The 72,089-nt window shown below is 37.9% G+C and overlaps 1 protein-coding gene across 5 annotated transcripts; it reads left to right on the plus strand.

Moving 5' to 3' along the window:
* The first annotated feature begins 2,358 nt into the window (after positions 1-2,358).
* Positions 2,359-57,576, plus strand: LOC149221305 (RING/FYVE/PHD zinc finger superfamily protein). 5 transcript variants are annotated; one of them, XR_016249366.1, is made up of 10 exons: positions 2,359-3,723; positions 17,264-17,634; positions 53,151-53,973; positions 54,082-54,821; positions 54,914-55,102; positions 55,357-55,726; positions 55,888-55,958; positions 56,139-56,261; positions 56,453-56,560; positions 56,651-56,876. XR_016249366.1 is itself a non-coding variant. In XM_089385070.1 (10 exons), exons 1-10 carry the CDS (start codon positions 2,649-2,651, stop codon positions 56,926-56,928), a joined length of 4,152 nt encoding a protein of 1,383 aa, XP_089241196.1. In that variant the 5' UTR covers positions 2,361-2,648; the 3' UTR covers positions 56,929-57,576. The 5 variants fall into 5 exon arrangements, 4 of the variants coding, with proteins under 4 accessions (XP_089241197.1, XP_089241196.1, XP_089241194.1 ...); XM_089385070.1 differs by having other exon boundaries at positions 2,361-3,723; positions 56,449-56,560; positions 56,651-57,576; XM_089385069.1 differs by having other exon boundaries at positions 2,368-2,520; positions 2,634-3,723; positions 56,449-57,576.
* The last annotated feature ends 14,513 nt before the right edge of the window (positions 57,577-72,089 follow it).

A 72,089-nucleotide genomic window follows, 5' to 3' on the forward strand; every position in this document is an offset into this window, starting at 1 on the left:
TAACTCTAAGCACGCAACGTCTAAATTGACTTAGTTGGCGTTTGGTAGAGGTGCCAAGTGGAACGAAGCATATGCATGTCAGAGCCCAAGGATGACCATCAAATATATACATGTAGACATTAATATATCATCCCATTTTGTTGAAACAATTGATGGCGAAAGTTTCAAAGGACGTAGGGAGAAGGGTTTTGAACAACCTAGATACGAGTCCAATTTAGAGATTTTCAATGTTGCAATAGACTTTTTTGTGAGGAAAGAAAAATTTCAAGGTAATGTAGATGTTGTTTAAAGAAAACGTGACCTCTCAGATCGACAAGAGATTTCTTATTAACGCGTCATAGGTGTAGGTAAATTTTACAATACTCATAACTCTGTTCTATTTTGTTGTACTGAGGGTTATATTTGTGTATCTTGGCGTCTCCTGAAATAATATGTATGTATTCACGATGAGATGATTCTTAGTGGGCTTGTCTGTAGTTGAAAGACAATAGAAGAGCAATACCCATGCAATCCATAATCCAATTAAAGACCGTATGCTTAGAAGTCATACTATCAATGAAATGCTAGGGAATATGACTATTATTTGTTAACATTTGATAGGCCATTCTACTACAAAGTTTGATGCTAGTTTTGCTAGTACAATTGATAACATATCAATTATATACATTTTTTTAATTAATGCAAAGACCAATAGCTACAATGAACCACATGACGTAATAAGTAAGCCCGCTAATAGTCTACAATTATATGTGGTAACAGTCCAAGTACTAATAGTAACAAGAAGATAACGAACACTAGACTTAAATAAGACTCAACAAGACCTGCTAAATTAGCTATATGCTTTTTACTCGACTTATGCATGTGCTTCTGGTTTCCCTATAGAGATTTATACAGGGTGTAATAGTGGATTTATTTATTTTTTATTTATTTTTTTAATTTTATTATTATCATTATTTTATTTTATTTTATTTTATTTATTTATTTTTATTTATTATTTTCATTTATTTAATTTTTTAATTTTTTTAATTTTTAATTTTTATTTTTATTTATTTATTTATTTATTTTATTTTATTTTATTTATTTATTTATTTAATTAATTTTATTAATTTAATTTTAATTTTTTTTTTTTTTTTTTTAATTTTAATTTTAATTTAATTTTAAATTTAATTTTATTTATTTATTTATTTTTGCCAGGTTTAAATCTTACTAACAATATATGTTGGTTATTTTTTTGCGGCCATGTGTCCAATGACAAGGAGTTCCATTAGAAAGACTGAAAAAAATATCTGCATCACAATTTGGCACAATTAACTTACCTGCTGTATTCTGAAAGCAATCTCTTGAAGCCCTTCAACTTTGATGTCCTTAAGCTTCGCTGTTTAGAAATTTTCCTACTGAAACAACAAGTAAGCAACAAAGGACTACAATATTGAATATACAATATATGTATTAGGATATGGCATGGAAAACTTACCTGTTGTATTATGAAAGCAAACCCTTGAAATCCTTCAACTTCGATTGTCCTTCACGTTCAATATTCTCATGAACTAGTAAACTATTTCATCACTAAAAAAGGCACCCCTCTTCAGTATATATTGGCGCCTAAAACTCCACCCAACCACGGAACAACGCAACAACAAACACAGCACAACAAAATTGAATGGAGAAATTGAATGAAGTCCATGCCTCCATGCCTATTCAATGCACAAACATGTGTCTTGGGCACTCATGAGGTGAATATTGAATGATTATTAAATTTGAGGTGATTGACAGGAGATTGGGTGGAGATGCGTGGAGATATAGGAATGCAAAAAACGAAACGACGACACAAATCTAGGTGGGGCAAAATATTGAATGTGAGTTGATCAAGAAGATTGTGTAGAGATACAAGAAATGCTAATGCTATGAATTTGAGTGAGGGTGAACATGTAATGGGCAAGTCCAAAGACTGTTAATGATGATCTAAGTGACAATTTATAATTGGATGAAAAAAGACGAAAATAAAAGCCTCCTTTTGATTGTGGTGAATAGTGTCTACTTAAACAACCCAAAAAAACATCCATTTGAGATAAATATTGATAAATTCAACCTTTTATAATTAGAATTCAAATATTTTTTTTTTTTTTAACATTTATCACTTAAACTTGACGAAAGAGTTACTTGATTGCAATTTTTTTATTTGTGAATTTACATTTGTTAAAATGTAAATTTATTGTTTTCAAAAGTATTAAAAGCCTTTATTGTATTTGATTTTAGCATATTTCCCATAAAGTTTTAATCCAATTTTAAAGAAACTTGATCGGAAAAATATTCCAAATCGTAGCATTACAGTACGCACGTTATTTAGAAAGCGGACGTGGAAAATTACATTATTCCTCATTTAAACGTAGTATTGACATCCGTTTGATCTTCCTCGCGATGGAAGCCAAACCTCTACCAGAACACACGATTGTCAAAGAGGAAGGACAGATTGGCTGTTGCAGTGTTGGAGGCGCGGATCGGAGCTCAAAAGACCACTGGGTAGGTCGAATTGATACGAACGAATCGAACTGGCAAGCAACTGAACTCGTAAGGTACAAATTCTGCAAAAAAATAAGTTATGTTCATGTACTGAAGGCTCATTAACTTTTTAGGGTTGCTAAGAAGCCATGAAGGGGCAGGGGCGTTCGCACAGGCCGTCGAGCTCGGAGCCCGACGACTGGGGCGATGGCTCGTGGATTGTGGACTGTGCTTGCGGAGTAAACTTTGACGATGGCGAAGAAATGGTCAGCTGTGACGAATGTGGGGTTTGGGTTCACACGCGCTGCTCAAGGTACGTGAAGGGGGAGACTTCGTTTGCCTGCGACAAGTGCAAGATCAAGAAGCGGAGGAAGGAGGAGGAAAGCGAGGAGACGGAGGTTGCACAGCTGCTGGCCGAGCTTCCGACAAAGACGATGAGGATGGACAGTTGTCCAGCGCCTTCATTCCGCATGGCGTCGGAGGTTCGGATGGAAGATAGGGTTCATGTGCAGGGCATTCCGGGAGGTGATCCCGAGCTGTTTGAGGGTTTGCCCGCCGTTTTCTCCCGTGAACTGTGGAAATGCTCGGGTTATGTCCCAAAGAAGCTTAATTTTCAGTACAGAGAGTTTCCCTGCTGGGACGACAAGGAGAATATTGATGTTGTACCCTTTTTGCAGTCAAAGATGCAGATTGATGTTCATCGGCCTTTGGTTGTCGATGATGGGTCTAGGGGTTCGGAGGAGCGGGATAGGGTAGGTGTACCAGAGATCAGAGGGGGCGAGGATATCGAAAAGGAAATTTCAGTTCCGGCATCTTTGAAGGAAAAGCCGCTACTTCACCAGGGTAGCGAGTCGCGGCGCGAGGATCGGCATTCTTCACCGAAAGGAGAAGGTAGCAGACGATTGGAAGGAAAAAGTCATAAGCATCATCATCATCATCATCACGGCCATCACCAGGGTAAGCGGAAGAAGGAAGAAGGGGGAGGCTCCAGAGATAATGCGAGCAAGAAGAGAGTGAGAATTTGCGGGAATAAGGATAAGGATGAGAATTTGAAGAAGAAAGGAAGCTCCTCTCAAGATGGGGGACATACATCACGGGGTCCGCGGTCTGCTCCGAAGAATCCAAAGTCGATGCGGAATCTTGCGGCACAGAGATTCCTTGATGATGGCTTGAAGGCGCACAGTGGACCCTGCAAGGTTGAGCCCAATGATCTTGCTTGCCATGGTATTGCCCTGATTCTTGGTTGATGTTCTGTGGATGGAAATCTGCAAATTTAGTTGAATCCTTGTTACTTTCTTTTACTTTCGGTTCGAGACACTGCAAAGTAGGGACTGTAGACATATAAATGATAGGAAGCTAGTGCTGGCAGTTATGTATCCGCCGTTGTTATTTGCTTTCTCTTTCTATATGGTCCCCTTTTAGCAATTGGATATTGTTCTACGACCAGTCTTATTATGGAGAGAGGTGAACGTATTTTTGTGTCTTGATTGTGAGGGCATTTTCTGATAAACAACAAACTTATTCACAAACCAATATACTCTCTATTTCCCTCTCTCTCTCGAGGCATGTGCAAATTCCGCAATGAAATTTGACTGGCTCCACTCCTGGTTCGAGTGTCCTTATAAGCAACATGTCAGCTCAAAAGAAGATACTGGGGTTGCATCATTATTCCCTCTAGAGCAATTTGAGTTCATGAACGGCGGTGTGTGCAAGCAGCTAGTACAGATTAGTTTTCCAAGGCCTGTCATGCTGGCTATGAGTTGGGTCTGATGCCTAGCTTGTTTCTTAATGGCGAAGAGGAGATTGGTCCGTGTCTTGTTGCTGACATCTCTGAAGAGGAGACCTGTTTGTTCAATTCTGCAAGTATACGTTATAGAATTTGTCCTGTTTCCCAACCACTGCACCATTAGAAAGAAGGATATCATGCTATTATCTAAAGCATTTCTGTCAAAAAAGCTGTATTTTATACAGTTCATTGCTGTTTAGGCAAAGTAACTTGAGATTTGTTTTTGCCTTTTTACAGTATTTTAGGGTGACGGATCTCTATTTTTCATGGAGGATTACAATATCGTTATATAAAAGCTATATCATATGGTAGGTGCATCAATGCTAAAACGTCTCGTTTTCTTGTTTGGATGATTTATGTCAATATAACATTAAGTACTAATATATATTATTGACAATTATCTTGTGATCTTAATCTTCCACTGGCTAATCTTTTCTTTTCAATCTCATTGCTCAACCCTTGTTGCTTATATGCATCTTTGTATTGGCTTGGATAACTTTTCTGGGCTGTCTTTCTTCTTCGCAATTCAAAATTGACATGTGAATACCTCTTTTTTTGATTGAAAATACATTTTTGCTCAAAAGCAAGCACATATATTTATTGAATGTTTAGGAGCCTTACAAAACTTTAAAGAATCCATATAGAAGTTTTTCATTACTGAATCCCTTAATAAAATAGGGACATATAGGTTCTAGATAGGTATGTGAAGATTTTTGTAAGATACCCTCCTGGAATATCTCAAATTAGTCTCTTAAAATCGCTGAGCTTTCAGTGGTACATTTAGTCAAACAGTTTGAATAAATATGGCTGCAGGTGATTTTCTTGAGTTTGTTTGAATGAACAGACATCACAACAATTAAATACCCATGGAAAATGCTTCAGTCCAGCATTATATCTTTTTATCAAGACCCAGAGATTGCACAGACTACACCAGAAATGATAAATGCAGTAATATACTTTAATAGGAGAGCTGATATATGTATATAAAATGATTACAAACAGTAATATGAGGAACCTGGTTTATATCAGCAATGACTGATGATTCTCTCATAGGTACAGTGAGCAATCTGGTCCCATTATGCACAGAACACATCCCCAACAGTGGTAAGCTCAGCCACAAAGATGATAGGAGATACGTCCACCCTTGCAAAACCTTTGACAACCCACAAACAAAGGTACTTCAGCAACCAAACTCAACTGTACGCACAGGCTGGATACGACTGATAACTCGGCTCTTCCAGGAATATTTGGCTCATGAATTACCCAACAGAAATCTACCTACAAAAATGCAGACTTGTCCCTCAAGGAGTGAACTTGGTTCAGATTTAAGCTCAGCTCTCAGTCCACTTGGATGCCCAACAGATGGCCCCTTCAGCAAGTCAAATTCGACCCAAGAGATGGTTCTTCCTTAACAGCCAACTTGACCAGAGGTAAGAGGAATCTTGACCAGTAAAGTAAATGCAAACTCAGCCTCTTTTCCCAGAGAAAAAACTCAACCCACAACTGATATAACACCCCCTCCACTTCACTGATAAGGATGGCCTCTTTGACTGGTGGAATCAAGCCCTTCTTCCAAGCTAGATTCGTCCTCTTCTACAGGGAACTCCACTTCTGAGTTTATGGCAGTATTTTGCCCTTCAATGGATGTGGTTCTAGCCTGTAAAAGAAGATGATAAATTCAGCAGTAGAAGATAAAATCAATTGATAAAACCATTACCTCCCATTATCTTCCACAAATCATTTTCTCCAGTTAAGCACAATGGCGAAATCTGAGTGATTCCGCTCTCCAACTAGCTAGGGTGTATGGTCTCAACACCGAAACTGTTAGAAATTCGATTACAATATAGAATTTCTGATCTGGATAAGTACTTGTGACTTCAGTTTATGTTTATCTTAGTGTTCTCTTTTCTTAACTTGTGTCATCAAACAATTATACGCTTATTAACAAAGATCACAATGCACAAAAAACAGTAGATACCAGTAATTAGGCCAGAGGCTGGGGCAAAACCCCAAAAGGGAAAACCCAACAAACCTTTTTCATATATAATCCAATCAACAGGAAATCTCCAATCCAAGACAACCTCCACAAGTGCTAAGCCCTTCCTTCCAAATGTCTTCCACAATATCACAAAAGAGAGGCATAATTTCTGACCATGCCACAAAGAACAATGCTTCTAAAGTTCAAACATATTTCCCAGAACTCGGTGAAGATAACAGACTTGATAAGACTTGAACTTCGACTTAATTGCAGATCTTTAGGAGTAGCAAACCTCACATCTTCTCCACCGACTTAAACAAACTTCTGTCTAGTAATTTGGTCTTCTTCCACAGGGCAAAATAGAACTCAGGATGTTCTTACAGAGATAACAAAATTTGGATGTTACAAACTTCTTCCACAGGGATCACAAAATACTGCAATTTCAGACTTCTGTTGTTGAGACAAGCCTTCACTCTCTTAACACAGACCCCGTCTCTCTCTGATGTCACAGATTTCGGACCTCTTGTTTCTTGTGATAGACCTCTGTCTTGGACAAACTTTGACCCTCTGCAATAGTTTAGGACTCAAACTCCTTTTGATTAGATCACCAAGTGCAGACTTCGATAGCAGACCTTGTTTTGTAGGCTCCTATTGCAGATCTTTGCATGAGATGAAGATAGATCACGACTTGATTGATTGATCGACCAATGAGAGTGAACCGAGTTGTATTTATATTCATGGGTACGAATGAGGAGGCAGGCCAACTTGATCTTGATTCTGACCTACTTAGCACTTGTGGGCCATCTTATCATTACAAATAAATAATAATTTTCCTTCTTTGATTGTCATGAAGAACATGACATACAAAAATGTATCTTGATCAATATAAGCATGATAAACATGATGGAAACAAACATAATAAATTGTTTGTCCAAATACAAGGATACTAATGGCATTATGAAGACCGACCGTAGCTACATTCTCCAACAGAAAGTAGCAATCTGCAAGTAGGGTTTCAAAAACCCTAGACTTTTCTTCAAGAGCTCTCCAAAATTTATTTTTTCTCAAATGACAAAAGACTAAAATGAGAGAAACTCCTCAATTTCCTCTTTTTTATAATTTGCTCGCCACTTTTGCCACCTTTTTATCGTTTTATTTTTGTAAAGTCACTTTAGTGGTTTTTTTCACTTCATAAATAAAAATTGACTTTTCATTAGCCTAGGACATGACCTCCTTTTTATCACTTTAGCATTTGTAATGTTTTCCCTAAGCAAATCATGTTCCCTTAGTTAATTTTTCCCCGCCTTAGCCTACGAGAACTTTATTAGGCTATCAAAATTCCATATGCCTCCTAAGCGGTTGGGGAGATTACAATTTTTCATATGCAGCAGATAAGTATTGGTTGTAGTTGTAAGACCGCAGACCCTGTGATGTATAATAGGAGAACTAGTGTGTTCTCAAGAAGACAAATTGTCTTGTAATCAATCTATTTGCCCATTCAATAAAATATCACATCAAGGAGACATGTTTTACCCAGTCAGGTCTCTTGAGAAAAATAATTGTGTGAATTTGTGTTGTGTTTTATCTCTGTGATTATATTCTGTTGCTTACCAGTTAAGAAATTTTGTATCTTGGTGAAAGTGAATTTGGTTTCAATTTTCAGTTGCCTAGTTTTCAGTTATTCACTAAGTAGTTGCAAAATTTCATGGAAAATTAACATGGTATCAGAGCAAAGATCAACATAAAGACTAGCACCAAGTTGATTAGTTAGTGAAGAGCGCAAATCAAAAATTTTTGAAGAGCACTTCTTTGGATAGAAGTATGGCGTTCCAAGGGTTGAGAGCAGGTCATTATTTAGAGGGAGCTTCTAACTTTTGCTCATATTGAGTGGATATCGATAGTGTTGGAAGATAATGGGGTGTTTGAGCATAGAAAGCAGGCTATAGTGCCACCTCAAGATCCCCAACAATTGTTCCAACATAATACAAATGATACCAAGGCAAGGAGGATCATTTTAGAGGGGTCAAAGACCATATTATCCCTCATCTCCATGGGAAGAAGACAACATATGAGATGTTTAAAGCCATCTTAGATCTGTATTAGGGTTCCAGTGATGTTAGGAAGCTAGCTCTCAAGGAGACGCTAAGAAGTATCTGGATGAGCAAGGGAGAGCCCATCGTCACATATCTTTCAAAGTTCACTTAGATTCCCGATGAACTAGGTGGTGTGGGAAAGACAATAGCAAAAAATACCTTGTGAGTCCTGTGCTTCTGGGACTCCATAAATCTTCGTATGGCTTCTAGGTTGCAATGAGTGGGAGAAAATTTTCCTTGTTGGGAAAGGTTTTGGAGTGACTGTGTTCAAGAAGAAATCCAGAGAGGGCAAGAGATGGTAGAAATATGAAGACATAGGACGAGGAGAACTTTGCCCTGATAGGTAAAGGTAGCAAAAGCCAAGGGCAAGAAGGGAAAAGGCAAGGCCAAGACTAGTTAGAAGGGCGAGAAGAAGAAGGATCTGAGCAAGATCAAGTGCTTCCATTGCCACGAGTTCGGGCACTATGCTACAAAGTGTCTTAACAGGAAGAAGGGGTCCAATAAGGATCATGTGGCTACATTAGTTGAGGTAGATGGGTTTGCTTCTCAGTTCGAGAAAAAATTCTCATTGATAGCTTGCATGGCAAGCTCAGTAGACAACAACATGTGGTATATTGATTCTAGAGCCTCCTTCCATATGACCAGAAATAGGGAGTATTTAAGCCAACTAGAGGAGAGGGACATGCAGGTTCATATTGAGCTAGGAGATAATGGCAAGTACGCAACCAAGGGAGTTTGTATTGTCAACTTTGAGAGGGAGTCTAAGTGCTCATTCCATCTCAGAGATGTCCTCTATGTTCCAGGCCTAAAGAAGAACCTTGTTTCAGTGGCAACCCTAGAGGACAAGGGTTATGATGTCATCTTCAACAGAGGTAAGGCTTACCTCAAGCATCTAACTTATGGATTAGTGAAACAGATAGGTGTGAGGTAGAAGAATCTCTACAGGTTGTAGGTTGAGACATGTGCAACCTTGAGAAATAAGACATCAGGTGGGCAAAGCAGAGATGTAGGAAAACTTTAGCATAGGCGCATGGGACATTTACATCATGAGGCGTTGAAGATCCTACAGTAGATAGCCACAGGGCTACCACAATACAATCTTGACAAGAATGGAGTGTGAAAGGGGTGCACGCTTGGCAAGTATGCCACGTCATCTTTCCAAGAATGGAGTGTGAAAGGGGTGCACGCTTGGCAAGTATGCCACGTCATCTTTCCAAGGCCGTGATAGTAGAGCCAAAGGGATTTTGGATTTGGTGCATTTAAATGTATGCGAGTCTTTCTCTTCTCTGTCACTTATGAGACACAAGCATTGTGCTACTTTCATAGATGATTATTCTTGAAAGACTTAGATTTTTTTATGAAGAAGAAGGATGCGGTCTTAACCAAGTTCATAGAGTTTAAGGCCTTGGTAGAAACCAGATCGGGAAGAAGATCAAGGTAGTGAGGAGCGATAATGGTGAGGAATATATCTCCAATGCCTTCAAGTACATGTGTGCCAAGGAGGGCATTAGGAGAGAGTTGACAACACCCCATAACCCTCAGCAGAATGGGGTGGCTGAGAGGAAGAACTGCAACATAGTTGGAGCGGCCAAGGCCATGTTGCATGATCAGGGATTGCCTATGTTCTTGTGGGCAGAGGCGTGCAACATTGTAGTATTTCTACAAAACAAGAGTCCACATAGGGTGCTTGGACGAGTTGCACTAGAGGATGCTTTTAGAGGCAAGAAGCTTGATGTTTCACACTTCCGTATCTTTGGCACAAAAGTTACTGCCATGTGTCCAAAGATAGTAGGAAGAAGCTAAAGCCCATAGTTGAAAAGCGTATTTTTGTGGGTTACAGTGAGACATCTCAGGTGTACAATGTGTATATTCCATCACTCATGAAGACAGTTATCAGGTGGGATGTGACTTGTGAGGTTTGAGGAGGATAGAGCTCTGAGGGAGTCCTTATAGTGAGAGCTGGTTGGAGTACCTGAGGAGGAGCTACTCGCTTCAAGGGAGGAGCCTCAGCCAGGATCATAGTTTGAGTCTCAACCAAGTGGTAAGAGGGTCGCACAACAAGATGCACTGCAGAATGATGAGGAGGAGAGACCAGGACGAGAGCAGACAACTACTTAGAGACTCCTAGCACAAGGAGGAAGAGAGCCATGTTTGCCAATAGGTTGATTCAGGAGGGTTGGGAGCATGTTGAAGCTCCTAGCTCTATGTTCAGGCAGAGCAAGCAACCACAAAGGTACACCAGATATATGGCATTGATGACAAAGTTGTTGGACATAGAGCCTTCTTGTTATTAGGTGGTAGCCTCTCAATAGGTTTGGCAGGATGCCATGGTGGAGGAATATTCCTCCATCATGAAGAACGATGTTTGGGAGATTGTGCCACGACCAGAGGGCAAATCAGTAGTAGGCTCGCGTTGGGTGTACAAGGTGAAGCATGGAGCAAATGGGAGTGTGGAGAAGTACAAGGCCAGGTTTGTGGCTAAGGGCTTCTCACAGGTTGAGGGCATAAACTATGATGAGACGTTTGCCCCAGTAGCACGATATTCATCCATTAGGACGATTTTGACATTCGCAGCACAGATGGGGTGGAAGATCCACCAGATGGACGTGAAGACAACATTCCTCAATGAGGTTGTTGAGGAGGAGATTTATATGGAGTAGCCAGAGGGGTTTGAGCAGTTCAATGGAGACACATGTGTCCAGGTTAAAGAGAGCTCTTTATGGGATCAAGCAAGCTTTGAGAGCATGGTACACTCTTATTGACAACTACCTTCGAGATTGTGCTTCACTAAGAGTGAGGCGAATCCCAACATGTACTACATCGTGGTTGGAGGGCTTCAACTCATTCTAGTGCTCTATGTTGATAATCTTATATTGACTGGAGCAAATAGCTTGATTTAGGATTGCAAGGCAAACCTTGCAAGGGAGTTTGAGATGAAGGATATAGGGCTTATGCACTATTTCCTTGAATTGGAGGTTTGGCAGGGTGATGGTGAGATCTTCTTTGGACAGGGCAAGTACACGTAGGAGATTCTCATGAGGTTTCATATGCAGAATTGCAGGCCCATGTCCATGCCTCTAGTCACAAACTAGAGGATTGTGGATGCTAGCAAAGCAGAGCAAGAAGATGCTACATTATACAGGCAACTCATCGGGTTGTTGATGCACTTAGTCAACACACAACCAAATATTTGTTTTGCAATAAACCAGTGAAGTCAGTTCATGACGGAACTGACTAGAGTTCACTGGGTTGCTGCGAAACATGTTTTGAGATATCTCAGAGGCACAACAAATTATGGATTGTGGTATAGACAAGTTGTTGGAGTGAGGCTTGAGGGCTTCATAGATGCTGATTGGGCAGGGTGCTCCATAGATCGGAAGAGTACTTCAGGTTGCGTCTTCAACATTGGGTTGGCAAATGTTTTCTGGTTTAGCAGGAAGTAGAGATCAATTTCACTTTAGCTGTTAGTTTGGTAGAGGAAGTTGCTACATGGATGGTAGTTTGGCAGCGTGCGAAGCTATTTGGATGAGGAAGTTGCTACATGGATGGTAGTTTGGCAGTGTGCGAAGCTATTTGGATGAGGAAGTTGCTTGTGGGACTTTTTAGACAAGGGATGGAGCCTACTGTGATACATTGTGACAATCAGAGTTGTGTTAAGCTCTCTGAGAATCCAATGTTCATGATCGCTCCAAGCATATCAAGATTAGGTAGCATCATCTCAGAGATTGTGTGCAAAAAGGGATAGTGAAGCTACCGTACATTCCAACAGAGGAGCAGATAACAGATATCTTGACCAAGACATTGGCTAGAAACAATTTCATTTGTTTTAGAGACAAGTTGGGAGTTGTACATAATCCCTTCCTCACTAAGAGGGAATGTTGAAAATTGTAGTGAGTGGAAGGTCTTCTCTAGCTCGTGCCTTAGCCAGAAAGACCATGAGTTGTCTTTCTTTGACCATGGAGCGAGTTCATGGAGATGGTGACCTTATTTCCAGTTTGCAAGGATAACTTCACAAGTTTATGCATAGTGTTGGAGGATCAGTTATGTGGTCCCTTCTTCAGTTTGACTACAAGATCGAGTGGCAGTTCGAGTTTAGAAAGGACGAGTTGGGAACTTTAGTCTTTGATTGAAGGAAAGGCGAGTTATAACTCCAGTGATGATTGGAGAGAGAACCAGTTCGACTCAGTTAACTAGTCAATCACAACTCAAGTTCTAAATTTGTAACTTGCCTATTTTAGCATGGATCGAATCTATAAAGGAAGGACGAAGGCACAAAGTTTATTCATTGTTGAGTGCACGAGTTTGTGTGAGATCTCCTTGCTTGTGGTGTGCATGTCTTGGAGGAGCCAGTGTGCAGTATTGAGGAGGCTTTCTTGTGGCAGAATTGCGCTAAGAAATAGGAGGCAATTCTGGGCTAGGATTTAGGGGGCAAGTCTTAAAAAATAGGAGGCCCCTTGCGCTAGGAAATAGGAGGCCTGTGCGCAAGGAAATAGGGGCCAGGCAGAGCGCAAGGAAGCAGGAGCAGGTTCAGAGGATTGCAGAGCAGAGTCAAGCTTGTATAGCAGGAGAACTAGTGTGTTCTCCAGAAGGCAGATTGCCATGTAATCAATCTATTTGCTCAATCAATAAAATACCACATCAAGGAGACAGGTTTTTCCCTATTGGGTTTCCTGAGAAAAATAATTGTGTGAAATTGTGTGTTGTGTTTTTATATCTGTGATTATATTCTGCTGCTTCTCAGTTAAGAAATTCTGTATCTTGGTGAAAGTGAATTTGGTTTCAGTTTTCAGTTGTCCAGTTTCCAGTTATTCACTAAGTAGTTGCAGAATTTCGAGGAAAATTAACAAATATATGTGATTGCCACTCTCGTAGAAAGATTAACTGGATGACGTCTTATGAACAGTCTTAGAAACCCAAAATTGCATCCATATTTCACAGATGGTGATATTTCATATTTCAAAATTTCTTGCCCTTGATCTATGTATGCTTCTTTCAACTCTTTATGACCTTGGAGTTCTCTAGAGGGACAAGCAATGGGGATTTTGAGGTGTAACTCTCTAGTTTGATGCACAAATATTCTCCCTCATGTTTCTTTATTCAAAGATAGAATTTGGGGTACCAAAAATATTTTATTCTCTCATCATAACAGGAATTTGAGAGTTGGTGCTTTGGCTAGCATGTGAATGATGATATGCTTCTTTCATAGGCAATTGAGTATGTGTGAGATAATGAATACATGCATAAGTGTATGTCTAAAAAAGTTTTGGAGATTGTTTTAATTCACCCAAGAATCTATACAAGCACTGTTAGTACCCTTGCAGAATCTAATATTAGGTAATTTTTTAAAGACGATTATACAACAAAATTTTAGCCTGTGAGTTGCGACATTTTGAAATTTGGAATGTTTTGGCCTAGTTTTTTCTTTTAAATATAGATTTAATGTTTCACAGTTTACCTGAGCTGTGGATTGAATTTATTATTTTATTTTATTGTATTTATTTTGTGTAGAGAAAAGGATCTAGTGTCTTTTGCAAAACTGCAAAAAAGAACTGCCTTAGCTATGCCTATAGGTGTGAATTCTTTACAATGTCTAATGACCATTTCACTGTTCCCAGCTAAAAAAAGTTTCCAAAATGGATTAGGGAATCCTCTAGTGACTCTGGAGTTAGTAGGGGTGGCTAGTGTTTAGGATGTACTGCATGCTTCATGGTAGTCTTAGACATAGAAAACCTAGGTACATAAAGGTAAAAATCATAAATGTAATAGAACAAAGCTTAACTCAAAACGTTTATCCCATATAGAAAAGAGAAATGGGCAAAAATGGGTATGAAAGCTTTAAAATTTTAAATAGGCTGGTAAACCTTATAGTAGCGCATGTTTTGGAAATTGACTGTGGCAGGTAGTCTGCAAGAGACATATTTCTTGGCTGAGGTAACATTGATATTGGGGACTCTCTGGCTTGATTTGCCACCCACAACTTCTCTGGAACTGGAATGTTTTTATGGTTATCTTATGTATTGTTAAAACTTGAAACCCTTTTGATGTCAATAGATGTTCTGTTTGAGGATTCTCAACAAATATTTCAGCATTCGTTTTGGTTGTCAAATATTCCACATTTTTTAACAAAATTCAGATTTTCGTTTCATATTTCAAACATTTGGAATGTGTAATTGTCAGTGTTCTGATTTAAATAATTTTTTATTCATTGGGGCAAACCCTAAGTTTCCCTTCGATGTTTCTGCTTCAGCCAGTAGATTTCAGCATAACAGTAAACCTCAACAGTATTTTTTATTGGTTGTTATCTGTTCAGGAACATAACAGAAATTGAGACAGGGAAAAGAGCAATTAAGAAGATCTCTATTGAGGTTGGCCTTTGTAAGCTTTTGATAGAAGGGTGCATTGGGAAAGTTTTTTCAGATGTGGAGAATCTTTAGGAGCCTCTACCTTATCTTCTTTAAAAGAATGGGAATCCTTACATCTGCAGGAGAGCTTGGAAAATTTTGTATTGGGGCTTCCAAAGATGACATGATTTTGGTTTGCCTTCCCTTTTACAGGTTAAATTTTTGACTTATCTTGGGTGATTCTGTTTGGAGAATTCAAACCAGAAAACTGAACCTTACTTCTGTGGCAGCTTCCTCTTCGTCCTTGCTCTGGTTCCCCAGGCAATTCACTCTTTCTTTCTTTAAACTGCTGAAAATCTTCTTGATCTACATTTTGGAGAATTGAGGGAGTATACCTTCCCTGTTTGGGGATCATTTAGGGGAAATTTGTCATGAAAGGTCCCATGTCATGGTGTATTCTGCATTTGGAGTGATGTTTTCATAATCTAGTTGTATCCATTGGGTGCCATCCAGGTGCAAGATAATTTTATTTGATAAAACCTTGCTTATATCAATCTCAATGCATGATGTCAAAGTCTAACAGAAATGAATATACCAACTTCCTCATTTCTACTATCTAAGTTTAAATATATGCTGAAGGTGTTAGCGTTTCTTCTAAGACTTCTTCCATCCACAAGTGAATGAGAAGGTTCAGGAGTCTCACTCGAACTGGAGTGCTGGTGATAGACTTGGTTGTTGGCTTAAACTTAGGGAACCATTGCTTAAACAGCAGTCAGACTCTCTTCTGAAACTAAGTTCCATTCTTTAGAATCTGCTTCTTGTCTTTGAGGTTTTCAATGTAACCAAGAAGAAGCCTCTAGTATAAAACTTGATAGGATTTTTCAGTTTAGCAGACTGTTCCATCTTGACAGCAGTTTTTCATTTAGCCAATAACCATTGAATCTGCAGATTACAGCATGTTTCTTGTAGTATTGAAGATGTTTCCAGCAATGTTTTAAAACTCGGACTCGGAACCGGCCGAGGGTCAACTCCGTCTCGTGCTAGTTGATTCCAATGACTCGGTCTTTGTAAAAAATACTTTAAATATTTAATTTTATTGAAAAATCATATTTTTAAAGATTTTCATTCACGTTTCCAAAATCAAAGCATTAGAATAATAGTGAGAAGGCAACACTTGATCAAAGCATGCTCATGAATATAGCTATTATATCAAATTGGCACTGAGTGCAGTGTCCAATGCATGTAATATATAGAGATCAGAACAAAAACACATAACCAGTGCTGCTCCAAAAACCAACTCCAACTGCTCACATAAATGCAATGAGATAGTTGTGAGGAAATATGAGGGGTCTGGGTCACCTTTTTAGGTGTGGGAGAAGGGTAGAGGTGCTAGGAAATAGTTTAAACAAAAAAAAATGATTTCAAGTCCGCCCAGCCCACATTTTTTCCCGCTGCCGAGACCAACCGGTTTAAGTCTGGTTCAATTGGTCCGGCCAGTCCATTACTGAACCGGACGAATTGGTGACCAACTTGGTCAGTTCAGTAACGGACTGGCCACCGAACCGGATAATTGACCTAGCCTGTCCGAGCAGGGGTATGGCTCGGCAACCAGGCAGATTCCAAGTCAGACCGGCCTAGTTTTAAAACTATTTCAGGACTGAGTTGTAGAGAGTTAGAGCATTTGAGCCGTTTCCAAATTTTCATAACAAAGCTACCCTTAGTGCATGCTTCTCCTTTGGAAGGCAGATACTTGAGTCTAGAGTTTGCCTGCATCCTTGTACTCAAGTTGGGGGGCAGTGGACAGTGGGCCTTTCTGAGACATGGAAGGAGGTTGGCGAGACTCTAATCCTCTATAAGATATGGGAGGAGCTTGGAAGACACTGGTCCTTTTGAGACTTAAGTGAGACCTGATGAGGGTTATTTCTGAGCTCTTTGGAATCTAACCAAGGAGGAGGCTTGGAAGAGGGCCCATCAGATTGTTTACTAGTGGCAATGAAGGAAGATATGCAAAGAACAGAAGTTTTTTGTGTGGCCAAGAGTTCAAGCGATGCCCCAGTAGAGGGCAGGAATCAGGATACATGTTTGTAAAACAATCGATCATTTTTTCAAAGCAACGTTACTACTCACTTTGAATTGTTTTGCTGCTAAAACCCTAAAAATAATATTTGAGAAGGGGCATGACAAATTTTCTTCAGTTGATGGTAAGGAATCTGCATCTATATTTTATGTTGCCTTTACTGAGATCACTATCACATGGAAAGCTTTTCTTGGCAATTTTTTTACAGATCAGTTTCGCAAAACGCTACCCTCAAGTATAAACACTGCCATCTGTTTATTGTCATAAACATGTTGATTTATTGAATTCTTTCCTGAAGTTGTTTAAACATTTGTTTGATAATGCACTGTGACACAGGTAAAACTTCTATATGTTAGCAAATTAAAATTGAATTCTCTGTAGTTCTGTGAATGGGATGTTATCCACTACGTTTAGTGTAAACAATACATATAAAATTAAAGCATTCTTAGCTTGGACTTTAATTTTTGGACATAACTTGTTTTTGTTCAGATTCTTTATTTGGGGGTACTCATGACAAAACAGAGGTTCGTGATGGTGAAACCACTGGTGCTCTTGCTAAGGCTGTGAGTTTGGACAAGATAGAGATTAAAAGTGAAGAATACAGAGAAACACTACTGCAAGATACTGAACAAGATGGTATATCCAAGAAGCATGAAACTCAAAGGAACATTGCATCAGCCACGAGGATTTATTCCATAGAAATACCAAGTGATAGTATTATATGCACCATGTCATCTGAACCACAATTGAAAAAAGATTGCCAAAGTACTGGGAAAGCAGGGAAATTTTCACCTACTAGGGAGTTTATGAAATTTCATCTGGAAGTTAATAAGATTGCCACAGCTCCAGTTAAACAAGAGGTGTGCACTAAATTCCTTACATACAAGCAAGCATCCATTTTTCCTCCATGCTTCTTTCACAGTATTTTTTTATTTCATTTTACAACATATTATTATATTTCTTAACGAAATACATTTATGATTTTTCTGTTTTCTGACCATTTTCTTTTCTTTTAGATTTGAGGTATGGGATTCTACCCTATTGGGGTCTAGCTGTGAGGTTGAGTCATAAGTTGCTTATGTGATCCCATAACATGCTTATTGAAAATTAGCAACTGTACATTTTTTCACAAATCACTTCAGGATGTTTGCATGCTATCAGTTTCTGCATACTTCTTCCTAGTTTCTTCTCCTACTCTTTTATGTTGTCAACGTGCCAACTATACAATTAGAAGTGTATATTCTGATTTCAAATGTGCGTATTACATAACAATTCCTCCTACACTTATGTGTGTATTATCAATTACTCTCTCGTTTCCAACATAGTTTTCTTGCTATAGAAGCTATTTTGATCATTAAATTTCATAATATGTTTGTCACAAATGATCACTACCAATCTGATTTGCAGGAACATGTGCATGTTGTTAAGCGGTTATGTGGATACTACTAAACTATAAAGGTGTATTTTTACATAGCAGAGCATGCCTAATATCTGTATAATGTATCCGACCGCCTGCAGAAGGGCAGAGGTCAAGGGAGAAGAAGAAAATGGAGAGATGAAGCAGTCGGATGGTGAAATCAAGCTTGGGTCTGAATAAAATCCATAGTGAGGAAAGAGCCCTAGAGTCTGTTTCTAGGTGGGACTGGTGTGTTTTTATTATTTCTATTTTCTCTGTAAGATATGAGGCAAATTAGGTAGTATGTTTTGAAAAATTGACAACACATTAGCGGTTTTATGCATAGGTTCCCTGTATGTTCCTCACTGTATTTATTACATTTTTTCATGCTCTTGGTTGCACATAGTCTGCAAGTTTTTCCAGTTTGTGGGTAGTGTCAGTGAGAGTACTTGGTAGAGTTTATCTCCATCTTTACTTTTTGGTCTCTGAAAAAAGCTTAACACCATTATATTATATCTGCAAATCAGAAATGCTAAGTTATCAACTTGTTTTGGTTTAGCTAAGGAAAAGTTCCCCATAACCCTTGGTTCAGCTTTAATTGGTGTTTTGGACGCTAAAAGCTGGACTTCAGTGAAATTTGACTGTTGGTTAGGTTGTTCCTAATTTTAATGTTGTTCAGACCTTTGATGTCCATGTCACTTCCCATCTTGAATGACTCCCTTCATGCTGCTAAAAAATTTCTACGCACTTGCATCATTAATATTTATATTTAGAAATAGGGTTGTGAACTGAAAGGTTTTAGGCTTCATCATCTCATTTGAGTTAGTTCAAAAGCCATAACTATCTTTTTCTGAAATTGTAATATTCCATAGCTACATTCATAAATGACTAAACCCAACCAGCCTGTAAAACTGTGCTTTAGAGCATGACTTGAAGCAGACAACTTGTAAAAATAATAGGTGGGAGTATCTTCTATCATGATATCAATAGTAAATTATTCTTTAAAAAAAAAAATGAGTAAACCAAAAACACCATTCTTGGCAACAAGGTACGGCGGAATCTACATTTGTTTCATGTGATAAGTCTTGGTGCTAAGAAGAGAAGTGGCAATTCAAATCTTGGGATGGTGTCATGTATATATAGAATCTTTACCAAGCTTCAAAAGTGGCAGGTCATAGAGTTGACCTTCAGTATATTAGTGTTGCCAAGATGAACCAGTAGGTCAAGGGGAAAGCAATTGGTCCAAAAGCCTACAAAATTTTGTAAGTCCTAATTGGGTTTGAGATTATGGCGTTAATCAGCTTGAAAAGGGAATTCAACCCCGCATCTTGTAAAGCCTTATGCTTGAGCTTGTGTGTTGAATCTTGAAGAGTATTTCTCTTACTTCGTTTTGCATGTGTGAGAAGTTCCATAGAAAGATGACGACCCTTCTTTATTCTTTTTATAAATGTGCTATTATTGGTGCTAGAAGCACAACTTGAAGTTTATATTATAGAAGCAACAGAAAACCATAACAATTTTTGGAAAGCAGACTGCCTTCTAGACATGTTTTGCTCTGTTGTAATTGTCTTGAACAATGCTGAGATATTTGTCCATGGCATGCTTTTTGATGATGAATATGAAGTGCATGAATCAGCTCTGAGTCACTATTTTGTACGACTGTTAGTTTGGGTGGAGTAAGTAAAAAACATAAATTCATCAATCAATATTTTCCAGTGGTTGCTAAAATTGATATATAACAGATCTCTATCAGAATATAAGTATTAGTGAGTGGTACCTCAAAGTATGTCCAACTCAGTTTGAAGAATAATTTGCAATACTGGAAGCATCAATAGATCTGTTGCAGGAAATGGACATTGCCAATCTGTAGAATTTATAAATCATGATGGTGTTTGAGTCATCGGTAAACCTTTTGGGAAGTCCATAGAGATAGATTATCATTGATGTTATGGTACCGGGAGAGATTGTATAAACAAAGTTTGTGAATGGTGGTCTTGGGCTTCCTGCCCAATCAGCATCTGCAGATATAGTTTTCCATATCCTTCTGAATCACCTGGATATGTTATAGTGGATGGTACTTCAAAATGTTTCCCATGTGAGGACGATGAGATTAGATAATTTTATTAATGTCCAACATTCACCCACAAAAGTAAGTCAAAGGGAGTAAAAGGTACATTTAGTGTAAATACAATGTGGGAGTGGGAAAGCAATTCCTATAACAATGCTGAAAGAAAGAAGCTGAGGGAGGTAAAAGAGAACCTAGTCGAACAAAAAGATAAGATAATGTAGTTGTCATGATACTAGTTTATAGTCTAGAGATATAAACTATTAGCCCAACAAAAATATAAGATAATGTAGATGTCGTGGTACAATCCAATGCGGCAACATTGGGGATCTTGCAACTATACGAGAAAGGAGAATGAGAGAGATGATGTCAAACCCTGTTGGTCTTGATGATACTGAAGAGTTTGCTTCTTTGAGCAATTGGCCGACTCATATTGAATGACACCAAAATCTGATTCATTTCATGTAGCAACCCATATAAAATGCAATTTCTAGAAGAGTTTCTTGATTGCTACTACAAAGTTGAGTGAATAACTCAAAATGGGGATATGATGCATTAAGAATAGTCTAATCCCCATTCAATCTAAAGCTTTGTATGTTTGTAAATGTATGTGTCAATAGGTGTTCAATGACATCATTAGCTTTATCAGTGGATCTCCTCTTGTATGTGATTGCTAATTAGATTTGTTGCATAGATGAGATCAAATTGATGCATTTTTTTTAAATTTTGGATGACGAGTTTAAAATTATTAGGGTTGGTGATTAGTTTAGAATTTGGATGATATCTGATAGTATTGATATCAATGATTATTCTTGAATTTGGATGATAGAGTGCTTTTGTCAAGGAAATGTCACTAATGCTTAATTGCTTAACCAATGTGTAATTTTTTTGTTGCAAGTGCTATAGTTACTTGAGAGATAAAGATAAGATAATTTTATTAGTCCAACGAATGACCACAAAAGTAGGTCAATGAGACTAAAGGATATATCCAGTACGAGTACCATGTGGGAGTGCAAACAAAACTCCTAGAAAATGCCAAAGATAAATCTAGGATAAAATGAAGTAAAGAAGAATTCAACAATAGAGCAACCTTATAAATATGTATATAACCGGATCAAAAGCTGTGATGATGTAGAAGACTAAGTGAATAAGTCTAGGCTTGGAGATTGATGATGTTAAGAATTCTCGAGTTTGATAGTCGACAACAAGGGGGGTGACAGTGGTTTTGGCTTGTTATCGAAGTTCTCTGGATCCAACGAAGTGTCTGGCTGCATGATCCTAGGGAGATGTAGGAGCGAGGGATACTCCTAGTATTTGAGGCTAAAGGAAAGTATCTCTGAATACGTATTTGGTTTCTTTGCGGGGGCTAGGGAGGAGTTCGTCAAGGGGGGGCCACACCCTACTCGACAATCGTCTAGAACTAATCCCTTTGATGCTCTGGGTGTGAGTAAACTGATATGTTGTTCAACACCTCCGCAATGGTCTCAAGGATATCAGTTGGCCTCCAATGGGTGGGGGGGGGGGGGGGGGGCTCTAAGGGGAGACTCAAGGTATCACTACTCTACTATATGAAATACTCTGGAAATCTGTTGGTCGTTTCTTTCTTTGATCATCCGGATCAACCTGAAAAGTATGATGTGATTATCCAAATTGTCCTCAAGTGAGGCAGGTTATGTAGGATCTGAGATCTGTGTTTGAAATTTTTGAATATCTTGTTGATGAAGAGGGCTAGGCATCTCTAGTTAGGATAGTAGAAGAAGGGATAGAGGGATCCTCTTGAATCTCTATAGAGGCAGTGGTAGCGCCCTCAGATCTCGTAACATAAGGGGCGCATAAAAATGAGGTGTTGTTTTGTCTCTGGCTCCTAAAGGTGATATACGTAGCAAATCTTATCAACTCTTGGTATATGGTGGTGCGGTTCTTGAGGTAAATTAAGAAACATTATTAGTCTCAACCTTGAAAGGTTATTGTATGTTCCATAATTCAAGAACATGTGTAGAGAATATACCATCTTTTCGGTTGTTGTTCAAGCCTCTAGTTGAATACAGTGGTGGCTTAGATGCAATGATTTAGGGGATTTTGCATTTTTGCAGAAATGATGGATGAACTTTCCTCAAAATTTCACGCTTCCAAGAAGATTTTTAAACTCTAGCAATTATTTGTTTTATCCATTGCCTTGGGGTATGAACTTCCCTTGTACCTACATGGATTTGTTTTGAATCAACAACAATAGTATGTGGAGATATAATTTTGATTAAAAAAACATTTCTCGAGCTTGCATTTTGTTATTGCTGAAGGATTTTGATGATAACTAATGTGTTATTATATACGCTTTGCCCATGTCTTGATGAAGATCTATATATCGTTAAGATTAGGGGTGGAAAACTTTTTGAGATGTCTATTATAGCACTATAATGCAGATCATCTTCCTTCTTAGGATATTGGGTGTCAAGTGGTTTCTAAGAAGACTTTTCCATTGTAGCACTCTCCCTAGATCATCTTCCTTCTTAGGATATTGGGTGTCAAGTGGTTTCTAAGAAGACTTTTCCACTCTATCACAAATAGGTGTTTGAGTAATTGCCTTGGGATATATACTCCTTGAATCTACTTGGATTTCTTCTAAATCAACATCAATACCAAGTTAAGAGATGGAAGTTTGACTAAAGAAACATTCCTTGAACTTTCCTTTGATTTGTTGTTTCAAAAGGGGTTTGAGGATAACGAATATGTATTAGATATGCTTTCCCCCTTCCTTTTAGCAACGACATCTTCACTCAAGCCCATGGTTATATATTGGATTCCCTTCATTTTCTACGAATTTTCTTCTTACGATAACCTACTTTTATACCTATGTTTATGTCATTCATTTCATGTTGCTCATGTACTCACTTTTCATTTAATTCTATTTCTTGTAAGGGTGCTTTTTGCACCCATCCCTTTGCTTGGCTGTAATTGCTAATTGTAGTTGCTAGTCTTGTTGATCTATTTTGGTCTTTAGTGGACATTGATACAAATTTCAATTGAATTTTATTTTTTTCCTAATATAAGGGGACAAAAATGGACTGATAAGCTTCATGACGGTTTTTGGTGTCCCGTTTGAGCCAAAAGGCATGACAACTAGCCACTTTGAGAAGTTGGAATCTATTTTGAAGGTTGCCTGTGATTGAAGGTTCTTTCATACATCATGCTACTTGGAAGCTAGACCAATCTTTTAAATATTTTGTGGACCAATAAGAGAAGAGGATATCAATTATTGAAGTGGTTTTGTTGAGTGCTTTGTAGTTTGTGCTTAAGCAACAATTTTCCCTCCTAGTAGAGATGGAGATTCACAATAGATGTTAAGCTGAATTTTTCCTTAATTGATCACTTGTGCTACCATTGCATTTCTCCCACTCTCCATTATGGATGTTCTATATTGAATTTTCCCTATTAATCAATTGCATGAGTTGTTTCTAGTTTTTCAATCTCGATTATAGATGTTCCATGGAGTCATCGAGTGATTGGATGGGCATTGATGACTTTGGAATGAGATCTATGACATGTTGTACAATCTAGAAGGGTGAAAGAGATGCTCCTTGAATGCATGAGCATTTAAACCATGATGCTCTTGTGTCTTTTTCAAAGTTGTTTGATGAGAAGCATGTCTTGGATTTGTCCAACAATACACGTAACAAATTACTTGGCAATGATCTCAAGTTTGATTCAAGAATCCCATAAATTGAATTGATATTCTATTGGTGTCCATAGATGACCAAAATAGGTCAATGGGACTTTGAGAGTCCAACAAGCACTAATCACTATGAAGGGAAACTTGAATAAATAATGCCTTGTATTTTTTATAGAACTTATAAATCTTGTGGTAGCCAATATAGATGATGTACTGGGAAAAATTATAGAGTTTGCCAAGCAAAAGATCAACCAATTCATGGGGGTGATGTCTCACTTCACGAATCTATCAACGACTTTAAGGCAAAAGTCATGGTGCAAATTATATCCACTATTGTGAAGGCTCCATTTCTTGATTCAACCAAGGAGCCAAGGTTGTGGGCTTGAATTTGTGGGAAGTTTGGGGTACATGTGGAACTCTTGAGAGGTAATTTTTTCATGTTGTGTCTCTTTCAAAGTTGTTTTATGAGAATCATGTCTTGGATTTGTCCAACAATACATGTCACAAATTCCTTGGCGATGCTCTTAAGTTTGATTCAAGAATCCCATAAATTGAATTGATATTCTATTGGTGTCCATAGATGACCAAAATAGGCCAATGGGACTTTGAGAGTCCAACAAGCACTAATCACTATGAAAGGAAACTTGAATAAATAATGCCTTGTATTCCTTATAGAACTTGTAAATCCTATGGGAGCCAATATAGATGATGTACTGGTAAAAATTATAGAGTTTGCCAAGCAAATGATCACACTAATTCATGGGGGTGATGTCTCACTTCATGAATCTATGAATGGTTTTAAGGCAAAAGTCATGGTGCAAATTCTATCCACTATTGTTAAGGCTCCATTTCTTGATTCAACCAAGGAGCCAAGGTTGTGGGCTTGAATTTGTGGGAAGTTTTGGGGATATGATGAACTCTTGAGAGGCAAATTTTTCATGTTTTTGTTGATGATGATGCAATGGACCAAATTCTTGATGATTTGGTAGTTCTATATAAACTAGGTTTCACTAACTTTGATGTAATGGTCGTTGGTCATGAGAAGCAACATGGGATTTAGAGTGGGTGTCTTAGTAAGGCTATGTTTTTATCTACATCCACTGCTTCCTCTCTTGGTTATAAAAATGATCATTGATTTTTTATAATGAAGATATTTTTAAGGACCCTTGGCATTTCGCTTGATGTTATAAATATTCTTGAGTTGATTTCTTGAGGCAAGGGAAGACGATGTGGTTGGGAAGAAAGTTGGTGCTCCCTTTAATTGTTGATGTGATTGTTTTTCTACAACTTGCTTTCAATCTTCAAGGCCAATAAAAATGTTCAAGAGACATGATGCATTAGAGGTCCATTTCTCCTTATAGGGGTGAAAGAGGGTACCACATTAAAATCTATGTGGATAATTCACCAATGTTGTCAACCCCAAGTGCGATAGACATTTTGTTGAACTTATTAATATATTGTTGCATTGTTTGTGTAGAAGTCGGTGAAATTGAAACCAATGTTTCATAAGTTATTTGGTATATCAAACCTTTCTCTTGTTATGGCTTTTGGGTTGATCCCAATAAAAGCATGTTATTGTATAAGAACTTGATATTTGATGTTGGCTAATTTTTCGGTCATCAATGAAATGTTTAGAAATAAGCTTCTAGGAACTAAGCATCCAACCTCTAACCTTCTTGGCACCACTGAAATGTGGTCCACTTAAGATAAATTGTGTGTGTATATGGGGATAATTATTGAAATCTCACTATATTATTTCTCAAAGCTTAATGAAGAACTAGGGAAACCTAGCAGAGATAATGGAAGTCATAGTCTTGTAGCCATACATGTAACACATAATCATATACTTCATACCACTACTTTGGTACTGTTACCACAAAATTGTCATCATTAGAATCTAAAAGGCCCAAGCACCTAGATGATAGATTTGTGCATCTAGGAGGTTAGCTGTTGTCACCTTGCCAACTCTCCTTTGTTCTTTATGCTTTGGAATGAAAGAGCACGTTGATTATAATATTGCAATATAATCATATGTCCCCTTGACCCCCACCCCACCATTTTCATTTTAATATTGCAATATAGTGAAGCTTGGAATAAGAGGAAGGGTGTTTATACACTTTAATCCACTACAATATGATTAGAAATGTCAGGGTAAAATGGTTTTATATACCATGAACATTGAGTGGTAGCTTCTACCAAACCACACCATAAATCAAAGTTAATGAAAATAGATCACGACATTATTGGTGTTAGGCTATGTTAACCATAAACAACATTATCCACCTTAACACCATAAACATCAAGGCTCCATCAACTGAGATATGCCATCATGAAGAAAGAACCAAGCCATGATAATCCATCACGGGAGCCACTTCACATCCCATGCTATAAGCTGTCTCAATCGACATCTCAAAACTTTGAAAGCTAGGATCATGATGCCACAATACAAAATAAATTAATTCCGAATCATCACTTGTGCATCCCCATGCAATATGGGTGGTAACAATGGTTCCAACTTGCGGACGTGCTCTTAAGGAAGAGTGGATGCAAACCTCTGAATCTCTGGATGCACCTAAAGGAGGTTGAGGAAGCAAAACCATGTGGTGGGATGTACCAACATCCAAAAATACCACATACAAGATCCATGGAGTTTATTACATAAAGTCAAATGCTCATACTCTTAAGTTGAGCAGTGAGCTTTATTCATTTATTTTAATGCTCTCAAGAGCATATTTCTTTCTATATCTACTCTACATGACAAAATTTCAAGGGCTAGGTGAGGTCATATTTTCAATGTAGTCATGCTATCACTTTGCTTACATCTTGAGCTCTTCCCTTGTGTTTGGTTATGGATCAAAGCAAGGAAACATCAAATAGATCATAATCATGAGTTGGAATAAATATTATGACATTACAGAGCATGGCGGATCAACATAACAAACACCACATACAAGATCCATGGAGTTTATTTCATCAAGTCAAATGCTCATACTCTTAAGTTGAGCAGTGAGCTTTATTCTTTTATTTTAATGTTCTCAAGAGCATATTCTTTCTATATCTACTCTACATGACAAAATTTCAAGGGCTAGGTGAGGTCATATTTTCAATGTAGTCATGCTATCACTTTGCGTGCATCTTGAGCTCTTCCCTTGTGTTTGGTTATGGACCAAAGCAAGGAAATCATCAAATAGATCATAATCATGAGCTGGAATAAATATTTTGACATTACAGAGCATGACGGATCAACATCCACAAACATCACATACAAGATCCACGGAGTTTACTACATCAAGTCAAATGCTCATACTCTTAAGTTGAGCAGTGAGCTTTATTCTTTTATTTTAATGCTCTCAAGAGCATATTTCTCTCTATATCTACTCTACATGATAAAATTTCAAGGGCTAGGTGAGGTCATATTTCCAATGTAGTCATGCGATCACTTTGCTTACATCTTGAGCTCTTCCCTTGTGTTTGGGTATATGGACCAAAACAAGGAAACATCAAATAGATCATAATCATGAGCTGGAATAAATATTATGACATTACAGAGCATGACCTCCAAATCAGAAGGATGGATAGAATCACTAAAATCATCCTGAATTGACATGTCATTCCAAAAAGCCCTTCTATCCAACTTTGAATAGGTTTGCAAATTGCAATATGTCAATAATGATCTATCCTTGCTCTAAGCAAGGTCTTCCAGCTGCATAGCCTTCATTTGAAAGTGCTGATCCTCATACACCAATGCATGGCTTCTTGGATTTCCATGCACAACATCTTGTGAGGTTTGCGACAAAAATCTGCAAAATGTCTTTACAACCTTCCAACAAATATGAAGATGTATGAGAAATTTTAGATTCTCAAGAAAAAGAGGATTCTGACTTGTTGCCCTTTCACATATGGCCAGAGATTGCTGCAACAGGCCAAAACTTGAATGCCTTCTAACTCCATACAAATTTCTGCATCAAACACATGTTTCCCGGCAAGGCCTTCAATGATAAAATGAGGAAATGATAAAGGAAGACATGGCTGAAAAATCCTGGAGCAAAAATCTACAAACTCCATGCAATTTACAGCCATAAAATAATCTTCAAATGGCTGTAAATTTATTGCAATTTTATCGTCAAGTAACCGCTTCCTAATTTGAAAATTCTCTGCATCATACATGAGAGAACATGGTTGGATATTAACAATATAATTCTTTGAAAATACCATTTCTGACCTTTGTGTGCAATTTGAGCTTTTCCATATGACTTCAGTACCATATATAGGATTCTTTGAAACTAGCTTTTATTCTTGCTCATCATCCTTATATTCAACGGACTAGAATGTCATGCACAATTGTGAGGGTCAACCCTTGCACATGCCTTGGTTATTTAGATAAAGATCACCCTCATGATATTGTAGTGTTCTGAAACTTCTGAGACACATATTGATATTTGTCCTATAAAATCAGAAGTACTTCAAAAATTTCTTCATGACAAATGGTGGATAACAAGACTACTACAGGTTTTGACACATGTTCTTGCATCCCCTTCTAGAGTGTACACAAAGAGTCTTATTAAGACATCTTCATGTGTTACATTAAGACTTGATATAAATTAAAAAAATGAAGTTATTTGAGAAATAACAAACTTACAATCACTGTCCTATTTTTGGAATGTTATCCATCCAATTTGGTGGAAGCTCATTGTGATGCCTCATAATACCCTCTACATTTAAAGATGGATATAGAACATCGATGGACCATGATGCGATGAAAATAAAACTTGATATGAAATTTGAAAAATTACGCTATGATAACACCTCATGCCAAGAACCAATGGAGTTGCCCAAGGTGAGTTCTTCACATGTTTCTTGTTGTTGTCACTTCCAAAATCAACAAGCCTTAATAAGTGGAATTGCCAAGATGAGTATAAATCTTCAAAATAGCACCCTCTTCAAAATATAATGAAGCATAGTCTTAAAGAACTCTAAGAAATGGTCTTCTTCCCCGGTAACAATGCCAAAGTGTTACCATACAGTTTTTTCATCATTAGGGTGTAAAAGCCCCAAGCACCTCGATAATAGATTTGTGTAACTAGGAGGTTAGCCACTCACTTTGCCAAATTTTCTTTGCTCTTTAGGTCAGCTCTCCTTTGGGCTTCATAATTAGGATAGTTGGAAACTAAAGCTATGAAGTGTAAGGCGATGTGAAGATAATTCCCATCAAAATGGGTTTGAAAAAGTTGCAGAAAAAGTGAATGGGAGGATAAAAACTAGTGCCTAATCCATTGGGTGTATGGGGTCATAATACAAAAGAAGTGAGGGAGTTGCTCTTTATACAGAGCCTCTACCTCAATCTCTTATAATAAAAAAATAATCTCTCTTTGATTCTAGAAGATGTTGGAAATATATAACTTTTCAATGCAGTCTATTAGCTTTGATAGGTGAACTTTAATGATACTCCATGGCATGAATAAATAAAGTTGTGTGAACATTATGTTGCACACCTAAAGGGTATATCATATGTATGGCATCTAGAAGTTCATCACCAAGTATCATCACAACAATGCTTTAACCAACACTATGACTCATGTGAAGATGACCCCCATGAGATAAGTTGTATGGGCATATGATGGCCCCAACACAAGCAATCCTTCCAGATTTAAAGGCGGCTCATGAAATAATTTATGACCAAGGAGGATTTATATGAAATATGCTCAATCAACTCTAGGAACATGTGGATGTATGCCCATGGCTATCTACTTGTTGCATGATATAAAGATGAGGGTGCATGACTATGTGTTCAGGGGTCCACAAGGCACATGCCAGCTCGGCTACAAAAGGCAGTGTAAAAAAATGTGAAAAATCAAGCTTGATAGGTATGCAATGGCTTTAATAATCCCTTGTGTCCATGGCCACAACTCACTAAACATGAAGTGAGTCAATAAAAATGTTTAATTTGACCAAAATGTGCCATAATATTCATAACATAGCCCCCTTTCAATCTAATTCATGGGCCATGATGAAGGAAGACTTGGTCAAGTGAAGGTGGCATTACATAATTTGAAATTATATGCTTTATCTTCACAAGTTAGTCATCCTAGCTATGACCCTCGACTCCTATATATATATGTGGCATTTAAAGCACATAGAAAAAAAGGCACATGTTTGTGGCTTTCAATAACTTTTAAGCAAGTATGCCTTCCACGAATATCATTAGTTCATAAGGTTGTTGGCTCACCACCCCACTCCCCCTTTATTATAATATTGCAATATAATCATATGTCCCTCATTGTAAATGGAATATTTTACATGGTGAAACTTTACTTAAAATAAGGGGGTTTATACAAGGGGTAAAATGGTTTTGTACTCTGAACATTAAGAGTGGTAACTCTTACTTAACTCCGCCATAAATCAAAGTTAATGAAAGTAGATCATGAAATGTATGAGTGTTATGCTGAGTTAACCATGAACAACATTATCCACCATAACACCATAAACCCAAGGCTCCATCAGTTGAAATATGCCATCATGAAAGAACCAAGCCATGGCAATCCATGACATGAGCCACTTCCTATCTCATGCTATAAGGTGCTTTAACCAACATCCCAACCCTTTGAATGTTAGGTTCATGATGCCGCAATAAAAAAAAAATTAATTTCGAATCATCACACGTGCATCCCCATGCAATATAGTTGGTAACACGTACCATTGCATTTACTTCCTTTTGAGGGTCTCTGACCTAAAAGATGGAGGTAATTGGTGATTACTGTATGAGATTCTGGGAGCTAAATTGAGCATCGTGGTTTCATCTTGTTGTAGCTAATGTCACCTTGGCAAGTTCTATGTGTGGCTCCTTAGGAACACTATTTTATTTATTTATTTTTATACTTATCTGTTCTTCATTAAGTTCATTGATTGCATTTGTTGTAAATCCCTTTTACAAAGAGATTCATCACTATGCGCAATAGGAGATTTGTCAAGGAGAGGAGGAGTCTTCTTAAATAGAAGCTAAGAGATGTTTCTAACCTCTCTGAAAGCCTCTTCACAAGGAGATTGATCATTGTTAGGAGGAGATTAAATCTTTAGTCAAATGAATGTTGCCACCACAAGTATTGGGGGCACTCGCACATCTAGGGGTGTACTACACTTGCAAATCCTAAAATATGAAGGAAGGCATTTCCATGAAACTTAATATTCAAAACAATAGTATGTTTCGATTCATAATACATTTAATGATAACGACTAAATCTCCATGAATTTAGTGGCTACTCTAAGTGTAACTAACAAATCTCAACTTAGTGACAAGTCATTAATATAACTAACATTGCCAGCAAACTTAGTAATGAGTTCCTAATAACTTAAACATTAGCCTTTTTAGATTACAAACAAAGTAGCTTATACACAAATTATGTTATGTATAAGTACACAAACAATTATACTGATGTTATCTTTTGTTTAGGATAATAAAACCAAGATTTTTTTGAGTTGGGGCTTATTGGGGCAAAGGACTAAGTTGGAGTTTATCAAAGTGAATCAAATTTTGTAGTGGTAAGCTCTCATATAATGGAGAAGAATTGCTACCTTCTACTTTGGTTAAAATACAATGTCAAAAATACACCTGAAATGGGAACTTTATAAGGTCCTTAGTTGGGTGTGAATTTTCGTTAGATGTCGTGGATGGAGATGAATGTATGTGGTGAGAAATCAGGCATGACTCATGAGTAGTGGCGAGAAATATAATATAATAAAATATAATAATAATTGTTAATACTTAAATGCTTGGAGAGGAGGCTTGATGAGTTATTACAGAAGTATCATTCATTGAATAAATGGAAAGTAATAAAAATGTAGAGGTCGCGTGGTAGACATGTTGCCCATGGAGAATCGAAGTATAATTTAAAGGAACAGGGTTGATGAAATGCTTCGATAAAGGGTCCCCTCTATATTATAAAATATTTTGGAGGCAATATAATATGAGATTTAATGTAACTTTAATTAATATTTAAAGGAGAGGCACCTAGCACATATGTGGGGTATAAGCCATTAGAGTGGATTAAGGAAGGTCTTTGTGAAATTGCATGATGGAAAGGTTTGCTCTCATGATAAGTGGCAAGCGTGTAGGTTATGGGCTACAAGGAAAATGAAAGAGTCGCGGACTAAAAAGGCTCGATGAGAGAGCTTTGATTGAAATTCGTGGAAATATTATATTATAGAAATATAATATTATTAATGAAATAATGATTTTTAAATGGCTAGAGGAATGGCACAACATGTTAATTCATTACTTGTTAATTAATTAATAAATAAATAACATAATAATATTTAATGTGCAGAGGAAGAGTTTTTCAAGTTTACTCCATTAATTGTAGATAAATAACAAATAATGCATTAATAATCGTGCAAAGCAAAGTTTGTTAATAAATAAATCGAGAATACTAAGATTTAAGTCATCAAAGAATGGGTCAATTACGTGACACATATTGAGCATTTGGGCATTGGCAGTTGGAGCAAAGTGGAGTGGGCCCTCACAAAACAACTTGCATAGAAGGCGTGCTCACATGACACTTGACAAGCGACTAGAAGGCGTGCTCACATGACACTTGGCAAGCGGCTAGAAGGCGTGCTTGCATGAAACTTTGGCAGCAATAAACTAGAAATTGTGCTCGCATGGCACTTAGTAGGCGACTAGAAGGCGTGCTCACATGACACTTGGTAGTCAAAGGCATGCTTGCATGATACTTGGCAAGCTTGTGGGCACAAGTCGTTTGGGCAAATGGAAATTTTCTTAGGGACTTGATTTGATGATTGATCCACCATGAAAAATTAATTAATCAGATAAATTGGAATTGTCGTTTGATACAATGGCTTTGATAAAAATATTTGGTAAATAAATATTATTGTAAAAATAATTAGTGATTATAATTAATAAGTTTACTAATAACAAGCATTAATGTAATATTAATGTGAACCCCATTATTTTGTTAATTAGTTTAATACATGCTTACGTGTATTAATTTTAATTAATATAACATAATCCATGTAGAGACTGAGGAACATGGCAGGGCCAAGTGGTCTCAGTGATGACAAGGCACCATGCTTCGAGTGACATTTGGACTTGGAGTGCCACATCATCTACCACATGCCAATGATATGTTCATTCTAATGTAGCACAAATTGTTAAATATTTAAAGTGTTGTAATTTGGTGCCTTGGATTCGGAATTCAACAAAATTTATACTGTTGAAAAGTTCTTGGTGATCAAAAGATGACACTAGCCTTAAAAATGGGGCTCAAGTTGAAAGAAAGAAGCAAAAAAATTATGACCCCTATGTCCACAAGGTGACTTAGGAGGTCGGGTGTGTTACAATAGGTTAGAGGGATAGGAGAACATATCTCATAATGAATGTGGGATAAACCCATTTTATAATTTAGTGAGTTAATGAAGAATAATATGATCAATAGTATAATAATGCCTCATTACAAAATGCCTTATCATAATGACAAACTATGCAATAGTAAATGTGGCCACTAGACAAACATTACATGTTCTTACATTACCCCTTAATATTTATTAGAGGGATCCATGCAACTATGGAGCACTACACTCACCTACACCACAATTGAGTTCCTTCACCGCTATTATATAAAGCTAGAAGGAGAGGAAAACATATCTCATGATGAATGTGGGATAAATTTATTGTTATTAGAACTAGACCGAAATTGGTTGAACTTGTTGGTTCTAACAAGTTTGATCGGTGGCACAAAATTGGAAAAGGCTAGTTCCATACAATTGGAAAAGGTTGGTTTCATACAATGTGACTAAGGACCCTCGTAACACATTTCTTTTAACTATAAAAAATAAATTTGAGATTAAATTTGCATGTTTTAGATGCAATTTGTCACCAGTACAAGGATGCACAAGAAATGAAATCAGGCACGAAAACCTAGGTTCCACTGGTTACAAGCGTGGAGATGTCCCTATAGAACAACCTAAAATGTTGCAAAGAGATGAAAGCTTTGGGTTGAAAAGATCAACTCCAAATGACGGACCAAATTTGAGTTGCTTTGATGGATGAACAACAATTCAATGAGATGGTTTATATGAGCTTGGTTTCTCTAGTATGGTGAATTCTAATCATACTCTATTGCTTGGGCATTCGAAATTAGAACCAACATTTGTTTCTGCATTGGATTATTGTTGCTCTATTTGGTTATAATTTGGGTCTGGCATCTTGATGACCTTCATGGCGGGGAATTTCAAAAGAGAGTTTATTTTGTTCAAGGAATTGATTTGCGGCATATTGATGAGAAACTTGCTACAACCACCATGTACTAATCTTCTTCTTTATCTACACATTATGATAACCCATTGCTTTTTTAGGCATGACCTTCTGAGAAGCGTAGTGCTTTTCCTATATTCGACATAGTACCCACTCTTAATACCATTAGAATAATGGGCTAAGGTATTTTTTAAATCACTTTAAAAGGTCCTTTACCTCTTTATTGACATGCAATTGGCTATGCTCATTCTTTGCGAAGAGTCGTGATAACCCTAGTTTAAGTGTTGTTCATGGGTTATTATTGAAAAGTAAATGGGCACATATTCTTCCTTGATCTATGCTTGCTTTTCAAAAGAGAATTGTCTTAAGTATACTTAAGAGCAATTTGTATCAAGATTAATTAAAAAAAGAAAAGAAAATAAAGGGATCGATCTTTGGTAGTGTTTAAGATCTTGATCCAACCCGAAATTTGCATAGGGGGATCAAAGGCCATTTCATGTGCTTCAATGCCATTAGATTTGCGTGTTTCTTTTTCTTTGTGATATTCCAAGTCCAAATATCTAAAGGATTATAAAAAAAGGACTATGGTAGCTTACAAAGTCATAATTAAAAGCACTATGAGAGAGCCAATTTGTTTGTTCCTTTAGTCTTTTCAAGCATTAAATTGCTCATAAAATAGTAAAAATTGAAGGATAAATCACTCAAATGTACAAAGGGTAAAGTCCCAAACCCTTTCAAAGTTGTGAAAGTAATCATCAAGACCACCCTGAAATTGAATAAGGGGTCTTAAGAATGTCAATTGAGTCATCAAAAGGCCATCATTGTAATCACACTTAGGGTGCATGTTCGGTAGTAACCGACACCCTAAGGTAACATAAAATCAAGTGAGCCAGAGATAAAATAATGATTGAAAGCGAGTGAGTACAAGTGAGCAAGCGAGTGTGTCAAGTAAAAATGCGTAAATGGGGAAAGTGTTTCTAAATGCCTCTTAGGAAATTAAAGATTTGCGGGAGTGAAACCATGAATTACACTATAAAATCAAAGTACTTTAGTGGAAATTAAAGCAAAATCAAACCATAATTGATCAAATGGTTGACACACTAGTCGCTACAAAAGATCTTCAAAAGGAAATAGATATGAAAGAACAATTGATTGATGCACTCCAGATAAAATTGAGGCAAAAGCAAGATCTACTTGATGATATGATTGATGCAAAATATACAACAAAGATAGATGCAATCTGTGACACAAAATATCTCATCCAAACGATGAATGCAATTTGTGAAACAAATGAACTCATCCAATAGGTTGATGAAATTTGTGACACAATGGAGCTACTAGAGAAAATTGATGCAACAAGTTGTATTGAAGACCTAATCCAAAAGTTTGATGCAACATGTGATACAGTTGAAATAATGGCAAAAGTTTATGTAACTTGTGATACCCAAGACTTAATACAGGTGATTGATGCACAATGTGATACAATTGACTTAATAGAATCAATGAATCAAGCACAAAATATGAACAACAATAGCAATTGTGAAGAAGAAAAAGAACAAGAAAATGGTCTTTCCAAGATGGTTATCAGACCTTGGGAAGAAATATCATTCAACAAAAATCGGCTTGAATTGGGATACACCAAAGACAATAGTTTTTATATTCTATATTTTTTCAAACCAGTTCAATTTGTGAGTGCAGGATTTCTTGATGAAGTTAAAATTATTGATAAAAAGTGCCAACATTGTCAGAGAAATGGTCACATGGAGAGTCAATGTTTCGATCTCCATCCTTTTCTTTATTGTGGGAAGACAAATCATCTATTAGAGAGATGTCGAAAGCAAAAGAAAGCTAAGCAAATAGTCAATTATGGATGGATAAATTCCTGGAGATAAAATCTAGAAGTAAAGAAGTTGCATAAATCCTAAAGTCTGGTCAAGACAAAGATAAAGATAAAGCTGACTGAAGAAATGAACACAGAAAAAAGTTTTCAACCAATAATTCCAAAGAAAGATGGTACTCTCCACACCTTAGGGAGGAGCACAATGATAAAAGAAACCCTCCTACACCTTCAGGGGGGATTAAATTGATGAATTGAAAATGGTTAATGGTAAACCATAAAAACCACCACCTAAAGAATCCAAAGCCCCAACTGAAAATGGTTAATGGTAAACCATAAAAACCACCTAAAGAATCCAAAGCCCCAACTTGGATCCTTTCAAGAATGAACTATTGAAAATCAAATTAGTTAAATCAATCAACAATGGAGAATTCCAGCATAACAACTAGTCTCTTCAACAATCATTTCAACATATATGTTCAAACATAGTAGCGAATCACTTCTAGATATTCAATATTGGCGGTTTTTTAGTCATATCTTCATTGAAACTCAGTTCAACAGTTTCAGATTGAAGATAACAAAGGTTATTGGTTCAATTATTTGGACTTGTGATGGAGGAGGGGGAATGTTAGATTGTGAGCCCCTAGACAATCACAAAGTTCATGAATACATTTGTAATTCTTATCTTGACGAGGTGTCATGATGATTCACTGATGGATTGTTAGTGTGATTTAGATCTAGATCTAGAAGATCTAAAAGGTCCATTAATGTTTTATAAATTCAGACATTGAGGTCGATACAATATAACAAATTGGCTTCAAGCCTTTTTTGCTAGTTTGCTTGCTTGTCTTGCCCATGTTAATTCCTAAAAATTGTTAAATTCTCAAAGTAAAAGGATGGAAATTAATGATAAAGGATTTTTATCCTTCTACTTAAATTTTTAACATTATCATTATTTGTTTCAAAATGTTTGAGAGTGGTTCCAACCTCATTGGATCGCACATGGAGAGAGTAGAATTTTATATGCCACTCAATATCAAGCGGACTTAACAGTTTTCAGGATTTTAGGATTTAGGGGATTGCAATGCTTACATTGGATTCTATCATGTATGAGGGTATGGAATTGACATTTAGTTAAGAGCACCAAGCTCTCAATGTACCTCAATGTTGGTTACATTGATTGTTGAATTCCTCTTTTACGACCCTAGTAAAAATGTACCCATCACTCAAACAAAATCTTGATTTGACATGTTAAGCTTTTCTACCTTCTTTTAATGCATAGAGGGTGATATTGATGACTAGGATCCCAATATGGGCAATGATTTTGATGATATGTAGGTATTTGTTGTAGCATTATATTTTTGGATTCTAGAGGCTATCTAGAGTCTCTTTGTTGATGTATTTTTGGATTAGAGATGGATTACACTTGGTGCTATTTTGGGTATATGCAACCTTGTTATATATATGAGAAACTTTGCAAATTTGCATATAATTGTTTAAATTCATTCATATATATATATATATATATATATAATTTTTTTTCCCACAAAACACCATAGTTTTTATGAATAAAAATAAAAACTACATAGTGTTTATGCAAATAGTAGTCATGAATAACAAGATGAAACAAAAGAAGTACATAAGGCAACATATAGGTTCATATAATGTCCAAGAACCGTCATAGCATAAGCCTAGAAAAAAAGAAGAGGAGGAAATTATGACTGGCAACTAGAGCTGATTTTTTCTTCCTTTGGTTTTCTTTTTTTGCACCTTCTGGCAACCATCGGGATTAGGATCAACAAGAACCCAAGCCAATTCTTGATCCACTTGAGGGACTTCTTTGTCTGAATTCGAGCTCTCAGAGATGTGAGCTCTTTTTGTGCCCCCAATTTCGTCCAATGTCAGTATCCGCAAGATCCATTTCTTTTTGTTGAATGGTGAGTAATCCTGGTTGAACCATTTTGTCCCCATTTGTATTGCCTCCTCGTTGGGTCTTATCGTTCATTTACTCTCATTCGGGTTGACTTTCATTATATTATCTTCTTCTTCATCCTCATCGAGATGATGCTCTAAGAACTGCCATCCTTTTGGACAATTAGGTTGCCTCTTCTTCTTCTTGGGATTCTTCTTGCCTATCGACATGAATTCTGCAAATGTCCTGTCTGAAAACATACACGACATCGGAATGTTGTATTCTTATAATCAAGAACTTGTGATTAGTGGAAGTTACTATGTTTTAGATTTATATGATCTGGGAGTCCTTCGTTAAGATCAATCTCCACACATTCTGGCATATGTAAAAATACCATTTTCTAATCTTTCCAAATCCAATTTTTTGAATTTTCCCAACGTGTTGCCTCTTACTACAAGGACTTTATGATGCCAAAACGAGAAGGGGAGGTTTGGAAGTCTCACCCAGATTGGCATGGTAGAGACCACCATAGTGTTGGCATCGAACTCAGGGAACCATGCATGATGAATAGTCTGACTCCACCCAAGAACCAAGGCCCTTCATTAAGGGCATAATCTAGATCCTTCTGTGTCTCAAATTGGACTATGAAAATGCCCTTTGAGCATAGGAATATGTCATGTTCAGAGTCCACGTGGAGAAAATCCGTCGTGTTAAAGCTTCAACTTTAGGTTAAAAGCCATTAAATTTGCAAATAATTGCCTTAGATTGTAGAACAGAGAAAAGAGAAGATACCTTAGGAAGTTTAACTTCCATAGAAGGAGCATTCTCCATTTGTTCTACAATATAGGGGCCTGGAATATTTTGAATTTATTTTGCTGATGCTGGAACCTTCCCTTGAACTGCTGCCTTAAAAGAGACAAGAGTCCCTTTAATAGTCTTTGCACTAGGAGCCCCCCCACGAATCCTTGTGTTTAGTATGATTGTTGAATCTTTTGCGATATTGAAGTCATTGAGAAGAGCAAAATCATATAAAGCTTTCTCTTCAAATTGAAGGCATTGAAAACATAAAGGTATACACCACTTATGTTCAATAACTTGCTTGAGAGAGTAAATAGATGTGGAACTTTTGACCCAGATAATATTTGTTTTTCAATTGATATTCCTAATGAAGATTTGAAAAATGGTTGTTTGTTATAGTTCAAAATGAGAAGGTGGAGGGACGCTACATAGAGTCGATGGGCCAGAAAAAGCCGGCGACACAACTCGCAAAAACCCCAAGGACGCAGGGAACGATAGGACAAAGTATATTTCCATGAAGAAAGAAGACCAGGGCGTGAAAAACAAAGGTATTAAGGGGAAATCATAATACCAAAGTTGTATTTCTCCCGTACTAGCACCAACAAGATGGAGCTACCAATGAAGTTGCCTGCAAATCTCCCATACATTCTTTTAAGACCACGATCCAACTTGAAGCAATTCTGTCCAACAAAAACATCTTTGATTTTGGGCCCCCCCCACTTTCTGTGACTGCCTTGGGAGTATTGTGGAGAAAGGAATGTCGAATCACCGAGAAAACGAGCCATATATTCCCATTCCCTTCATTATTTGCAGGTGGTGACACACTAAACCCTTGTCTAGAGGTGGCATAGTGACCAGGATAGGGATTAATCATAGCGGAAACATCGAGCTCCACATCGCATAGTGAAAAAACCCTAACAACGTGTTCCATTTTGGTCTTCCCATATTAAGATATTATTTCCTCCAATGTATATGTGTGTGTCTGGTTTTCAAAATTTCTATATTTTTTGGTTGAGCTATTTTTTCACTGGTTTTTTTTTCGATTCCAGTTCTCGGTTTTGTTATTGACTGGTTAGATGACCAGTGTTGTTCTGACAACATTGGATAAACTCACTATATAATTTAGTGAGTTAATGAAGAATATATGCCCAAAATATAATAATGCCACTTGTATACAAAATGCCTTATCATAATGATAGGCTGTACAACAGGCTACTAGATAAACATTATACATTCTTAATTTACTGCTTAATTTTGATTAGAAGGATGAAACAAATTTGGAGGAAGATGTCATTATGATTAACATCCCCCCTTTGATTAACATAATGCTGCTTGTAATTTATGATTGGTGGACTAGGCTTCAACATTATGATTAACATCCCCCCTTTGATGAAAAATTCTTCCATCCCTAATAAGTTGCTAAGATGAAGAAACTTCACTTCTGTCACAAAGTTGGTGAAGGATCAACACTTTTTTGTTCAATGGAGCAATACTCCAAATTAATAACACTACCTGCAACCAAATCTTGAATGTAGTGGGTATTGTTGCCCACCACTTTGTGGGTGACACCCATGATTTTCTTTTTCTCCATGATGAGCCTCAATCGACAACGAACAACGCCTTGATGTCTCCTACTAGCTCGTTGTGCGATTTCTTTGCCACTTGAGCCAGCCATGTGGTCCCTCACCCACTTGTATTGATCGTATGTTTGAAGGTGGGCCTCTTGAATCTAAAAGTATGTCTTGTCATTTGGTAATTGAGTATTGGGTTTACTTATCATGGATACTTCTGGGTGTGGATTGATGGGGGGATTTGGCGAAAAGAGTGGGCTTAGTTTGTGCTTTTGTCCCCTTGTTCTCTTTTGGTTGTTACCCTTGGATCTTTTAGTCCCTTGGGATCTCTTTTATTGACCATTTGGTTCTAGGGTGGTACTACTTGGGAAACCCCAACTTTGGGTGCGTTGTCTCACTCATTTACCCACGCATATTACTCCCTTTTCACTCACTATACCCCCATTCATCGTTTCTCCCACCTGTGCCTACATTTCCATTTTGGGTCCACATAAGGCCAACCACCTTATCCCTTTGCCCCCCCACCTTTGGTTAGGCCTAGAATGTTGTCTCGGAGGTTGAAGTAGCTAAAAGAAAAAGAAAAGCATAATTGGTCACATTTTACAGGAATTGTACCACAAAATGCAAAAGATTGCCGAGACAAAATAATTAGCAAGTGGGCAAAGGCCAATGCATGAGCTCTACCCCAATCCATGGCCATCACCCTGGTTCCACAGGCCCTAGATGAGCCTCCTTTATCATTCAGGAACCCATGATTGTCCCAACCCCTGGAGGGCAATGAACCGCCCAAAGGGGTAATCACTGCTATATCTTACACATCATGCTCTTGTCCTTTGAGCCCCGAGCAATTACTTAAAGAAAACTCATAAAATGTAAAAGACATATAAAGAAGGATGGAAAAATCAAGGTTGGGCCACCTCATGTACAAGAATTGATCTGTCCTATACATTACATACTAGGTGTGGGCTTCCTCTTATCTAGTTACCCCTATGCCCCAATATGTGGCCCAGGATTGCCCCTCTCATTCCCTACTCCATTCCACTTATTTATCACTTGCCACCCTCGTTAGAGGGATGTACCTTGGACATACTATCCCCTTTAAGGGATGAAACCACCTAATAAGGTACTTGGCTAACCCCCTTTGGAGCTTGGAGACACTAGCACATACCAAATTCCACTACGGAAGGGCATGCCATTATGAAGTGCCCACTTTGTTATCCATGATTTGTAAACTCTTTTACCCGATTATTTTAATGACTGGTTGTACTGGAAGCCTAGGGGACGCATTGGATCTTATGTAGGATTACAGGTGGTTTCCATTTGGGTTTGGTCTCCCTCTACGGGATCTTAACCCCCAAAGGTCTACATTGGCACATATAGGGTGTGCATCGACAACCATTGGCCTTCACAGCAGCAGACAACACTCCACGGACCTTCATCAATGCTCAGAGATTACTAGCGATCCACTTTTGGGATGATGGTGATATGCTTGCTACATTTTGCCTAGCAGGCCCCCATAGGAGCCCCACACTCTTGGCAGGTGTCCCAGGACTTGTACGATGTCATGAAAATATTCATTCCACCAGTCGGACCCTTGCAGCGGACCTATAGGCATCTTTGATGCATATGGAGATCCATGGGGTCATTTATGTGCCCTCAGACCCACTAGGAGCACCACAGGTCTACTACTTGGAGAACAAGGGGCCGCCCCCTTCTCCATCATATTCTGAGGAATTTATTCCTTAACATGGCACTTTGGGATATTATTGGGCCTTTGGAGGGTCCCACGACATGTACATATTATTATTTGGCCCCTTGTGAGGCCTATTTTTACACTTGTGAGCTAGTTTGGTGGGCTTGTCACCAATAGGGGTTTTATTTGCAGATTATTTTATCATTAGGGGCTAATGCAGGCCCATAGGCTAATTCAAACTCCTTAGGAGGCTATATATTGATGTTAGACACATTCATTTGGATCATCGCTTGACTTGGGATCTCTCTAATCACAGAAAACTTCTCAGTTTTTCCTTGGAGGATATTTTCTTGGAGATGGATGAATTTTGACGTATGGATTTGGGCTATTTATCTTGTCTTGGAGCTTTGTCTTGTAAACGAAATGCTGGTTGGATATACTTTATAACATTGTAAGTAAATTTTGATGTTAGTATTCTTGTTGTTGCATACTGCTAGAATTAGGGCTAGTTGCTGCATAATCGAAATGTGGAATTGAGCATGTTTTAGTTAATTTAATGTATGGGCCAATGTTATATGAATGAAATGTCTTAGAGATTATTTGTCTCGATAACTTTGCATCATTTGCTTTTTCTCAACATTGGATGAAGTTGACTTTTTGGGCCTCCTTGATGAAGAAGCCAAGTTTTTACTCATCACCATCCTTGACTCCATATCCCCAAGTGAATTACGCACTCATCCCTTAAAAAGGGCGATCATTTTAACCCTCTTTTTACCATTTTCCCTTTTTCCCCAAATCTAGCTCCATTAGGTCAGTTTGGGCATCAATTTCCTGGGAATTGACCCAAGGAAAAACTTCGATCTCCTACAGGCTACTGCACTGGTGGGTCCCCTCCCTCTCCAAATTTGAGACAATTCTAACGATGGAATCTCCCGGAATCCCAAGCCCTAGGTCTAAGATCAAATTTTGCCTAGGCATCCCCAAGGGTAGACCTCAACAGGATCATTTCAACCTTTTGAAGTAAATATTCTTGTTTGGTCCTTTCCTTTCACCTTCTCGAGGATAGGAACATCATTGGTCGCTACATTCCATCCTTGAAATTAGACTAGGTCCACTTGGCCCCGTGTGGTCCGACTTCCCAATAAAGATTATTTGTCAAGGACCATTTGGGAATCCAAGTTGCCCAAGGATCATAGGGATTGAGAACCTCACCTATAAGCTTATTCCTTCTCCCTCAACCCTCCAATCCTCACCCCTTACCCCTAGTGGACCAAGTCCCTTGCTTAAAGAGCAAGCAAGTTCCGTTCTTCATTCCATCATCGGGAAAGGGTTTCCAATGTCACTTCTCACTTATCCATTGACATATACTTTACAAGTGATCCCTGCACTATCGAGACTCCTCCCATCAGTGAAAGTCCGTAAAGAGTAGGGAGACTTAGCTGTGGTGACAGTGGGCTAAGCCTCCACCGTTGCCCTTAACCTAGTAGTGTCCCTCTTAAGAACCCCTTTTAGGTCCCCTGCTGGTTTGAGTGGTAATAGGTATCAAGGCTAATATGTTTGGTTTTTGTGTGATACACTTGATCCTGTGCAAGCTGAATTATTGCATTAGAATATGTTTGAGGTTGTTGACTTGGAGGAGTGGCATACCTCTCTGTCTCACTCAGTTTTGGGTGATAGCTCTAGCAGTTCATAATCTCCTCTCCCTTGTGTCCTTGTACGTCACATGTCTCCAGAGGTTTTGGCTCTCAATAGTTTGTTCCTAAATCTCAGATCTTAATTCTTAGGGATTAGATCTGTTTTCTTCTTTCTTTTTTAAAAATGGTCCTTGCGCTTCCACTTGTATCTACAGCATTGTACTTAGCAGTCCCATTGACCTATTTGTGGTCATTTGTTGGACATTAATAAAAGTATCTTATCTCTTTACCCTGGTATGGAGGAATCCTTCTCCTTTTTCCAAGTCTCCTGATGGACTTAGACTTAGATCTTTCAGATTGTTGCTATCATGTCTTACTATCCTTGTTACCAGGTTAAGCTAACAACGCATGATAAGATAATCTATAAAACCCATGAGATCCACCAGCTAAACCATTCCGTTGATAGTCAAGCAGTGGACATGATAATTTTTCCTGAATCTTTAGCTGTTGCTACCATTTAACTCACCAGGATGGTTATAGTTAGGAAGAAGGGGGTTTGGTGTCTCTTAGCATGGGCTGTGCTGACATGTGGAAGCCACCACCCTCCACCTTGACCCTACAGGTTGCCACCTTAGCAGTGATAAGATACCCTGGGACGATACAATCCTGTTGAACTTGCTGAGAGGGTATCTGATATGTAGTATCGCATTGCCTAGTAGGAATAGAGCTGCGATAAATGTTGTTATCCTAAAAGTCAGTTCTGGGAAAGCCATGTCTCCACTGTGTTCAGACTTTAGAGTGATGACTTCTGTCGTCACCTCTCCATGCCATCTTGTCCCTTTATGTCTCCTCTGTGGGAGCTGTACATTCTGCTGCTTGGAAGAGAGGACTCCAATATGACATGAGTTGGTCGTAGGTGAGAAGGGGCTGAAGGCTTCCCGAGTGTTCTTTAATGCAGATCTTATGCTTGGCCATTGTTCTTCTTGGGTTTTAGTTTGTGGTTTTCGTTCGAGATACGATAAGATAATTGTATTACAGTCTGATGAATGATAAGATAATTGTACAAGCAATATGAATCATTGTTTTAAAACTCCGACTCGGGTTCGAAAATGGCTGAGGGTCGGCTCCGACTCGACCGGTTTGATTTCAATGACTCAGTCGTTGTAAAAAATACATTAAATATTTTTATTTTATGAAAGAACATAATTTTAAAGATTTTCATTCATGTTTCCAAACACAAAGCATTAGAATATAGAGAGAAGACAACATATGATCAAAGTACACTCATGAATATATCCATTATATCAAAATGGCACCCAGTGCACTGTCCAATACATACATGATATAGAGATCAAAACAAAAACACATAACCAAGGAGGCTCTAAATGGCTTCTACAACAAAAGTAAACTATAAAACATCACTAGTCACCAGTACTACTGGCTACTGCTAGAGAAGCCAACATCATCTGGCTCAGACTCTTAATCAGAATTAGACAGGGAAATCCATGGCTCCTCCTCGCCATCACCATCTCCAACTGCAACTGTAGAAGTAGTAGCACTAGCAGGCACAACAGCTACACGTTGAGATAGACGAGATATGCGCTTCCGTCGTGGCTGAGTAGAGGAAGTGCCTGCAACTGGAGGACTTCGGTTTGTGCCTGGTACAAGTGGATCCTCATTCAACTGAACATTATGTTCAACAACAACTTCAGCTAATGCCTCTATCTGTAAATCCAAATCAATACCAAAATCCTTGTCATAATCAAACTCTGCTGGATGACTCTCCACTACCCAATCTGACGCTGGATCAATATCTTCCAACACAATGGGATCTGTATCAGTTCTTTTGTTTAGCAATTGGTTGCGTCTTAGTCGTAGGTTGTATTGGACATAAACTAGATCATTTAACCGTTTTTGTTCAAAACAGTTTCTCTTCCTCATGTGAATCCTCTCAAAGACAGACCAATTGAGCTCACACCCAGTAGTAGCATTGCAAGTTTGACTCAAAATACAGATTTCAAACTTCTGCAATTGAGGACAATGGCTACCAAATGCTTCCCACCATTGTGCTGCAAAAAACATAGTTGTATAATGATTTAGCTCAACAAATTATATCCAACTTTCAAATTTTAAACAATTTAACAAAATAAGAATTTGAAAATTGAAATTGTTTGTTTACTTGGCTCATCTGCTTCTCTTGCAATCCTTGCTAGGTTCTTGCCAAAGGTACCTGTGGCTTTGCTGAAACAAGTGATCTGTCGGTGTATGTCTAGCTAATCACTCTCCTTAGGGATCATGCAGTCAATTTAATCAATCAATCCATCTTTAACCTCCCTAGTCAAAGCATTTGCCTCCAGAGCTTTATAATGATACCTTGGGTTCAGAAAAATCCAGCTGCATGTATAGGGTGATAGAGTTGATTGTTCCATCTTACATCAATGATTGCCCAAATGGGCCCATACTTAGCCACTCTATCCTTGTATGTTGCCTTTATTTTCTCCTTTGCTTGATCCATAGCCTCATAAATGAAGCCCATAGCCAATCTTTCCCATCCACCAACCGCAACACCTTAACCAGTAGCTCAACAACCTTCACAATCTCTGTCGCCTTTTTCCAAAATATTTCTTCATTAACTTTTTTTTTCACATCTTTGCCATCCTGTTTGCGAGACCATTGACATTCATTCCATTCATAACTGGAAAAGAACCTTTGCAAGTTTCTATGTTGGGAAAGCATAGATTGCAATGTCAAAAAATAAGTTGCAAATCTAGTGTTGGTAGGCCTAATAATATCCCTGCCCCTTGTGTGTTTCCTCATCAGGCTCAAAATCCATGAGTGATTGTAGATATATTTTGTTATGCTTTTGGCATGCTCTACAGAGTTCTTGACCCAATCTATTTTGCCAATATCCTCAAGCATTAGGTCTATGCAATGTGCAACGCATGGGTCCAAAAGATGGTTTTGTTCTTTTTCCTCACGTTTTACCAGCAGGAACATAGTTAGAGGCATTATCTGTGATGATTTGAACAACATTAGCCACCCCCCCACCTCTTCAGCAACCTCATCCAAAAGCTGAAACAAGTGTGCATCTTTCACCCTATTAGATGCATCAACTGATTTTAGAAACATGGTTCCCTGTGGGCAAAAGATAAGAAAGTTTATGATGGTACGGTTCCTTTGATCAGTCCATCCATCTGACATGATGGTACATCCTGTTTTTGCCCATGAGCGTTTGAAATCTTTCAAATATTCATCAATGGAGGAAACTTATTTTCGCAAAAGAGATCCCCTTAGCTCATGCACAGTAGGGCCTCAAACATGGGTTCTTAATATGGTGAACGAGAAGCATTGAAGGGGATATCAGAATCATACCACCATCTAGCTATGTAATCATAGACAGTCTCTCTCAATTCTTTCTTCCAATGGTCATCTAAAGTGGGCTGCATATGACTTCTACTAGCTTGAGGACCATGTGCATCTGATGGAGAGGAGGGTGTGAAATAACTTTTGATATCACCCCTCTTTTTCATTTTACCCTTACCCTTTTCTTGCATAGACTCCAAAGAGGGAGGAACATAGCGAAAGGGGTTGGATGCATTAGTGCAAGGGATAGATGAAGAGCCCTCATAATCAAAATTGGGGTTGGCAGCCATCATTTGTTGTATACTCCTCTTCCTCCCAATTTCAGCCTCTATTTCTTTTTGCCTAGTTTTTTCTTGCTCAAACTTCTCAAAGTTATTTAGCAACTCCTTCCTAATCTCCCCAGTTTGTTCTGATGGTGCTTCACATTGAGTAATTTGGCCTCTAATACCCCATGCAAGTGTTGTTTCAGCCGATGAATGCCCCTTCCACCCTCCTTAATTTTTCTATGACAAAATTTGCAATACATTTGATTATCAATCATTTCAGCATATGCCCAAGCAACATATTTCACTCTAGGAGCCATTTTTGGACTTGGAAATGAAAGGAAAAAATCTGAAAATGAAAACAGAAAAAATAAGATGGCTTCAATGTTCATTTCTTTTACAAAAAAAGATTCTTTTCAATTTCCAGATTTGCACAAAAAAAACAAGCAAAAACAGATTTTAGAAGTGAAAAAAAAATACCTCTAAGCACAAACCTCCTCGTCAATGCTGCTCCAACAAACCAACTCCTCAATGTTGCACCAATGGGTGCCCAAGAAGCTCCTCACTGCTGCTCCAATGATTGCCCAAGACTCTTCACTGCTACTCCAAAAAGAAACTCCACAACCCTTCACAATCTCTCACAAATTTTCACACAAATGCAATGAGATAGCTGTGAGGAAATGTGAGGGGTTGGGTAGCTTTTATAGGCTTGGGAGAGGTAAATGGACCTAAAAAAACCTAAAATCCAATTAGAATGCAGTGAGGGGCTCGTTTTACCCCCAAAAAGTTATGCTGGGCGCGGGTGGACGTGACTGGCCGAACCAGCCGAGTCGGTGACCGGCTGCCGGTCCGTTTTCTCTACCAAGTTGGACCGGCCGGGGGTCTGGCTCGGCCAATTCGGAGCCGGCTCGGCCATTATTTAAAACACTGAATACAATGTGAGAATGCAAGCACAGCTCCTGGAAAATGTTGAAAATAATATGAAGAAATAAACTTACATGAGTACAAAATCAGACCACATGTATAAGGTCATGACAAAGGTACAGTGATAAAAAAATACTAAGCAAGTTTGTCCAAGACGGGAAAAGTGGACAACTCAAGAATAAGTCAAAAGAGAGTGATAGAGGCCTGAGGGAGATCTGACAATGAGGCCAATATTATCAAGGTCTCCTGATAAAGTTATTCAATGAATTATACTCTGAAGAGACCCACGGAAGAAAATGCATAGAAGAAATCCATTTTTCTCATGGAGGGGTTCATCGATTACCTGATACTTCTCTTTTTTGTGGCAGTATTGTTTCTTTCTATTGAGGTCTCTCTGACCCTGGCTTTCAATGGATTGCTTCGTGGCTTGGGCAGGCAGTTAAGGGATGGAGGACCAAAACCCTTGGATTCCTTCAACTGTGATGATATTCTACGTTCACTCAGGAGGATGAGCCCATTCATTTACTTTGGAGAAAGCTTCCCGATTATACTTCCCATAGATGAGCTCAGACCCTTAAAGGAGATAAGCTGCTTTGCTGTTCACAACTCTGGAGATTTCGTAATTACTTGGCTCAAATATTCCACTTAATGATAAGAGAGGATTAGCCAGGACAGACCAGCCGTGAAGAGGTAATGCCTTTGACTAGTTGTAATCCTTCCAGCAGAGATAGGGCTTTTAGATCCTGTCTATCAGTTGGTTCTGGGTCCTGCTGCTGTTCCCTGCGTATTAATCTTTTTTGTCCTCCTGTGTTGTAGAAAAGATCTCCAGATTTTGCTATAAGCCAGGATTTCATTTAGATACCCTGTCAAATCAAAAAATAACGTGTATATTTTTATCATCCACATTTTAAGATAACTCATAACCCTGTTCTTTTAATGTATTGAGCGTCACAACTGAAACCCTATTTTGAGAATTTCTTGCAGCTGTGTTAGGCTTTAGCTAGGGCACAAAATGCAGTTTCATGTTGGGTGAAGGAGGGGGTGATAGGTGGGGGATGGGAGCTAGCACTCATCCGAGCAGTGGCCATTGCAGAGGTTAGGGGAAGAAGCAGCAGAAACCTTAATGCAGGTAAATTAGTACTGGCTGCAACAAACACTATTAGATGGTTTTGTCTATACTATTATGAAAGGGATGCAATCAGAAATCTCTATAAATTATACTCAATTTCTGCGATCAAGCTAATCACAGAAAACATCAAAAAGGGATGCAATCAGAAAATCCCTATAAATCATACTCTTAAGTTTTATTAGTAAGCTTATCACAGAAAACAAGAAGGCCCAGGGCTGTGACCAGCCGTTGAGATGAATCGATGTTGCAAACATCGGCATCGGGATAAAATTGCAAGGGTCCGGAAAACCAAAAAAATTGTAAAAATCGAGAAAATATTGGTAAAAATTGGCAAACATTGGAAAAATTAAGATAACACCAAAATATCAGGAAAAATCGGCAAACATTGGCTTCACAATAAAATTGGGATGTTTGCAACACAGATGAATATTGTCATAATTATGCACTGAACCAGACAGTCATTTTAGTATCCAAAACTATGTCATATAGTTTGATTCTCATGATTTTGTCATGTGCGTTATTTTGAAATGATATTGTGGAGAGCCATCATTCATTTGATTAATTTAAAATACACTTCATCAGCTCAATTAAGACAGGAGTTATGAAATTGTAGGGCAAAACAAAAGGTTGCTGTCCAGGAATGGTATGGCGCTAGATGCTGGAGTCCAACTGAAGTTGCTACAATGCATTCTCTTCAATGGGTCTCTTCACAGTATAATTCATTGAATAACTTTATCAGGCTTAGTGACTAGAAAATCATAGTGGGACTTCCTGCACATTATGAAGTGGCATAGGAGTCTATCTGAAGTTGCGAGAACACATTTGCTTCCATGGGGCTTTTCACATTATAATGCATTGAAATTTTGTAATTGTCAGGCTTAGAGGGTCAATCATAGTTATCGTAGTTGGCACTATTGTACGTTAGGTGAAATACTCTAAAGGTTGCAATCTATTCCATTCTGGTCTCATTTTATTTGTGAAAACCCGATTTACTTGGTTTGCAGTCTTCTCCAGGTGTTGTTCCCTGTGCATGCAGCCTTTCTGGTTGCTGTATTGTGGGTGGATATACAGAGAGAAGGATATATGGTGTTTTGTTATTATTTAAATGCCTATTCATATTGGTTCTTAACTTATGCCTATCATCATCATTTTAGTTCTTTTTCCTGTTCGCAATATATATTCATAAGATGTTTACTCTCTGCAAGATTTTAGCCATGGCATCCCAAGCTGTTATTCTTGAGTGCTTTAGGTTAAACTCACAGTAAGCATTACAAACAACCTGAAGAGGTTGGCCATGGCAAGTGGTCCAGGTTATGTGGACGAAATGCCCCTACAGGAGCAAATGATTAGCACAAGCATTCTTTTTCGGTTAAGCTGCCACCAAGGCAATGCTATCTTTCAAAGTCACCAGGACTTTCATTCTGGCCCAACAGTGTAATTTCAATTTGTGTCTCCGAGAGAATTAAACTGTCTGTTGTGTGGGAGTGGGTGGGGGGCGGATTGGATTTCAATCAAACAGCTATAATCTCTTGCACTTCGTCTGTAGGCAATATAAAAGATTAAATTTCCCTCAAGTAATATCCCAATAATCTATGTTTGTATTCAAATTAGACAGTGAATTAGAAGTCCTTTATAAAGCTTGATCGGAAATCTAGAGTCAGAAAAAAGTCCTTTTTAGCAGCAGTGATAAATCAATGTGAAATTTGACATGCAGAAAAGTGTTTCCCTGAAGAAAAATCTGAAATGATTATGATGTGGCATCCGTGCAAACATAACAAGGAAATCAAGACAGGTTGAACAGTTTCTTAGACTATCTGTAATGTACACACAAAGTGATGCGAGACTATCTTATGAAAATAATTCAAGCAGCTGAGATCATTGAGTATAACTTTGCATATACCCGGAAACCAGTTAAGAAGGCCTGTTAGTATGAGGTTTAACTCACTTTGAGATAGCCCATCTAGTTATATTTAAGGAATATTTCACACAGAAATGTAGGGTTTGGTGTTATGGATATGTAAAAGGGAAAAGAATTATGGAGATTTTGTAGCACAGTTGGTTTTAAAAGGGAATACACGCTTCTGAATGGTGACATCTCCATGTCCCGATATAGCTTATCTCAATCTCATATCTGTGAGTTTAGTTCATTTTATTATGTCCTATTAACTATTTTCTTTGCAGCACTATAAGGATTTAACTTTTTAAGGCTTTATCAGCAGACTGATGACTAACAAATTGCATATTAGACAGTACATGGAGTAGATTGAAAGGCGGTGGTTAACATAAAACGAATTATTCAGAAAGAAAAAGGCAATGCAGTAGTGCCTGAACTATTTTATTTTTGAAAGTTATGAAGTTGCAATGGTCAGTAGATCAGTCTGTGAAGGTAAAAATTATCATTTGCTCCTTAAAAGTAAGCTATGTTGCAAGATTGCATATCAAGCTTCCAGCTAAATTGGAGATATTGTTACTTGCATCAACCTTGGTAGGTTTTAGAAGAGTAAGTGAGCATGTCCATTTCCTTGATGCAATTTAAGATGCCTTTTTCTGTATACAAGAAAGTTAAAAATATTTTTATCTAGGAATGTCAGCATTTGTGGTTTTTCTTGATTCAATAGGTTCCCTTGTTCGCCCAACTCTTAAGCATCTTACAAAGTTCAAAACTTCAAAGAGATTAGATTCCCAACATTAGAAGTTTATTAGCTGAGCTAGTGTTTTCACATTTCAGTTTTTTTTGGTTATTAAATTAAATTATTCTGTAGAGGGGTTGCAACCATGTAAGTATGCCAAATTCCTGATGCTAGAAGTTTTGTTGGTCTTTCTCTGAACAAGTGTTTTGACCTCTTAGTTCAATTTTTCTGGAGGGGAATTTCAAATATGTGGGTATTGCAACAGTGCATTTGATGGTTAAGTGTTGCTTTTTCTGATTGCATACATTTGGTCTGCATCGTTACCATGGAAACTTTCAGGACAACAATTCCTTAGCTTCCTGTTGGTTGGACAAAAGTCTGATCTGTATGTTGCAAATTTATAATCGAATCATGGTTGGTATGGTTTAGTTGTAATTAAGTGAAGAGTTTTCATTGAGTTTCTATTGAAGGTTTCCAAAATCTGAACATTAAGTAAAATTTTATCCAGTCTACTGGCATTAAGTGCATGCTTGGCTGTTCAAAGTAGTCACTTATTCAAGGGTGTAATCAATGTGACAGGAAGTCCGTGAAAGATCTGATATTTCTATATTTACAAAACTTCAAAGTGACTGTCCCTGACCTGCATGCTCATTACTGGGCTTTTTTTAATTTAACAATACACCCAGGCCTACAATTTGATCTTAAGGAGCAGACTTTATCTCTTTGTTTTTGATATAGGAAAGCTTTATGAGGCGTAGCAGGTGCATGTTCTCTGGTGTTTTTTCTTATGATTGAAAATATTTAAATATTTCTTTATTTTTAGTTTTACCAAGCAAATCTTGACAGTTTTGCTTTGTGACATGTCTTTTTGTTTGTGATATAAAAAATTCTTAGAACATTCTGGTGTTTTCTGTATCTTGCCATTGAAACATTTTAATGGCTTTTCTTTATTTAAATTTTACCGATTAAATCTTGACAGCTTGCTTTGTGGCATGCCATTCTGGTTGTAGCAAAGATTCGTAGTCCTTTCTGTTATGATTTAGATGCTAGTTGTTTTCTAGAAAGGCCATCTGTTTTGGACAACTGGCTTTCCAGTTGTGAGTTGTCAAGTGTTTCAAGAAATGTGATAAAATTGTACTGTTCCCATCTGTATTCAGATTTAAAATTTTCTGTCATGTTGTAATCTGTTTTCATTGAGGTAGGCTAATTTTTTATTTTGGTTATCAGGATATAAAAATTGCAGTGGAGGATGCATCAATGTCAAATCCTGGGAAGTCCACTGTTGACTTTGAAACTTCTGAAGTTCCATTCCATGCTGCACTTGCTTCTGATTCTGAATTTGCATCACCAAAATCTCTTTCTGGAAATTGTCCTCCAGTAGATGCTGTTCCATGCTTATCTATAACTCCCCCAACTTTAAATGGGGTTGTTGCATCTGAGTCTGCTATTAGCCTACTGAAAGTGAAAGGTGAGATAAATGATGAACAAGCTATGCTGGATGTCAAACCATTGCCATCCTCAAACTCCAATCTAACAAGAGAAAAATCACTTGGTGAGGGATGCAAACAGCAACCACACAAAGTTGGTGATCCATCTTCTTTCTCACATCCCAGGCATTTGGCTGTCTCTGGCAACATTTTCTTCAAGCAAGCAACACAACCTTCATGTCCAGTTGCAAAATCTAGGCCAGATGACTTCATGCAATCACAGAAGCAGCATACATTGGCTCAAAATCAACCAGAAGATAATTGTCCGGTTGTCAAAGATACCGAGGAGTTCCATCTAGAAAGCAGAGATAACATGACTAGTATTGGACTTAAGAGTGGGATAGATATTCCAAAACAAATCTTAACGGAAGATTCACATTGTCAGGATGATGCTGTATCAGAAGAAAGACAGTTGAAATTGGAGCAATCATGTCAAGGAGGTTATGAACAAGCACAATCCTCTTCCCAGCAGTCCTCAATATTGCTGCAGGAAGCCCGTTTGCCACCAGCTCATCGTCCACGATTCAGCATGGGTTCATCGCTGTATACTGCCAGTGCTATAGGTACACTGAAGGAAGAAATATTAGGTGTTGTTCATTGCTTATAATCTAGTATATTTCTAGAGGTCCGACTTGATTATTCTATGCTTCTAACTGCATATTTTTAAACAGCTTTATCAATGCAGGTTTCAAGCTCAAAGTCTCCGAATGGAAGCTCAAAATCAAGCCCAGGGGCAGCTCATTTGCATAAGAATTCAGTTGGGGGTGTTGGTAAAACATCTGGCTCAAGTTGTGTATCAAGACCACCTGCATCTGGGCCCATTGCTGAGGGTAACAGTAAATCATCTGGTCAAGGAACGAAGTCATCAGTATGTACAGTGTCATTTTCACCGGCCAGCAAGCCAATTCATCACTCAAAGCAGCGCATTAGATCAGGTAATTCCACAGAAATCATGAAAGATGATGCTGGGAATGCTGTTGGTAAAGGGTCAAGCACAGGGAGCCCTGGCCGTGTTTCTCCAGAGATATCATCATCAAAATCTGTTCCGAAGGATAATGTTAAATGCTTGACAAATTCTACAGGAAAAACAGCACCACTTGGAAAATCAAGCTTCCCAGGTGGAACGTCAAAGCAGTCTGCTTCCAGTCCAAAGGGACACAGTTTGTGTCCATCTTCAAAGTCATCTGCAGGACAGAATGTACCTAATTATTCTAGTTCTATGGAGCATGTTGTTGCAACGCATCAGCATACCTTATCAACACAGACAAAGCATGTTGCTATAGGGACAGCTCACAAAACTGAAAAGTCAAGTTTACTTGCTGCTCAATCTGTAGTGAAAGCTGCTACTACTCTGCCATCTGCACCCCCTCCAGTTTCAAACAGTGCCCCTACAACCCTAAGTGATGAAGCGGTGAAGAGCTAGATTGAATGATCTTTATTTCTACATTTTGGTATCTCTGCGTATCTAGTTCTCTCATTGACATTTTTTGTTGTTGTGTGCAGCTTGCCTTATTGTTGCATCAGCAGCTCAACAGTTCTCCAAGAGTTCCTCGAGTACCACGTGTGCGACAGGCTGGCAATATTCCTCAGTTGGCATCTTCCACAGCACCACCTTCAGGCACCCTTGTTAAGAGACCAACTGCAGTCACCTCACAGTGTAATTCTGTCAGTGGACAGAAGGAACATAATTCGGTAATCTTTGCATTTTAATTGTGTTTGGAGGTTCTTAGAAATAAATAATCTTCTATTATTGCATTTTTGTTACCTTTTTGTCTTTATTCTAAGAACAAATGAATTGTTAGAGCCAGTTATTGAAAAACACAATAATTTTTTTTTTGGTTTCGTTTTACTTCCGTGGATGCATGATAATTTGTTTATAAGAACTGCTCAGAGAATCTATAATATTGATTTTGTTTTTCCATGTCTGGACTCTAAACTATTTGCAGGTTTCAAGGAGAAGAAACAGAGAAGACAATGCTAGAGAGTCGTCCCGAACTGTTCATGGAATTGAAGAGCTTGTAAACCCTGAGGGACTGTTGTCATCACCTGATACAAAGAGGCAAGAGGAGAGCAACAGGACTGATGATCTTTCATACTCAACTAGAAGGGAAACACCTTCTAGATCATCAGATGTCTCATGTACTGCTAATAAAAATGTAGCTTCAACTAGTGTGCATAATATGACTGAAGGCAGTAGTCATTGCATTGCCTTTGATTCAATCGATGGGCACTTGTCTAGTGTTCATGTCTCTCCTGGTGATATGTCTGATGATGCAGAAAATACATCTATGGGAGGCGGTGCACCGACGTTGCCCAGTAAATGTTTTAACTTTCTTTGGCAATAATTCTTCTTTTTTCCCCTTCATCTGTGATCTTGGTATGCATAAAAATTGGTCAAGCTTAAGCTATGCATTAATCACCTGAATGAGTTTCGATTATCTTGTGTTTTTGGTGTTTAATGCATTTTTCCTTTTCAGGCTTAATTGATGAATTACTCAGCAAAAATCAGCATATGTCATATGATGAACTGTGTGAGGCTGTCCTACCGGTGTGTATCTATTGTAAAAAAAGGGTGTCCATCTTGCTTAATGATGTGCTCTTTGCCTTTTGTTGTTTGTCCATCCTTTCAGGCGTTAACCTGTTTGTCTCTTCATGTTGCTTATTGACAATCATTTTTATTTTGATCTTCTTTTCCATGATATTTACTTGTCAGTGAATGTCATGACAGCACTGGCAGAATCTCAGGAAACATAATGGCGAGAGATATGCCTATACAAGCCATTGCCAGGCTGTTCTGGATTGTCTAAGGAATCGCACAGTATGGGCTCATCTTGTTGATCGTGGACCAAAGGTACTTTTACCACTGTTTTCCTATTTAGCATGAAAGTGTGCAAAAACTGTTCTTTACCTTCCATCTTGAAGAGAATGATATATAAAATGAATTATTATAGATGTGGGAGAGTCTCGGAGTGGATTAACAAACATAGCTTTTTTTATATTTATTTGACATCTATAATGATCTTGAGAATACTTCTCAGACAGGCGTGGGTAGGAAGAGACGAAGAATTGATGCAGCTGTGGCTGTAGACTCTGAAGACGATGAAGAAGCTGATGGCTTAGGTTCTATTCATGAAGATGAGCGACACACTGGTAGGTTAAGCAAGTTGAATGATGTGGCTAGTGAGAGATCTGATTCATTGGCTTCTAATAGACAAAAGGATGTTGACATTACTGTTATAGAGGATGTTCCCAAGGGTAAGCGCAAAGCTCGAAGGCGAAGACCGTTGGAATTTAAAAGCAGAGAAGATATGGACGAGTTCAAGAGATCAACCAGGAAGGACAAAAAAAGGTACAAAATTGAGGGTTTGGTTCGAACACCCCAACGAGAAGAACATGAACCATTTTCTGTTTCAAGTGAGGACACAAGCAGCAATGACAGTGAGGATGATAATCACACTGCGCCCCATTCTGTTAGGATGCATTTGGCGAGCAGTGAGACAAGTGCTGATGAATTATAATCGACTCCATGATATGGGAGGTTTAAAAAACTCGGGAACATGTTTGCAGGGTGGTTGGTTGCTGCAGGAATGTAATGGCACATAGAAGGCTGCAACTCATCTTTGGGTTCTAATGTTATTTTTCTTGGTGCTAATGAGAATTGCTCAAGAAAATTGTTGTGTACTTTATTGTAACAAATTTAGTTTGGTTTGTGCCATTTCTTCGAGGAAGTTCTGGGCACAGCTTAAGATTCATCTTGTTCTATCTGGAAAGTCCCGATTTAAAATTCACTTTTATATCATTTGATAGATCAACAAAATGTACAAGCCGTCACGTTTCAGTACAAGATTGTGCTGATGTTGCGAGTCATGAAATTCTTTGAAAATCTCCCTTTGTAATATATGTAAATTGTTTTTGTCCACTTCCAGTCATTGGCATCTGTTTTGAGCACCTCTTAAAGAAAAATGGACTACGTGCCATGCACCGGACATGAATATGTAGCTGTTATCTCTTTTGAGCATCTCTTAAAGCAAAATGGATTACATGACATGCACGGGATGGGGCATGAACGTGTAGCTGTCAAGATTTGGTGCCAGACTGTTGATATTACTAGTCATAAAACACTCGGGAATCCATTTGTTTGTAATACATGCAATTATTTTTGGCTCTCTGTAACTTCCTCCAAGTTGGTTATTGTTTTGATGATGGATCTTGTTATGGATTTGAAATGTGGACACATAAAAATGAGTACTGTGGATCTTCCGAATAACACTGAAAATTGTGGTCACTACCGAACTCTCAAGACACCTTTCGTTTAGCTTATTTTATCTGGATACAAGAGGGAGTATTTTTCGATTTATACTTGTACAACATTGGATGGATCAACCAAAACAAATTCTGAACTGTATATTTTGTTATCAGACTACACGCTGATATTAGTAGCTTATGATTTGGAAAATCTCCTCTTTGTAATGTATGCAATAGGCCTTTTGTGCTTTGTTAACCTGTCTGTTGTTTGCTTTCTTATTGTAATCAGGATAATGCTGGTTACATGCATGGAATGCTTTTTCCATGCAGCTAAGATTGGTGAACAATATGTATCCTGCAGCAGACTAATTAAGATTGCTGTGGAGTTGACACATGCCTGAAAGCGACGTGTTTGGGACTCTCGTGGCCATGTATACATGCATGTCTGTAAAAATTGTATATTGGTATGTACATATACTAGCATGCATACATGTATGTTCTTTTAGCCCCCCTGCACCCCCCTCTCCTTTTTGGATGCATGATCGTCATGGGTGTCATATTGGATGCAGCACCAGAGAATGGGTGGTATGGGTTGGGATGTATATGCATGACCAAAAACGGGTAGAAGGGTCACAACTGTCACATCCATGAAGTCGTGAGGAACTCTACAGCAATCATAACTATTCTGCCCAGGGTGCATATAGTCCTGCCCATAAAGATCGGTTGCCGTGTTGTGGCATGTGTGACATAATCCAAGGTTTGTAATATCATTGCCGGTAATGTGGCTTATATAGAGTGTATTAGCAAATTATTGTATGCCGATATATTAGCAAATTGTTGGCAAGAAGTCACTGAACAAATATTGGATTTTTGCATCATGCTATTAACAACCTTTTTGCTTATTTAAGATTGCTTTCTTTTAAGGTGTTTGGAAAACAAGTATTTGTAGTCAAATGCTAATAGGGTGAGTTTGTATGAGTGTCATAACTATTCTGGGACTTGCTGTTGCAAGATTTGGCGCCAGAACTAATCCATAAAATAGAGGGATGTTCTCTGTAGTACATGTGATAGTTAATGTACTCGGTTGGCATGCCTTTTATGTGCTTTCTTATTGAAACTAAATATTTACTGGTCAAATGGATGGAATCCATTCCAAACAGACTTTGTTATCTATACAAAGTTTTTAGTAAAAACTGATTGTCAGGGATTAAAGTTCGCCATCCAGAAATGTGATTTTGAAGATGCTGCAATGGTAAGATGGATGATGACACTCAGTCAGTATAATTTTGAAATTGAATTCTTCCTTGGCCACAAGAATTCTTTTGCTGATATGCTATCTAGGGAATTCTTGGAAAAGAATTCTATTCATTCTTTATCCTGCAATTTTATAAGAAGAGTCGAAGATTGTGTTGAAATAGAAACCACTCGTGGATGGGTCAGATATAACAATATTAGTCATACCATGCTATTTGATCATGATGATGAATGGTACCCGATAAAAAAAAATAAGGTGGAGAGAAGGTATCCCAATCTCTGGACTTGGGATGATCAAGAAGTTGAAAATGATCTGGCCATTCAAGAACTTGATTATTTGGCTCATGTAGGAAACATTTTTTATGAAATTTATTACGAAGATGATAACAGAATTGGAAATTGCGGACTCACAATTAAATAGTTCAACAATCCTTTTAGAAGAGCTGATTTTGATCCAGAGAGACAGAAGTCTGCGTTCTACCAGAGGATGGATTTAGAAAATATCTCATCCAATTTCTTCTATCATCTACAATTTGACTTCAGCTATGAAGATTGGCCAACAGAAAGAATGAATCAAGAAGATCCTTTCCCTAATTGGTTTGGAGATTGGTGGAAAATCTATGGTCTCAGTGCTATCCTTACAATGCCCTATCAGTTCACCCGATTAAAGATTGATGGTTTCTCTGCACCCGGCTCACTCCATACCAGAGTTTTGTATAAAAGTCTTAAAGATCTCATTGAAATAGAAGATATTGCTTTCTTAAATGCAATGAGGAGATGCGGTCATACCCATTGGTTTGTAGACAAAGGATTTGTGCAAGACAACTTGTCTCAAGTACTGATGGAACCAGAATGGAATACAACGATGTTCACCAGCGATCAGATCCGGACAATAATCCTTTTGAAGAAGTTAATTTTTTCCTACCACCAGAAGATCATGAAAATCAGATTTGGGAATCTGAAAAGGAAGTGACAGTTCAATTCTTTTCCACACATCTCATAGATCATTTCCGACATAGTTATTATACTCATCCACAAGTGTCATTTTTTGTACTGTAAAGTCTTTCTAACCGACAATGGTGTTAGACGTTTCTTTCATGGGTTCTTCGTAAAAGAATCTCCATTTTGTACACACTTGCACTTAGTACTAGGTATGTCTGTGAATCTTTGCACGGATGTCATTTCGATGTTACCCGAAAGCAATGATTATTGACATTTTACTTTCTTTATGTCACAAAATAAATTCAAGGATTGTGATACCCTTGCACGGGACCATCAAATCCTTCCTTTTCTGGACGATTTACTTTGATTTCCTTGCACGGATATTCAATCGGAAGGTATCTCTACTTTAGAGTCAGGGATTTCATGAGAAGAGGGTTTTTCGTGGAATCGGCTATTTAAAGAAGGGGAATGCCAAGGTAGAGGCATTGGAGTAAGGGCTAGAGTAAAGATCTGAGAAGCCTGCGTCTCTATGTGCGAGCATAGGGAAGAACTTAAAGTGGCCGGATCTTTTAGGATGGGTGTCTGTGTTGATCTTTAGACTGAGTCTGCTTTGTGAGCCAGGTAGCCTACAGATTTCTCTTGCTATGCAAGGATATTTATCTGTTTAATGCCACAGCAGTCTATCTCAGTGGAGATCGTGTTGTTCTTCCGAGTCTTGTAATTACCAGCGTCTATCAGTAATAAAAATGGGTGTTGTTCTTCGCTTCTATCAGTAATAACATAATGTTAGTGAGGCACTCTGGCAGGGAGGGTAGGAAATGCATGATTTTATGTAGTTACGAGTACTAGAAATTTGCTGCGTTAGTTTTTACGTGATTTTATGGAAAGTTTCTCATGAAAACACCTAATTTCCAAAAAAAATTTAGCCAAAACAAATATGGAGATGGAGAATTGTAGATTTCATTCATTTAAACTACTACTAATTATTAATAATATATTTTTATAATTTCGAGAATATTGCAACTTTTGTAGATTGAGCATCTTTTGATATAGAATGCAAATTTTAGTCAAATCAATACCAGTAGATCTAGAGAATCAGTGACATTTGATAATTGGAATCAGTTGTGTTATTGATGCTACATTCTTAACTACTAACTACTTAATATGGAGAGTAATAAAAAAAATTAATTTACTTTTTACTATGAGGAAGAAATGTAATTTCTTTACTACTAAATATGGAGATGACATGAATTAGCGTGCTATGAAATAATGTTATTGGTGTTACATGATGTGTAATTCATTATACATTTAGTGTACATGTGATATTTAAAAAAATATATATTAATAACAAAATATTTTATTGCCAACCACACATAATTTTATATCTAATTTATATAGGAAAAATGAAGTAATTTAAATCAAAATTTTTCTTATGTTTTCACTTTCCATAACTAGGGAGATGTAATTCATTTTATTTCTAATATGAAGTTAATATATAAGATTTTAAAAATATCATTAACAAAGAAAAGTTTTAACATAATTAATAAATAAAATATTTCAATGCAAATCAAAAGATTTTAATATGAAACATACAGAGAGAGATTGAGATAATTCTCATTCCATTAGTAACTGTTTTTTAATTCAATGCATGAGGGATATTTGTAATTCTTTCAATGCTTAACATTGATTTGATATGTAATATTTTAGAAAATTTTAATAATAAAAATAATTAAATGTATGCATACAAGAAAAAAATGTGAGAGGACGTGGTTTAACATTTTAATGTGGAGAACGTGAATTATAAATAAAATATGTCAATGCTAACTACATATATATTGTATCAGTTTAGATCCATCTTAACTCCAGATCTACCAAGCGCTAAGATGGATCAAATCTCTTTTCACTCTAAAAAATGTTTGCATCTCAAGAGATTTGATCTTTCTCAGCACTTGGAAGATACATAGTCTCTTGATCTATGTTGGTTTTAGTCTAGTGTGATCTCCCTTAAGACCTTGAAGTTATAGGACGGATACTATTTGGAGAACTTGGATTAAAATAGCGTGTTCATTCTCCCTTTCAACATACCTAACACTTTCCATGTCACATTATAAGCCCTTTATAACACCTCCATTTTTCAGGTGTAACTTGTGATTGATTCGTTGGGATTTGACACCCTCTCATCAACACCCTTGAGTAAGGCTATATTGCCTTGAAAGTTGATGCCGCTGAAAGATTGAAAAAGTGTAATGTGGCCACAATGAAAGAGAAGGAAATCAAAATGCAAAAGATGGTCGAGACATAAGTTAGCGCGTAGGCAAAATCCTAGCATGAACTCTACCCTCTTCATTAGCCATCACCCGATTCATGAGCACTTGAAGCTCTTTTTCATCAAAAACAACCTTTGAATGTCTTAACCCCGATGAGCGATAAACCGACTTATCTTAAGGGGTAAGTTAATGCTATCATAATGAGTAAGCTTTGATCCTTGAGCTATGCAATGTAATACAAAACATTATAAAAAGAAGTAAAAGACACACTAGAGGGATCAAAAAACAAGTTGAATAGGGTAATTCATGCATCCAGGATTGCTCCCTCCATTATATTCGCACAAGATGTGGACACCCAATAGATAGTCCCTTGTCCATGGCACTTCGCCGTGAAGTGTTTCCCCTCCATGGTTACCCACTTACACTAACACCTATTGATTGAAGGGTTAACCTTAAAAATGTCACCTCCCCTTGGGGGTTGGAAGCACTTAATATGGTTGACTATGACCACCCCCATCATGATTGGGAACACCTTTACATGTCTTGGTCTAGTTAGATATTGAAAAGTAATCCTAGTTTGAAGTATTAGTATGCCTTTGACATACAAGTTTGTCCCACTTAGATGCTTTTATGATCTTAGTCTCTAATGAATGGTTGCTTTCACTTGAGTTTAAGTTGGCCTTGTTAGGTGGTCCGCAACAACATTGGCTTTGAGGGCACCCACTCCACATGTGCCTTGTTATAAATTAATTGACGAAGCAAAAATACACAAAATATTATGAAAACACAAATACATAAATGCATAGAACAAGAGAGACACACATATACGTAGTTCACCCAATTTGGGATACGTTCATGGAGAAACAACTAGTCCTTTTTATAGTATCTAGCAAAATGAAGAGATACAACATACAGTAAATTCGCTGTAATTTCCTCTTCGCTCTCACAAAATCTCCTCTCTCTTTCTCGCTCAAAATAATAATTCACATCCGCAATACAATTCCCTTATAGAAATTGAGGGGTTGCCTTTTAGGGCAAAAAACCTTAAATTAAACATCTACCATCTATTTTTAGCTCCGGGGGCGTTCTCTTCAAACATCCACTAGGGGGGGCTCCAAACATGCAACAACCCCCCTTGGACCCCCTAGGCAACAATAATGGGGGAGGGGGAAAGGCCCCCCAGACCCCCACATCAGGGATTGGGATCCAAATACGACTGCAACAAGACTACTGAATCAGGAAGATAATTAGGCTCCACATCTAACATGCTAAAGCCTTAAAAAGAGATGATGACTTAACAGATGCAACATTTCCCAATTGCAACATAGTGTTAGGCATTACGATAACTTGAATAGATGGCATATGTCCAACAGGACCTCCAGGACCCAAGACATTGATCATACTTTTTCCTAGCACAAAGTACTCTTACGGATTGCATCACTAGACCGAACATGCCCTTAGGTTGGCCTTGACACTATATGATGGACAAACCATGATTCAAAGCCCATATGAGGATGGTATTCCATAGGATGATTGAGGAGGGCTTGTTGTGCATGATGGAGCCCCAACATTGGAGAAAGAAGACACTACTTTGACCATTGGAGACCCATGAAGATGATGTGGGGCGACCCAATTTGATTTGGGACCTTTAGAGTTTCTTTAAGGTTTGATTTGAGGATTACTCTCCAAATGAGGAATGACATTGATGCTTGGAGACACTTCAAGCCTTCCTTTCACCATGACTTAACATTTGGAGCACAAAAAAGGGCATGAAGTCATCATATTGGAAGCATACGACTTACGTGTGGGTCTATTTTGTCATTATTGTTGGAAACACTGAGGGGTGGGGCGAGGCGGGGGCGTGAATTGGTATTTCCTTCAATTGTTATAAAATGCCAATTAAGATTTACTTACAAGTTAAATTAAAACACAACAAGTTGAACAAGAAAATAATTTTATTAATGAAGACAATGAGGATTTCAATCCTCTTTTACAAAATTCAGGTTCCAACATATACAATAAAATCTATAACTTCTTCAAGGCTCCATCCTTGAATGAGGACTCCAATCCTCAGATTCAAATCTAAGCACCAACCTGGTATCAATGAGTACATCAATCCTCCTAGGCTCCAACCTTTCAAAATACTTCAAATAAACCTCAAAACAAGATTGCTTCAAGATACTTTCAAGTGGATTCAAAGGATTGCTCCAAAAGGTTCTCCAAAGTTTGCTTCAAAGACACTTTATAGTTTGCTCCAAAAGTCTCTAAAAACAGCGTCAAAAATCTCTAAAAACTGCTCCAAAATTCTCCTCTAGCAAGGCTTCAAGAATGCCCCAAAAGTAGTTTCATAAAGATCTTCAAGAAGGCACATGGGATATCTTTAAAATATCTCCAAGTCTGCTCTAAGAGGATTCTTTAAGTTTGTCAAACAAGATCCAAAATTTTCTCTTAAGAACACTTTAGAGTTTGGTCTAGGCCTGCTCAAAAAGCTTCAAGATTTTTCCAAGAAAAATATTCAAGACACTGATCCAAAGTTTGCTCCAAAAGGTCACCTCAAAAGACTCTCCAAGGTCACATTTCAAGTATCAAGCTTAACTTCAAAAATATCTTTAAAGTAGGTTGAAAACAAAGCTAATGTAAGTCCAAGATTTGCTCCTAAATCAAAGTAGAGTCTACATCAAAACTCTGTTATAGGGGAACACGTTCTCTACTTAACACAGGTTCAAATTTCCACAGATATAAGTCTCTTCTACATGTTCGTGCTTTATATTGCCTTAGGTTCGAGAATTATCACAAATGTAGGCCAAAACTCCATAGGTCCGAGCTCTGTGTTTCCTCAGGTTTGAGATATCATTATAGATGTAGGCCGAAACTCCACAGGTCCGAGGTATGCTCATAGGTCGACTTTTATTCCTTGTGTAGGCCGAGGTTTGCTCAAAAGAAAGCTAAAATTCTATTCCAAAGATAGGCCAAATTCTTCCACAAAGATTCTCTAAGAACCTGATCTAGAAAGCCTCCAATAACCTTTGACACAAAAAAGAAAACAAAGCATTGAAAACGCCATTCAAATTTTCTTTAGATTCATGAGATATGAACCTTCTTCATCCTTAGTCCATTTTCTTTTCTTTCTTCACTGAGTTCATCTGCGCTTTTTCTTTACGAGTTGGTGATTGAATTGGAGGAGAGATGGCACTTATTAATACTAGTTCAATCCCCAACTAAACCAACATGTTTGTTGGAGAGGGGGTTGGCTTGTTCAAGCAGGGACGACTTGGACAATGGTTTTCCAACTTAGAAAAATCATTTCTCTTTAATGGAGAAGAGTTAGGATGCATGAAAATACTTGTTGGAAAGGGATGAAAGTCATCTTTAATCCTATGCACTTTTTTCCTTCCTTTCTTCTTCTTCTCCCTTTTTTTTTTTTGGTTTGTTCTGTTGGACATCCATTTGACATCAATAACAAACTATTTCTAGGCAATCTTCCCCTTTTTTTATTGATGGAAACTATATCCTCGTACACTACTTCCCCTATCATGATGCTACTCCCCCTGTCATGTTCTCCCCCTTTGACATCAATAGCAAAGGGATGCAAGAAAGATGACCCCCATCTTTTGACGAAGATATTCAAATGCTTCTCGAGGCAGAGGTTTTGTAAAGATGTCTATGATTTATTCCTTAGTGTTGACATACTCCATTTTGATGTTTTGCTATGCAACCCGTTCTCAAAGAAAGTGATATTTGATTGGAATATGTTTGGCCGTTGAGTGCATGAATTGATTTTTTGAGAAACTGATTGCACTAGTATTGTTACAATAGATGGTGATAGGTTGATGTGTTTCTATTTTGACATCCTTCAATGCTTCTTTCATCTGTAGGATTTGTGTACAACAATCTGCCATTGCTATCAACTGTGGAGATAAATATAGATTTTTTCTTGCTTAACCAAGATACAAGACAATCTACTAAGAAGAATGCATTCCCACTGGTGCTCTTTCAATCATCAATGTTTCTTGCCTAGTAATCATCAATATATGCTGTTAAAGAAAAATTTGTGCTCCTAAGGTATTGTTATGGAAAATTTACGATTGCGGACAAAAGTAATTTCCCTAGACCTAGTGGACTGGTCTAGAACAACAAAAGGCAAAGAATATCTAGTTTTCCTTAGAGAAATTGAAGAATGGGAAAGAAATATACTTGGAATCTGTCACAAGATTTACTTTCCTCCTTTCTTGTAAGTTCTAGTTGTAGCTCCAAATGCTATAATTAGAGCGTGCACATATAACTAAAACAAGCCAAGGATCCACAACATCTATGTAGCATAATTCAATTACTCTATTCAACGAATCAACAAGGCATTGAAATACATGAATGTAAACGTAACACAACACATATAGGAAAATAAGATACTCTTTGTATTAATAGAAATAGGAGAGAGTTTACAACCAAGATTAGTAGCTAATCTTGTAGAGATCTCCCCAGGTTGACTTGTCCTCACTTGTCACAAAGCACACCTCAATGTCACCCTAATGCATGAAGATGACGTCTCCTTTATATTCAAGGCAACAACATGAGGGCATAATCAATATCCAAAAGCCAACCCTGATGTTATGGATGAAAATTTTTTTATAGGAGAGGGATGGTAGTTTAGGATTTACCATAATGGGCTTGAGATCCACATATGATGGGAGGATGAGCTCAAGGGATAAGAGGTGAATTCTCTGAGGTAGGATCAAATAGGACTCGAGCTTCTTATCCAATGTAAATGGTTAAAACAACCCCTAGAAGCTTCTGGAAGAGGAAGCTTCAAAAATATTTTCAATTTTCTCGAATCTCTAGAATCAACATACCCTCAGCAGGGAGAAACTAGTGCTAACCAACGTTGGTGCAAAAGGGAGAAACCAGTGCTGAACACGTTTGGGAAGCGTGCGTTGGGGATAAAAACATTGATTTTGAGTAGTTAATCTTAGAAACTCAGACCTTTTGGAAAGGTCATGCTTAGGGATTTATGACAACATGTTCATGGATGTTGACTGATCTGGTTTGCAGGCCTATTGACAAGATGTGACAAAATGGCCTATAATAGGTACCATAGTCCAAAATCAAGAGTCCGCTTGAGATATATGAATATCCTTTTTACTACTTACATGTGTGATTCCTTAAGGGTTGATTGGAATATTTCCACCATACCTACTACCTGCATGATGCCTTTTTGTGACGCTGTTAGATATAAAATACCTCCAATCATTTATCTGTAGAGAGTTGCATCTATTGTAGGAGAATCATCATCCTTACTCATCTTGTAACCTCTAATCATAGGCGTGCTTACAACATATTCTTCCATCCCAAATCACTTAAGCATCTCCTTGAGGTACTTTGTTTGTGTTATGAACATTCCAACATCGACTTGAGTTACTTGAAGTCCAAGAAAGAAGACAACTCTCCAATCATTGACATTTCAAATTCCTTTGACATTTTTGGGTAAATTTGTGATTCATCTCATTATTTTTGTTGCTAAAAATCATATCATCCACGTATACCAGTGTGATCAACAATCTGTCTTTTTCCATCTTCATGTAAATATTTCTTCTTGCAACTACTCTTTTGAATCCCTGTGGTTGAAGATACTGATCCAATCTACCATACCAAGGTCTTGGATCTTATTTTAATTCATGCAAGGCCTTCTTCAATTTGCAAATGAAGTCTTTATTTTTTGAAAAGTTAAACCTTCTCATTGTTCCATGTATACTTCTTCTTTCATATTTCCATTTAGAAAGGCCAAATCCACATCCATTTGATAAAATTTAAAGCCTTTTGAACAAGAAAATGCTAAAAACATCCTTATAGGGCAACAAGAGCGAAAGTCCCTTCAAAGTCAATTCATTCATTTTGAGCGTATCCCTTGCACATCAATCTTGCCTTTTTTTTGATGACTTATCCATCTTCATTCATTTTGTTCTTATACACTCACTTGGTTCCTATGATATTCTTATCCTTTGCACAAGGTACTAGTTCCCATGTTCCATTCTTTTCAATTTGGTTCATCTCTTCCTCTATTTCCTTTTCCAATGTGGATCCTTACTTGCTTAAGTGAAATCATTTGGTTCAACTAGGGATAGTAAGGTGATATCACTCCTTTGTGGTGTGTTTGTCACCTTTATTTGAGTTTTTATTCCTCCATCCACATCTCTAATGATTTTTTCTTTTGGATAATGTTTTTGTACAAACTTTAAGGCCGTCTTTGATGGTGTTTGAGATGGTTCCTCATTTTGATTTTCCAACTCTTCTTTTGCAACACCTACCTTTGGTTTTGCAAATATAGGGTTTGTTGATGGCGCTGGACCAGCCAACATTAAGGGGATCTCCACGATATGAATTCTGAATTAGACTTCACACCGTTTGGTGTAGGAGTCCCATTCGGTATAAAGGTCCGATTGCCAAATCTTTAAAGATTTTCCTTGGTTCTAGCTGTCAACACAAGAGAGTGATACAATAGTATCTTCGAAAAGAAAGGGGAGTGTGCCTGGTGAGTGTGAAGTACAACTGTGTCAAGAAAGTGAGCCTCTAAGTGAGAGGTAATAGTACCACCGAGGAACATACACACACGAACTAGAAGGACCTGTCGAACATCCAACGGAATAGTCCTTGGCAGATGCGACGATTGTTACAACCAACAAACAAGGAGATATACGTCTAACATCTAGTAGAAGAGTCCACAACATATGCGATGATAGTTACAACCAACAACAAAGAATGATCTGTCTAGTATCTCGTGGAATAGTCCACAAGGATTGAAGACATTGATAACAACCATTACAACACATTCTCAATAAGATAAACACTAAAATAACCGAAATAGTTCAAATATCTTAGCACATGTGAAAGTAAACATGAAATACAAACGTCCACATAATAGTCTTACAAACATTTGTAGTCAATGCATGAAGAACGTGCTGGCCTTAAAACGATTCTGTTATTAAACAAAAGTTCCAAGACACATATTTACATTGTACATCACTATCCCTAGTAGTGGGACATTGGAGCCACTCCTTGCTCCTCAAAGACCTCGTTGATCTCTCTAATGCCTTGTGGGAGGAGCCAAGGTGAAAAGTCTTTACCTCATACAATGAGGGGGTTATATATAACCAAGGGGTGATGCTTCCTCCTTTTGACTTTGAATTCCTTCAAGATTGTTCAACTTCCTATGAATTTTAAACTTACATGACTCTTCATATTCATGTGTGTCCTTTGGACTCCCACTTTAGAATACATTTGATTACAATATACATGGTCCACACTAGTGATGTGGCATATGAAAACTCATGACATGAATTGAAATGACATTGTTGACATGGACTGAGTTGATGATGTGGCAATGTTAAGAAACTGTTGTTGCTGAGTGCTAGATGTGTTCTTGGATATGCTTTCTCTTCTCCTTTGCATAGCTTGGTGATGCAGGGTCTTTAATGATCTTCAGTCTTGGAAGGTGGTTGTAAACTTGCGTCCCTTTGCTTGCTCTTGACAGGTCCACTCGTAAGTTCAACTACAAGTAAGTCTTTAGGCATGTTTTCCTCCTTCATCATCTCACCATGACTTGATAGTGTACCTATTCCTGTAATTCACTTATGATGAGATGACATCAATCTGAAAACTCCCTAGTCTAAGATGATGCATTATTATCCATGAATCGAGCTTGGGACAAGTCACAAAATGGGAGGAAAGGCTCAGTGACTGCGCATTGCGCAGTTCCATCTAACAGGGAGAGAGTTTGATCACTGAACTGCGCAGAGTGCAACTCAGGCTTGACTGAGGAACTTTTCTGCATAGTCCTCATTGAGGAAAAATTGTGCAATGCCCATTGAGGGTCAGAAATGTGCAGTTCAATCAGGCAGTGGCTGCTGCAGGATGGGGCCCTGGGAGGACCAACTGTGTAGTTTCAAGAGGTAAGGGGGACTTGGAAACAAAGAGGTTTGGAGGACAGATCTGCGTAGTTTCTGGAGGAAATGAGATCCAATTGAGGGAAGGGAACTGGAGGAAGCATTTGCGCAGTTTTGGAGGAAAGCCAAAAATTTGAGTGCAAGCCAAAATTTTGGAGGGTGTTGCAGCAAGTACAACACTTGGCAACACACTGGCTGAATTCCAACTTCTTTATCTTGGTTAATTTATTTTGTGCAGGGCCTTGGTTCCTTAGGGAGTATTGATTCATTATGTAGATCACTTTGGACTTTCCACTTACCCCATGGGCAGACATGGTCCCCTCTATACATTCTCAGCTGAACACAACATAAGTTTCAACATAATCACAATGTTTTGAGTTGGGAAGGGTAGTTTAGATAGCGAGCTTAAGATTTTCGGAGTATAGTTCTTCATATTTGGTGTTGCTCTGCTGCCAGCAGGCCTGGACAATACCCCAAAAAAGTCACACAGGAACACATACATTGCTCCGCTGCCAGCGATCCTGGACAATACCTTGGTGGAGTTGCTTGCTTCACCTCTCTGTGCAAAATCCTTTCTCTTATTTCTCCTTTATTTATTTATTTAAAGAGAGCTGTGAATCAAAACTTATTTATTTTGGGGCGGAAGAGGGACCTTGACTTATTGAGAGCAGAAGAGGTTGTTCCTTCAGAGAAACATATAACCTCTGATTTAGGTTTTCTTGTTTAGATTTCCCCCCTTCTCCATTTCTACTAATTGGATATGATTGATAGCACCAACAGAAAAACCGAGTATAGTCATGAGGTTTCCAGACTAGCCATAGGTTCATGTTTGGACCAAAATCTCCTAACAAACGGATCGTATTTTCTGTCGGAACTTCATCGGCAAAAGATGCAACCAATACAAGGAAGATAGACATAAGGCTAGCCAAATGATGCAACGTCACAAGACTCTTTAGACTTCAACCACACACACACTTAAAATCCATAACACAATTAGGCACAACATTTACTCACATGACAAAAGAAACACAAAATTCCAACAAAGAACAAACATCAAACAACATAAGACTATGTACATAGTGCGGGCCGCGATCCCAGATCTTCATTGAAAATATTGTTTTAAGTCTTGGCCATTGACAGGGAGAGAGTCAATCTTCCTGTCAAGTGATTGAAGACAATATGTGTGTTGGCCAAGCTTCTCATGTACTCTGTATGGTCCAATCCACAGGGACTCAAACTTAGTTTATTTGCGTTTGTCCTCGTGAGATTTATCCCACTTTAAGACTAAGTCACCCACACTAAAGCTATTTTTCCCTGCAGATTTTCTATCAAACCACCTCTTGATACAACTCTGGTGAAGTAAAAACTTTTATTTTTCTTTCAACCTTTCTTCCTATAGCTTTTGCAAAGTGTCCATCCTACGACGCTGAACTAAAAGACAAGTCTTGCCTTGAAACTCTTGTGATAGTTGGAGAGAGGGCAAGTAGATGTTCGGCGAGAGGATGGTTTATTTTCCATACACCAGGAAGTAAGGGGAGGTGTTCAGGGAAGGTTTAGGCATGACTTGGTCAACCCATAAGGCATTGACCAAAGAAAAGTGCCATTTTCGTTATTCAGAGAATATGGTCTTTTTGATGATATAGATAAGGTTCTTGTTCGTGGATTCAACAAGGCCATTCCCCGCGGATAATAAGTAGCTGAGTGTTTCAATATAATACAATTTTCCAATGCAAAATCACAAAGTATTAACGATGAAAAACATGTTGCATTGTAAAAAAAAGTGACGTAGGAATGGCGAACTTAAAATGATGTTATGTTGCAGAAAGTTGATAACTTCCTGATCTTTCACCTGTTTTAGCGGAATTGCGTCTGTCCACCATTGATATGAACTTAAACAGGAACGCAACAAATTACAGATATAACCATAAATACAGAAATGCATTAGAAATAACACTTCATTTCATTAATATCAGAATACTGAAATATGATTACAAACATAATGGAGATAAACTAGCTTGGGTGATGGTAACTTATCTC

Source organism: Pinus tabuliformis, chromosome Q (genome assembly GCF_031772625.1).
Source record: "Pinus tabuliformis cultivar Carrire ecotype Pingquan chromosome Q, CPIR1, whole genome shotgun sequence".
NCBI lineage: Eukaryota > Viridiplantae > Streptophyta > Pinopsida > Pinales > Pinaceae > Pinus > Pinus tabuliformis.

Coding starts and splice junctions, on each gene's coding strand:
- LOC149221305 (XM_089385068.1), top strand. CDS start 2,649: ATGAAGGGGCAGGGGCGTTCGCACAGGCCGTCGAGCTCGGAGCCCGAC. Junction 54,822..54,913: donor CAACCCTAAGTGATGAAGCG/GTGAAGAGCTAG, acceptor TGTTGTGTGCAG/CTTGCCTTATTGTTGCATCA. Junction 55,959..56,138: donor TGTGTGAGGCTGTCCTACCG/GTGTGTATCTAT, acceptor ATGTCATGACAG/CACTGGCAGAATCTCAGGAA.